Here is a 72,089-nt window from a genome sequence, read left to right as displayed (position 1 = left end):
TCCCAGTGAAGTCGCTTTACCATTCCCCAGCACAGTTCCTGGAGTTCCCCGGTGTTGTTTCTGAAGGAGACGTGTGTTTATGCATTCAGCATTTAGATAAGCATAGCATATCGCATCATTAGTGCATAGAATTTCCATGATCATGGGGCATTGTGTAAAGCAAGAAAAAACTCATGCATCAACGTTGCAAGCATATCCATTAGCCCTAGGCCGTGGTGACCAGCCGAGGTTGGGTTGTTGGAAAGAGTTTAGCATCGCGCCATTGGATCGGCTTCAGGATTGGGTTCATCAGCATGGTTGAGAGGTTGGTGTTTTCCTAACAAGTGATTCCTCAGTCGAGCGGGTATCCCCAGCAGTGTTACTCCCCAATTGTTAGCGTCTTGCCAGCTTGGGTCTTTTTCCTTAAGCAGATATGGGTGTGTCTGATCTCTCCATGTAGAGTCTACCCCTTAAGCAGAAAGTGTCAATCTTTTCCTGCCATTTCCCCACTGAGATACATCCTCGTGGATGACGGTTGCTTCCGTTCCCTCCCTAACGGGATGGGTTTTCCCTATTGAGTTCTTTCCTCATTAGGATGAGTCTTGATTCAGTCTGCCTTTTTGGATCGATCCTAAATTGGCTTCTTGTGGACTATCTCTTGTGCTGCCCTGGGGCATAAATGAATAGTCGCTCACTAACCGGCACTCATTCACTTCATCCTCAGTGAAATTTGGGCCTCTACCACCAAACCGGTAGTTGTAAGTCCTATCTTTGTGGTTTTCTACCTACTAGTTGGTAGTTGTAAAATCCCACTCTCATCCCCTTGATTGGAGTTAACCCTTTGTGCTCATCCTATCGATGACTGGTTACTTTTCCGTGGTTTTCTGCCTACAAACCGGTAGATGTAATCCCCTCCTTGCAGTTATCAGTATCCGGTTTGCGATGTTGACATTCTTTCCCCTCTGGATACTTGCCTTGATCAAGCAGTATTTTCCCCATTGGGTCCTCACTTTCTTTTTTGGATACTCGCTCCGAGTTAGCAACTTTATCCTCTTTTGATTGGTCATCTTTGCATACCCAGCCTGGTCCCCCGATGCCTTTCTGTTCGGTCGTTTATCCATCTCACAACCTACAACCCGGTTATGGATAATCTTCCATGCGAGTGTATTATCTACGTTTTGACGGCTATAGATAATATGTACTTATGATTTCCCGGTATTCAGACCGAAGGAGTTTCCGACGATCAGGTCGATGTACTCATGGCACAAGGCCAATTTTCCGGTATTCAGACCGAAGGAGTTTCCGACGATCAGGTCGATGTACTCATGGCACAAGGCCAATTTTCCGGTATTCAGACCGAAGGAGTTTCCGACGATCAGGTCGATGTACTCATGGCACAAGGCCAATTTTCCGGTATTCAGACCGAAGGAGTTTCCGACGATCAGGTCGATGTACTCATGGCACAAGGCCAATTTTCCGGTATTCAGACCGAAGAAGTATTCTCCTCTCCGTTGGTGTCGATAAACGTCGAGTTTTTCCCGATCATCCGTTGATGATTTGGTTGTGTCCTCCTTCCCAAGTGAAGTATTCTCCTCTCCGTTGGTGTCGATAAACGTCGAGTTTTTCCCGATCATCCGTTGATGATTTGGTTGTGTCCTCCTTCCCAAGTGAAGTATTCTCCCCTCCGTTGGTGTCGATAAACGTCGAGTTTTTCCCGATCATCCGTTGATGATTTGGTTGTGTCCTCCTTCCCAAGTGAAGTATTCTCCCCTCCGTTGGTGTCGATAAACGTCGAGTTTTTCCCGATCATCCGTTGATGATTTGGTTGTGTTCACTCTCCCCAGTAGAGTTTCCTCCTCTCCGTTGGTGTCGGTAAACGTCGAGTTTTTCCTATTCGTCCTATGACGTCTAGTTGTATCTGTCCCCACGTGGATTTACCTCTCCGTTGGTCTTGGTAAACGTTGAGTTTTTTCCCATTTCGTCCGTTGACGTATGGTTGTATCCCTTCCATTCATTCATTAATGTTTGGTTACCTCTCCGTTGGTCTTGGTAAACGTCGAGTTTTTCCTATTCGTCCTATGACGTCTAGTTGTATCTGTCCCCACGTGGATTTACCTCTCCGTTGGTCTTGGTAAACGTTGAGTTTTTTCCCATTTCGTCCGTTGACGTATGGTTGTGTCCCTCCCAGTCATTCATTAATGTCTGGTTACCTCTCCGTTGGTCTTGGTAAACGTCGAGTTTTTCCTAGTTGTCCGTTGGCATCTAGTTGTGATTTCTATTCCCATTCGTCATCGTTGTGATGTCTGGATGTGGCCATATCCTTTGAAAGAAAAAAAAAACAAACCAAAATACCCAGTAATAAATATCAAATCCCAGTGGACGTTTCCATTGGTGGATCCCTGTTGTGCAAATTCTACGGTTCTTGGTATTCAATCCCTGTTTACCCTGAAAGTCTGACAGCCGTTGCTCTCATCCATTCGGGTTCCCAGCTGATTGAATAGGGGCAGCTGTAGCACCTCAAATTTGCACCTATCATTGTACATACATTTTCATATTAGGTCATAGCATATCATGGTCCATTGCATAGCATTGCATTGCCTCTTTTGCCTCAAGTGCAAGCCAATCAAGAAATTGGGTCAAACTGGTCAGGAGATCAGTCAGTCAAGCAAGCAAGCACAATTCTCAAGGAGCCAAGGCCCTAGGGTTTGTCCAACAAGTTCACATGACTTGGAGGTCCATTTGAAGTGTTTTGGTCAAGGATTGAAGGCTCAGAGGTCATCAGTTCATACACAGAAAGTCAAAGACAGTCAACAGTCAGTCAAAGCAGTGGATGGTGGCCATTCTTGTGGAATTTGGGCACCATGATCAATAATCAAGAGTCCATACAACTTGGGACATCATTTGAAGTCAAGGTCTCAAGGAATTAGGGTTTAGAATTCATCAGTCAATGCACAATCAGTCAGAAGCCCTAAAAGTCAACTGTTGGTCAACTGTCCATTTAATCAGTGATTTGATGATTGGAATTGGTTTGTGAGAGCTCATTCATGGCCAAATAGTCCTCATATATCATGTCAAACACCATCATGGAAGAATTTGAAGCCAGATCAGAAATTTCCAAAAATGGAAACTGGACCTGTAACTGAAACTTACCAAAAATGGAAAGTCTTGATCCTCAAACTTACATCATGATACAAGCTTCAAATGAATTTTTGCCCAACATGAAAGTTGAAGATCTTGTTCTCCCATTTCCAAAAAGTCCAAGAACTCTCAATTCCCATGTATGGTTGGCAAGTTATGATCGAATCGATTTCAGAAATTTTGGAACTTCAAAAGGCCATATCTCTCAAACCATTTGGCCAATTTTGGTGGGGTTTTTTCCTACAAGTCACATTTGATCCCCTCTTTCCAAAAATATAAATTTCATGTGCCAAAACTTCACCAATCAAAATGGCATTTTTTGACTTGTCTCATTTAAATTCAAGTTTGACCAAGGGTTGACTTTTTGATATAATCATTTTTTTACCACTTGGCCATTGGAATATGTTCAGAAATGTTATTTAAAATATGTTTGCAAGGTCATTTTATGCAGTACATACAACCCATGCTAGTTTGCTTGAATTTTGGAAAGAAAGTACCATTTCACCAAACCTATCCCACAAATCCATAAACCATACTTTGTACCACAACCTAGCAGCATTCTTCATCATTTTTTCTGTCATTTTGAGTACCCTAGAAGCAGCCCTAACACAGAACTTCATGCTCCAAAGGCTTCACTTTGGCACTTTTACAAAGATTGGTAAAAAGAATTTCCAAAAGGACAAAAACCTTGCCATGCTTGGTACTTCTAACAGCAGATTTCATGCACCATTTTCTGTCAAAATGAACACTAGACAAGCAACATAACACAGCAGACCAACCAATTTCACTCGAAAAAAAGACTGATTTGCTTGGCATTTTCACAAGATTTGAAAATTCTGTCCAAAAACAAAACAACAAGCAGCATAAAACAGCATGTCCTTTCCTCATTTTTCTGTCATGTGAAACCCTACTAGCAGCCATGTGACAGCAGAAAAAGCCATTGTTCACTCATCCTAAAAACTTCATTCACCTTGCTATTTGCATTTCAAGAAAAAGCTGTCAAAACTCCAAAGTGACAAAGCATTGCAGAACCACTAAGCAACATCCAACAGCAGGCTTTTCATGATGTTTTCTGTCATAGGAAACTACTAACTAGCATCCATCAAACCAGAATTCATTCATGCTCTCACATTCTAAAAAACTCACCTTGCTTTGCATTTCTAAAACTCTGTCCAAAACACCAAAGTTACCAAGCCTTGCATTGATGTTTCACTATCCATTCCTCATTTTGTAAACCAGAATTGCAGCCATACCATACAGAAAAAAACACACTGCACCTCATTTCATTCTCTCAAAAACACACTTTGCATTTTTCCAAATCTGTCCAAGAACTCAAAAGAGAACTGAGCCTGGCATTTGTATTTCAACATTCATTCATCACTTTCTGTCAAACCAACCCTAAGATAACAGCCACAAGCCATCACAAACCAAAAGAACTTCACAGTCCCTCAAACTGCATCCTTTGTGCATTTCTAAAAAGCAGTCCAAAACTTCAAAGGAACCTAAGCCTGGCCTTTGTCTTCTCATCATCCAAGCATCATTTGTGACTCATGGCAAGCCTCATTTTGCTGCTGTAACAGCCTTTCCACCACTGTCTTCTCTAAGCACTCATCCATGACAGTCTATGATTGGAGCATTTTCCCACATTCCTGAGCCAAAGCATCTGCATCATTCATCATTGGGAGGGTTCTAACACAACTGTTTCACTTCAAAACAACCAAACAACATCAGGAACACGACTGTCCTTCAATTTTTGGTATGGATTCGATCCCCCCTTTTTTTAAATCAATACATGCTTTCAAAAGATCCTTTTATGCTGAGCTCAACAGTGTTTGTAGTTTTAAGAATGATTTAGTGTGTAGCAAGTTATGTTGAATTGAATGTTGGTCATCCAAACTTGTTTTGCTTATTTCTCTTTGCCCAGTTTGATTTAATAAAAACCAATGATGGATTCTTGTTGTTGGTTGTTTGATGAGTCTTTTGGTGTCCTCAATTGAGATTTCTGGGCACTTTTTGAAAATCACGATTTTGGAAGAGGGATGAATGATCCACTGTTCATAAAACCCTAGCTGCCCAGGTTTTTCCCCCATTTTCACGTTGCATGGCTTTGTAACTCATCAACCAATCAAAACATTTCGTTCATGGGCCAAAACGACCGTGTTTGATTAAGTGAATCATGGAATTACAATTTTGCCATTCTTGCTTCATTTATTTCATTTTAATTTCACATTTTATTTCACTTTGATATCCAATCTTCCAAAAATCATTGTGCATCCATTTTTGATCCAAAAATCATGGGGTTTTTTGCATTGTCTTCATCATGACCTCTAGTATTTTATCATTATTTTTCCAGAATTTTTGGATGGTTGGTTTTTAAATGGCCTTAGGGTTTGTGACATGTGACCAAATATTGTACACTTTGCCAAAACATTTGTGAAATGGTGATACTTTATCCAATGGCTCCCAAATTTTTTGTGCTTAAACTAGACACCCTCATGGTGATTTTGGTGTAGAGTTTGTGAATTTATCATTGCTGGTTTGTGAGTTATGATTTTTTGAATTAGGGTGTGACAATTTGTGTCACACCATTGATGTCCAACTTCATGATTTTCATTACCATGCTTCTTGAACTCCAATTGATTTGATTTTTTGCATGAACCTATTCTTGTATGTCTAGTTTACATGTGAATTTTCTTGGAATTATTTGTGGCAGTTCCTAATTGTTTGAGATTTTCTCCCCTGTCTAGTCATATGTTGACTTTTTGTGACACTTGTTCCCATTTCATTTGTGAAATTCTCATACTTTCTTAGATGGACTTGAAATTTTACATGAGATAACTAGACATCTTCATCTTTGCCATGGTTTTAGTCCCATTCATTTATCATACACCATTCTTGACTTATGATTTTTCTAAGTTGATGCATGTTTGGTTGACTTCTTTGAGCATGTTCAAATGTGCTTTGACTTTCTGATTTTCATTGACTGCCTTCCACTTGTCCAAATGTGATGAAATTTGACATGCTTACCATGCTATGTGTTAGGATTGATCATGATTTATTTGGTGATTTTTGGAAATGTTTAAGATTGCTTTTGAGTTAAGTCTTGCTGTTGACTTCTATGAGCTTCTGTTTGCTATACTTTGACCTAATTTGTTCATGAAATGATGATAGTGATTGATATGGATGTGAACCCAATTGGTTTTGTTTCCTAATTGTTTGAACATGATTTTTGATACTTGCCCTTGGCTGTTTTGACTTTATCATTCATTTTGACCCTAGGCTTGCCCTAGTGGTCCTGCTACTCACCTTTGAGCTTGTGTTTTCAGGTTGACCAACAAATGACCAATGAGACCAATTCTTTTTGATTGAGATTGCCTAAATACCATGACTAACTTGTTTGTTTTGTAGGTGGCTTGGCTCACATGCCCTAAGCCTTGTGCCTTGCACATCCATGTGCCTCTAATTGACTATTGGTGTCTGTTTCTGTTTGTTTTGTTTGAAGTTGCATACTAACATCTGCTTGACTGTTTCAGGTGCTTTTAGTTGCTTAGTTCCTTGTGAACTTTTTGCTTTGCTTTGCTTGTATAAGCAATTTGCATTGAGGTATGTCTCTTTTACTTCATGTAGTCTGGAAGACCTGGCCTGTTACTTGGCCAGGCAACTGTCTGAAGTCCTCCTTAAGAGGCAATGTTTGTGGATGTTTAATTTTGTCCTTGCATAGAGTCAAAGACCTCCTAAGTGAAGAGGCAATTGGTGGAAGGTAGGGATATGCAATCTATCCCCCACTATTCAGTGTGTCATCTGCTTTGCTCACACCACTGTGTTGATGCATTGCAGATACAAACCCAAGATCTTGTACAATTGTACAGTTGAGTCAGTTTTAAATGTGTAGAAGGGTTCCCACTTTCTGAACCCACACATTCTTGTCTTAAGCTCTCCCAGGCCAGGGATAAGAGCTGTGAAGTCTCATCTTCACTCACCTTTCATCTGCTTCACCTTAGTCTCTCAATGGCAAGGTTAAGAGCAACCATTCACCCAGTTCCAGTTGGCCTCAGTGCCTAACCCTTGTGTGAGCCACTTGCTTGTGTATAGTGTGTGCTATCTGTGCTTGTATGTTTGTTTGACTTGCTTCCTGTGCAAGTTAGTGTTTGTTTGACTTGCTTCCTGTGCAAGTTAGTGTTTGTTTGACTTGCTTCCTGTGCAAGTTAGGATTGTTTGACTTGCTTCCTGTGCAAGTTAGGATTGTTTAGACTTGCTTCCTGTGCAAGTTAGGTTTTGCTTGGCTTGCTTCCTGTGCAAGTTAAGTGTGTGCGTGGCTTGCTTCCTGTGCAAGTCATGTCTAGGATAGGCTGGCTCCCTGTGCCAGTTAGCTAGAAACCTTAACTTAGGTTTGATTTGCATGATAACATCTAGGCTCGAGTCGTAGTCTCCCTAGTTGTGTCTCCCTTTGTTATCTGGTTAGGCTAGTCCTTTATCCCTCCGTAGGGGAACTACATCGCCCTGATCTTCATACCAGATGAAGTATGTAGGCAGGAGATTGAGCTGATCTCTCCGGGCGCCCTTCTTTCTCTTTTGTGTGTGTTGTCTGACAGTTGCTAGGCTCGAGTGCCTGACTCCTTAGCAACTTGTTGTCTGTTTGTTTGAGTGTGCTTGACAGTTATAGGCTCGAGTCCCCGACTCCCTATTAACTTGTTGCCTTGTTGTGTGCTTGGAAGCTGATGTAAGTCCATCGAGTGGCGTTTGGGTTCCAGTGTGCGTGTGTTTGGTTCGGATGCTGATGTGAGCCCAGTGGTTGGCATTCAGGCTCCATGTTTGCCTTCTTGTGTGTGTTTTGGTTCGGATGCTGATGTAAGTCCAGTGATTGGCATTCAGGCTCCACGTTTGCCTTTGCCTGTGTTTGTTTGTGTGCGTGTCAGCCGAGCTACGAATGCTCTGATTCTTCTCTCGTCCGAGAAGATACGTATGCATAGGATGCGACATCCTAGCGAGCATGTGTCGTCTCCCCAGTCCGAACTACTTGGACTCTGATGTCTATGCCTGATAGACTAAGTAGGCCCAGGACGCGACATTCTGCCGAGTTCAGTTTCAGTCAGTCTCTTTCGTTTCTTTCAGCCAGTGTGTGTGAGTATTTGAGCAGTGTTTAGCAACCAATTTTCCTTTCTAGTGTGCGTGGATCCCGTAGAGTACTACGGATGCGTAGGGGTGCTAATACCTTCCCTTCGCATAATCGACTCCCGAACCCATTCTCTTTGGTCGCGAGACCATGTTCTTTCCAGGTTTACTCTGAGCGTTTCCTTTCCCTCTTTTGGGATAAATAACGCACGGTGGCGGCTCTGTTGTTCTTGTTTTCCCGCCGGTTTTTCGCGTGATGCGACAATAAGCATACCACATCCAACATTTGCATAACATACACCTAACATGACTTCAATCCCAAACAATACATCAAATAACATTCATCATCTCATCACAACACATTAACATAAAGCAAACAAGCCAATTCATGTTATTCATCAAATTCACCAATTCACATCATCACATACATAGTTTCAAGTATAATGTTTGTTCATAAAATCCATCTAAAACCATCCAATACATACCAAACAATAGAAAACATGTCATTCACATTCACAACACATACAACATACATCCATATTAGGATTCTTTTGATAAAATATTAATCTACAATTATCAAAATGAATATCATTTTATAGATAATATTCTTAGCTTCGTAACGATCCAAACGACACCTCAAACGGAGTTACAGTTCAAAAGTTATTGAATTTACAAGTTTTTCAAAATGCTGTCAAAACCAAAAAATTTACTGTTGCAAAAATGCTGTCAAAAACCAGAAAAACTGCTATTGCGAAAATGCTACTGTCCAACATAAATTTTCATCATAAAACCACATTAATCCATCATTTTTCATGAAATAATTAGTTATACAACCTATATATATATATATATATATATATATATATATATATATATATATATATATATATATATATATATATATATATATAGCAACTATTAGGATCATAGAAACAAGATTCTAAGCTCCACTAATTTTCACCAAAATCCCAAATCAACCATTTTCAAGTGAAACTCAAACATGCAATTATACACCAAATCATGTTCTATCCACATACCTATTCATAGAATTCAATATAGAAACATCATAGCATAACATAAACATCAATTTCATGAATTAAAACATAAACACACGTTAGGGTTTCTCAAAAATCAAAATCCTCAAATTCTAAGTTCATGATATCTAACCCACATACATTACATACATTATGTTTATCCATAACCACTTGAAATCCCACCTTTACCTTAGTATAAATGAAATCTCTAGGTCCTTGTTCTTCTAGTTTACTCTTTTCCTCTTTCTCTTCTCTTCTATTCTATTCTATTCTCTCTTCTTCTCTTGTTTTACTAAACTAACTCTAATCTCTAAAACCCTTACTATCTTTTTAACTCATAATGGGCTTAACCCACTTATCCATCCATTATAATTAATTAGGCCCATAACTAGACAATTGCTATTTCTACTCATAAAATTCAATTATTCAAATAACACATATATTCAAATAATTCAAATAATCACCAGAACACATATTTAATTAATTATCACATCAAATAATGATTAATTAAAATAAATACCTACTAAATAAATACGGAAATTAAATCGGGGTGTTACAACTCTCCCCCACTTGAAATATTTTCGTCCTCGAAAATTACCTCAAGCAAACAACTTGGGATATGAATCTCTCATCTGACTCTCAAGCTCCCACATCACATTTCCACCAGCCGATCTTCCCAAAACGACTTTCACCAAAGTGATCTCTTTACCACAGATTTGTTTCACCTCTCTATCTTTTATCCGCATAGGTAATGTCTCCACGGTCAAATTATCTCTAACCTCAACATCATCTAATTGGATAACATGCGAAGGATCCATAATATATCTCCTCAATTGAGACACGTGAAACACATCATGGAGATTATCAAGTGACGGCGACAACGTAATCCGATAGGGACCAATAAAATATGGTGTCAACTTACGCGACTTCAATGCTCTACCAACACTCGTTACCGGAGTAACTCTTAAAAACACATGATCATCTACCTCAAACTCAAGAGCTTTCCTTCTCTTGTCATGGTAACTATTGACGACTCTAAGAAACCTTCATCTTCTCTCTGATCATTTTAATCTTATCAGTAGTCTATTGAACTATCTCAGGTCTAACCACAACACTCTCTCCAGATTCATACCAAAACAAAGGCGTCCTACACCTTCTACCATACAAAACTTCAAACGAAGCCATACCAATACTCAAATGAAAACCATTGTTGTAGGTAAACTCAATCAAAGGCAAATAACTATCCCAAGCACCTCCCTGTTCCAAAACACAAACTCTCAAAATATCCTCAAGCGACTGAATCGTCCTCTCAGTCTGACCATCTGTCTACAGATGATAAGCCGAACTCAAATACAACTTTGTACCCAAAGCACGTTGCAAACCTTCCCAAAATCTCGAAGTAAACCTCGCATTCCTATCTGACATAATGCTAGACGGAATACCATGCAAACTGACAATTTTTTCAATATACAACTTTGCAAGACTCTCCATCGGATAATCCATTCTAATCGGAATAAAGTGAGCATATTTTATCAACCTGTCCACAATAACCCAAATAGCTTCACAATTACTCGGAGTCCTAGGTAAACCAGAAACAAAATCCATAGAAATACTATCCCATTTCCATTCAGGAATAGATAATGGTTGTAACAAACCAGACGACTTCTGATGCTTAATCTTTGATTTCTGAAAAATCAAACACGAATACACACATTCCGAAATCTCTTTCTTCATACCAGGCCACCAAAATAATTTCCTCAAATCTTGATACATCTTAGTAGCACCAGGATGAATACTTAAACCACTACGATGTCCTTCATCAAGAATGCTCTTTCTCAAATCCAAAACATCGGGAACACAAACTCTATCATGACACCTCATGATACCATTCTCATCAATCCGAAAATCACCACCTTTACCTTGATTGATCAACGTCAATCGATCTACCAAAACCAAATCAGATTTCTGACCTTCTCGAATCTCATCCAAAATTCCACTAGTAAGCTTCAACATGCCAAGCTTCACTCCAAAAGAAGTTTCTTCACAAACCAAACTCATATCTCGAAATTATTCAAGCAAATCCAATTCTCGCATCATTAACATCGACATATGCAAAGATTTCCTACTCAAAGCGCCGGCTACAACATTCGCTTTTCCAGGATGGTAATTCAAACCAAAATCATAATCCTTCAAGAATTCCAACCATCTCCTTTGCCTCATATTCAACTCTTTCTGATCGAACAAATACTTCAAACTCTTGTGATCACTAAACATATCGAATCTCGACCCAAACAAATAATGTCTCAAAATCTTCAAAACAAACACAACAACAGCTAATTCCAAATCATGAGTCAGATAATTCCTCTCATGCACTTTGAGTTGCCTTGAAGCATAAGCTACAACTTGTTGATTATGCATTAACAAACCTCCTAAACCCATCAAGGAATCAACACAATACACAACAAATGGTCCTGATGGATTCGGTAAAATCAAAATAGGAGCAGTAGTCAATATCCTCTTCAGCTCTTGAAAACTAGCTTCACATTGTGCAGTCTAAATGAAAGCTTGACCTTTCCTAGTCAAATGCGTTAATGACAAAGATAACTTAGAAAAGCCTTCAATAAACCTTCAATAATAACTTGCCAAACCAAGAAAACTACGAATCTCAGACATAGATCTTGGCGCTTCCCATTGAGATATAGCCTTAACCTTAGAAGGATCAACCTAAATACCACCACTAGAGATCACATGGCCAAGGAAATTCACTTCCTTCAACCAAAACTCGCACTTCGAAAGTTTAGCAAACAACTGCTTCTCTTTCAATACAGATAAAACAATCCTCAAATGCTCAGCATGATCCTCTTCACTCTTCGAATAGATCAAAATATCATCGATAAATGCAACAACAAACTTATCTAGATATTTATGAAAAATCTTATTCATGTACTCCATAAATACACCAGGTGCATTCGTCACACCGAAAGGCATCACCGAATACTCATAGTGTCCATACCTTGTTCTAAAAGCAGTCTTCTGAATAACTTCAGCTTTCACACGGATCTGATGATACCTAGACCTCAAATGAATCTTGCTAAACACACAAGCACCAACCAACTGATCCATCAAATCATCAATCCTTGGAAGCGGATACTTATTCTTAATAGTAAACTTATTCAGTTGTCTGTAATCCACACACAACCTCATAATATCTTCTTTCTTCTTAACTAACAAGACAAGTGCACCCCACGGTGAGACACTCAGACAAATAAACCTCTTATCAAGCAAATCCTCTAGTTGACTCTTTAACTCTTTCAACTCAGATGGTGACATCCAATACGGAGCCATCGATACCGGACTAGTACCAGGAATCAAATCAATCATGAACTCAACTTCACGTTCAGGCGGCAAATCGCTAACCTCATCAGGAAACACTTCAGGAAAATCATGAACAATTGGAAATTCACCCATTGTTCCATTTTCACTAAGCTTCAAACTTGCCACCAACATAAAGACTTTAGCACCATCTCGCACAGATTCATTCACTTGTTGAGTAGATAAGAATAAATCACCTTCCTTCTCTGGCTCAAGAAAAATAACAGCTTTCACAAAACAATTGATATAGACATGGTTGGTCCTCAACCACTCCATTCCCAAAATAACATCAAGTTGACTCAGTGGAAGACACACTAAATCAACTTCAAAATCTTTATCACAAATATTCAACGAACATTTCAAACAAATAGATGAAGTAGTGACTGAACCCATAGCCGGAGTATCAATAACCATGCTTCCACGCATAACAGATAATTCAAGATTCAATTTCTTAGCACAATCCAAATAAATAAAAGAATGCGTCGCATCGGTATCAATAATAGCCATCAAAGGCATATTATTAATAAATCACGTACCTCAAATCAATCTCTCCTCAGCAGAAGTATCAACACCGAATAATGCAAACACTTTCCCTTTGGCTTGCTCCTTCTTCGGCTTGTTGCACTTGGTACTAATGTGCCATTTCTCCCCGCAGTTGTAGCAAGTCACATTTGAACCAACTCTGCAATCAAAATATTTGTGACCTTGCTTGCCACACTTGAAACAAGTCACATCGCCCTTAGGACACTCAGAAGCACGATGTCCCTCAATACCACATCTGAAGCACTTGACAGGAGTGTGAGATCCTCCCCTACTCGGCTTCTTGCCATCACCAGCTTTCTTCTTACCATCATACGACTTCCCTCAGAATTTCCCTTTTCCTTTCTTATCATGCAAGAACTTGTAATGAGCAGCACTCTCACGGCTATCCTCACCATATATCCTACTCTTGTTAACTAACTAAGAAAATCTCGTAATCTATTGGTAACCCATTGGCTTCTTGATATCAGGTCTCAAGCCATTCACAAACTTAAGACACTTGGATCTCTAAGCATTAGCAGTATTGTAATGGGGGCAAAATTTGATCAACTCCTCAAACTTTATTGCATACTCAGCTACGGTACCATTACCTTGCTTCAACTCAAGGAATTAAATTTCCTTTTTTCCACGAACATCTTCTGGAAAATACTTCTCCAGAAAAGCATCACGGAAAAGTGCCCAAGTCACTTCAATTCCATCCTCATCAAATCTCTGAACAATGTTGCGCCACCAATCCTCAGCTTCTTTCTCCAGCATATGAGTGCCAAACTGCACCTTCTGCGCATCTGAATAATTCATAACTCGAAATATTTTCTCAATCGCCTTCAACCACTCTTGAGATTTGTCAGGTTCATGAGCTCCTTCAAAAGTTAGTGGATCGTTCCTCTGGAACTTCCCCAAAGCACGGAACTCATCAGCATCACGCTCTAGATCACCATCATTCATTTGCGGAATGACACTAGCCAACAGGGTCAATGCCGCCGCAAGCGCATCATCATTCCTTCCAGTAACCATCTTCCTACTACACCAACCAAATAACCACGACATCAAGGATTGTTAAAAAAACAGTATCGATTGTGTCATACACACAAATCAGATACAATGGAATCAAACAAATTCATAATCTGGCCAAATGACCGACCGTGCTCTGATACCACTAATGTAACACCCCCCAAACTATTACTACTTAAATACAACATACAATTGCATAATCAGAGTAAATTAAAGCATGCATACACGAGGGCATCACATTTAGTTCTGCCAGAAATAACACATGCCATGGTCACATACAAGTAACACGGATTATAAATCAAAACCAAATAACCAACATGCAAACTCACACAACAGAATAAAATATCTCTTCATAAATGGTAAATAGTGATGATTCCCATAAATCATCTACCACAAAATATCGTTTTGGGCTCTAAGGCCACTCAACATCAAAACCAACATATCCAAATAAAAAGATAAAGCAAAGCACAAAAATATCTCTCAACATCAAAGCAAATACAAATAATCCCATAAACCCAAGTGTTACATTACCAGAGCACTATAGACTACCTAGTCAAAACACAATAAGAACTAGTCTCTGAATCTAATCCTTGTGCGAAGCACCACTATCTTCGGTACCTGAGTGATATCGCGATAGAACATCATTCGTACATAAGGTTGAGAATTCAAATCATTATAGAAAAACATAATAATATGAAATGTATAACAAACATACATATATTATTAGAATTCGTCACGCTTCATACAAACATGCATCATATCATCTTATTAAAGAATCACATGTTTACCATCATACGACATGGCTCAACAATCCACAAGTATTCATTTATAAATATTAAACGATGTACAAAAGTCATATTTCAAAACATATTGATTTCATGTACATATTATCATTCATCATCATTTATAAATCATCATCAAATATGTATACAACTTTCACATGATTCCATAATATATACAAGTCACCATTTCATCACATATATCACAAATATACACACATATCACATCAACAACTCATATCAAATGGATCACCTAAAATCCACGTATATGCATATCTACCAAAATCATATCACATAATCACACAAACAAAAATTCATACAGACACATGCGACTCAATGTGTGATTCAATGTGATATGCATGTGGATCCCATCCGTTATCATTTCCGGCTTGCCGAGCGTCTCTCAAATAGACTAGGTAACCACCTCTAAAGCTCTATTCGGCCTTAAGCTTTCAAACCCCATTCGACGTTAGATTTGAGACAAGCAAATAATCTACGCGAGATTACCCAACATTGCCTCTTTCATAGACTCGTGCTAGTGTAAGTGTGCAACAATAACAAGACTCATGCAATTAAGACGATTTCAACCCCTTAATCATACATAAGCATATCACATCCAATATTTGCACAACATAGACCTAACATGACTTCAATCCCAAACAATACATCAAATAGCATCCATCTTCTCATCACAATACATTAACGTAAAGCAAACAACCCAATTCATGTTATTCATCAAATTCACCAATTCACATCATCACATATATAATTTCAGGTATTATGTTTCTTCATGAAATTCATCTAAAACCATTCAATACATGCCAAACAATAGAAAACATGTCATTCACATTCACCACACATACAACATACAACCACATTAGGATTCTTTTGATAAAATATTAATCTATTGTTGTCAAAATGAATATCATGTTATAGATAATACTCTTAGCTTCGTAACAGTCCAAACGACACCTCAAACGAAGTTACGGTTCAAACGTTATTGAATTTACAAGTTTTTCAAAATGTTGTCAAAACCAGAAAATTTGTTGTTGCGAAATGCTGTCAAAAACCACAAAAACTGCTGTTGCGAAAATGCTACTGTCCAACACGGATTTTCATCATAAAACCATAATAATACATCATTTTTCATATAATAAATAGTTATACAACATATATATATATATATATATATATATATATATATATATATATATATATATATATATATATATATAATATATATATATATATATATATATATATATATATATATATATATCAACTATTAGGATCATAAAAACAAGATTCTAAATTCCACTAATTTTCACCAAAATCCCAAACCAACCATTTTCAAATGAAAACCAAACATGCAATTATACATCAAATCATGTTCCATACACATACTCATTCATGGAATTCAATATAGAAACATCATAGCATAACATAAACATCAATTTCATGGATTAAAACATAAACACATGTTAGGGTTTCTCAAAAATCAAAATCCTCAAATCCTAAGTTCATGATATCTAACCCACTACATTACATACATTATGTTTACCCATAACCACTTGAAATCCCACCCAATTACCTTAGTATAGATGAAATCTCTAGGTACTTTCTTCTAGTTTCCTCTTCTCCTCTTTCTCTTCTCTTCTCTTCTATTCTCTCTTCTTCTCTTGTTTTAGAAAACTAACTCTAATTTCTAAAACCTTTACTATCTTTTTAACTCATAATGGGCTTAACCCACTTATCCACTCATTCTAATTAATTAGGCTCATTACTAGACAATTGTTATTTCTACTCATAAAATTCAATTATTCAAATAACACATATATTCAAATAATTCAAATAATCACCAGAACACATATTTAATTAATTATCACACCAAATAATGATTAATTAAATAAACACCTAATAAATAAATTCGGAAATTAAATCGATGTGTTACACATATCATTTGTGGCCTCTTTAGGGGAGGTTCGACACGTCCATAAAATCTGGTTCAATGTCTTATGCCAATTCCTTGGCTTTTTCCCCACATGTTTCTTTATCAATCCAATTACTACCTTATTTGCTGCTTCGACTTGACGATTTGCTTGAGCATAATAAGGCGTAGATGTTAACAACTTGAACCCTACTTCCTTAGCAAAGTCTTGGACCTTTCGACGAGTAAAAACGGACCCTTGATCAGTTGTGATGGTGTCTGGGATCCCAAACCTATAAATTATGTGCCTTTGGATAAACTCGATCATTGCTTCTTGATCAATATTCACCAAAGGTATGGCCTCAATCCACTTAGTAAAGTAATCAATGCCCACTAGGATGTATCTTTGACTTTTAGAAGATGTTGGTTGAATCTCTCCAACTAGATTCAACGTCCAACCTCTGAAAGGCCAAGACTTCACAATAGAGTGCAATTTGCTTGAAGGAACATGTTGGATACCTGTATGTATCTAGCATTCCTGACACCCTTTATAGTAGGCCAGTACATTCCTTTATAAAACAAAAGCCATTTCATCTCGTGGCCTACTTAATATGCTTCACATGCTCACTATGGACATTAGAAAGAGCTAAGTACATCTCACACTCACTAAGGCATTTAAGTAAGACTCCTTCAGGTGTCTTTTTGAATAATTAATTCCCCATAAGGGTATAACTCAGAGAACGATACCCGACCTTTCGCTATGCAGATGTTGTTGTATTTTCTAAGTATTTTGCTATTGGTTTTATCCAATCTTCACCTGTCAAACTATTTATGGCCAATATCCCGAAGTTCTCTTCATCTGCATAGCCTAACTTCGTTTCTTCCAAATCTGTCGGAGACATTCTGATCGACATAACTCTCCCTCAGACTCGATTGCACCTTCAAACTTTTTTTTGATATTTTGTACCCATAAGCAATTTGAGCCAAGTCATTTTCGTCTTGGTTCTTAAGTCGAGGAATGTGTCTAATACTCACCATTTCGAATCGTCATAGTAGTCTATTTTCTATTACAAGTTACATTATTAGGTTCTATTTGACACATTTGTATTCCTTTGTTATCTGCTTTATAACCAACTCAGAGTCACCCATTATTTCAACTCTAGTTGCCCCTAATTCCAACAAGATTTCAAGTCCGGCTATCAAAGCCTCGAATTAAGCCTCATTGTTCGAGCAAAGACCTTCAATGTTGTACTTGAATTTTGTTGGAATTTTATTAGGAGAAATAATCAACACTCCAATACCCATTCCATCTCTGTGACTAGAACCATCGCAATGTAATTTCCAAGGCTCAAGCTCTAGATAGCTTTGGGAGTTTTCGACTATAAAGTCTACAACCACCTGCCCTTTTATAGCCTTTAAAGGCATATAAGTTAGGGAGTATTTAGTTAAAGCAAGTGTCCATTTTCCAATTTGTCTATGCATAATTGGCTTAGATAGTATATGTTTAAGAATATCAAAGTGAAACGAAACATACACATCAACAAGTTTTATATAATGCTTCAAATTTGTACAAGAGAAATGCGTACATATACACAACTTTTCAATCATGTTATATCTAGTTTCTGCATCATTTAGGACTCGACTAAGGTAGTAAATGGCCCATTCGACGCCATTTTCATCCTCTTGAGCAAACATGCTCCCTAAATTTACATCAGATGCAAAAATGTACAACCGCATACTTTTATTCCTACAAGGAGGCGAAAAAATTGGAGGATGAACAAGATAATCTTTGATCTTTTCGAAAGCTTCCTGATGCGCTTGTCCCTATTCGAAACCTTCTTTTTTTAGTTGAAGTAAATGAGATAAGGCTTGAGTCTTGCCACTTAAATTTGAGATGAACCTCCTTAAGAAGTGATCTTTCCTAGCAGAGACTGCAATTCCTTCTTTATTGATGGCACTTTCGCTTCCATAATGGTCTTGGTATTATTTTGGTTGATTTTTATTTCCTTTTTATGGACCACAAAGCCTAAAAAAATCCCCATCCTGCATACAAAACGCACATTTGAGAGGATTCATATTTAGACCATGCTTCCTCATCCTTTCGAATGATTGTCGAAGATGATCCGTGTGACTTTTTCCTGAAACAGACTTGACAACTATATCATTAATGTAAATCTGCATGAATGTTTCAATAAAGCTATGGAAAATAGAATTCATTACTCTTTGATAAGTTGCCCCAACATTTTTCAAGCCAAAAGGCATCACCACCCATTCGTAGGTGTCTATGGCTCCAGGGCATCGAAATTTCGTTTTTGGCACATCTTCCTTAGCAATGAATATTTCATTATATTTGGAATATTCATTGAGCATACTAAGATACTCATAGTCTGCGGAGGAATCAACAAGCATTTCTGCCACAGGCATTGGATACTCATCCTTTGGGTTTGCAACATTCAGGTCTCTGAAGTTAATGTAAACCCTTAAAGTCCCATTCTTCTTAATGACAGGGACTATGTTAGCAATCCATTCGACATACCTTATTGTGCGAATGAATTTGCATTTGATGAGCCTTTCGACTTCTTCCTTGATCTTCGACAAGATTTCTGGTGCAAATCTCCTTGGAGTTTGTTTAATTGGCTTCCGTCCAAGCTTGATGGGCAACTTTAGTTCGACCAATTCTCTACTCAATCCATACATCAAATGTAATCCCAAGCAAAGTAGTCTTTGTACTCCTTGAATAATTGAATGACTTCGACTTTGAGTTCTAGGCCAAGGTTAGCACTTATATATGTTGGCCTCTTGATTGTTCCTTCCCCCAAGTCGATTTCTTCTAGAGGATCCTGCACTAGCATTTTTATATTAGGTGTCATCGAGTCTCTTTTGAATCCCAAAGGCTCATCATTATAGATTGCGTCGAGCCTCTGGCTTTGCACTTCGTCATGACTCTTATCAGGTGGCTCCGATTCGAAGTTTTTCCCAGGCCCCTCGAGGTGTACTTCAGTCTTGTTGGCTTCGACAAACATGTATTTAACTTCGGCCTCTAATGCCTCTTTTAGTTTCTTTTTGGCTGTGTAAGCCAAAATCTTTTCCAGTGTTTTGTACTCATACATAATCATTGTCTTTGTCTCCCTAACCAGTCGGTTGGATGCTCGATGTTCCTTCAAATCCAAGGTCTGTTTCTCATACGACCTCCTTATCCCACTGAAAACCATGGGTTGGATGCAAGTAAAGGGAACAAAATGCATTATCAGTAGGCATAAAATCAAATCCTGCAGGAGAACATGGAGTTATGTTTGCCAATTGCTTGTCGAAATGTCGCCTATCCATGTGGTTAACCTCAGCCATATGATAGTTTTAGTCAGCCGCAATGTTCTCCACTATGCCATCATTTCTCCAAATCAAAATTCATTGATGGAGCGAATATGGGACTTCTCCAATGCCATGGATCCACTCACGGCCCAAGAGTAAATTGTAGTTGGCCTTCGACGCAATGACCATGAACAAACTTGTCCATGTGATAATGCCAACCGTTAGATCCAATTGGATCACTCCCATGGAGGTGCCAATCTTTCCCTTGTAGTTCGACATCACCATATTGTGAGGCTTGGTGTCAGTGTCGTCTCTTTCTATTTTCTTCAGCATGAAATGCTGCATCAGATTTACTGTTGTTCTACCGTCTACTAGAATCTTGGTTATTCCAATGTTCTCCACTTTACCCCTAATGAAGAGGAGTTTCAAAAGGTTTTATCATGGCTTCATCTGGAATTTCGAAAAAGGCATTCTTCTCCTCGACGCAGCCATTGTTCACCATATAATAACACATTAGTCTGTGTCTAGTCATTTCTACTTCAGTTGTATCTTCAGGTTCTTCGACCTTCATCACCTGATCATACTCCCTTGGTAACATCGAAACCACGTTACAAGTAATATCTAACATAGGTTCTGAGTCAATGTCAAAATTGTCTATCAACATGCCATCCTCTATCATTGGTTGTTCAAACTTATCCTTAGATTCCCATTTTCAAGAAGGAAAAAGTTTTCTTCCAACTGGTTTCCTTTTTTCGTCTTTGTCCTGATTAAGAGGCACGTTACTGCTAGACTATGCATTTGCCTTCTCATCGGCTTCCCTTTCAGCTTTCCTACTTCTTTGTTGCCTCTTCCATTGAGACCTCGACATTCTTTTTTTACCCTTGTAGTTCAGAGTGATAGGCTTGCGGCCTTGATGCTTGGAACTCCTTATGGTAGGCTATCGAAGAGCCTCTTTCTACTTTGAAATTCTATCATTTTTCCTAGCCTTGCTCTCTTCTCTCCACAGGTTTTACCCATTTTCCTATTGGGGCATCAACAGTTGGCTTGAAATTGGTTGGTTTATTAGCATGGAGACCTAACCCTCATTATTATTGCCTTTGCGGGATCCCCCTCTTGTTGAAGTTAAATAGGTTATGGTATCCTTCCAGTTCCTCCTCCTGTTGGATATTCGAACTCTTTAAATGTTTTCTGCAGCTTTTATGTCAAAGACAGAACTACACCTGGGACACAACATTACTTCATATCTCTTACGCTGGCAGCGATAGAGAAATTCGACTAGGCATTCATCATTCTTGGGATATGACACCTTGACATGCTCTTCATTTTGCTTGAGGCTTTGCTCATCAGCCTCCATTTCCGTTTCTTGGCCCATTTTGACCATGTTAACCTTCAGACTGACATCATCAGTGATCTCCAGTTCTTCCAACTTGACTCTAAGGCCCTCAGTGGCCACTGTTATGTTGGTTTTTTTGCATGAAACCCTCAGTGGTTTCGTTCCTTGTGATTCCTTGACTGAAACCCTCAGCGGTTTCCTGGTTGAAACTCTCAATGGCTTCTTGTTTGAAACCCTTAGTGGTTTCGACCATCATTGGATTTTTGTCATAGGCCTCAAATACCTCCACCATGTTGATAACAAATGGCTCAATATAGTTTGTATCTGCCTCCTACAAGGGGACTGAGTCAATCTTCATTTGTGACTTTGTCTTGTCTCCAAACATCAACCTCTCGTCCTTGATTGTGTTTTGCACAAGATCCCTGAAAAGAAAATATTGTGAGGTTTTATGGCCCAAAAAAATATGATATTTACAAAAACCTCTATTCTTTCGTTGTTCTAAAGGAGGTATTTTAGCTCTAGGAGACACTATCATTTGGCCATCTTTGACTAGTAAATCAAAAAAATTGTCACACTTAGTGAAGTCAAAGGTATATGTTTTCTTAGGGAACTTATCGTTCTTCTCAAGTTCGATGGGATTTTCCCATTCGAAGGTGCAAGAACCTTGCAAGAATAAGGTGGTCCTTATTTTAATTCAGCGAGGTCAATTTCGCTTTCGTCGAAATCTAAAGGGTCACTATATGTCTATTGATCATCTCCATCTAATTCGACATAGGCTACCCTTTCTCTCCTGTTATTTTTGTTCGCCCTGGCTTTTTCATCCTTCAGGCGCTCTACCTGTCGAACTCTTCCAGCCAACTAGGACATATCCCTCAAGTATTGGGTGTCCAATTTCTTTTTGATGGAATAATCTAATTCATCAGCGGCCATTTCGACTAACTCGTGTTCAAGCACTTGTGTAAAACACCTTGCCTTTAGCAAACTGAACCTATTAAGATATCTGTCTATTGGCTCAATGAATTTACACTTAATGCTAGCCAACTCCTTCAGACTAATCTTCGACTACGCCATGTAAAATTGTCCATGAAACAACCTTTCCAGGTGAGTCTAATCATGAATCAAACTTGCTGAGAGCATCGTGAACCATGTAAAGCATTCTTAGTGAAGGAACTAGGGAAGTGTTTTACTTTCAAATTCTCATTATTTGCGATGTCCCCTACCTCAATTAGATACCTTGCCATATGTTCGACAGTGGACTCACTAGTGTCCCCAAAGAATTTTGTAAATTTTGGGACTTTCCATCTAAGGGGTAACTGCCATAATCCTTTCGACCATAGCTGTCAAATTTTTATCCGCTGCCATATCATCATGTCGAACTTGACGTATGACTTCGTCAGGGTCCTGATTCCTATTCACCATCACCACCCTTGGTTCCCTCTCCCTTGGTACTGGTTGTTCAACCATGGGGGGGGGGGGGGGTCGACTTCAACCCCATGATTTGCCACATCTTCCAAATGTGCATTTCGCTGGGCTTGGTTAATGGTGGGGTCCTCTTGAAGGATCACTCATTGGTTTTCTACAACCCACTCCCTTTTAAGTTATTGAGGGGCTTGTGGAACCCCAAAGAAATATGCAATGCGCGATATCTGCGCTGCCATTTGTTTGTTTATTTGGGTGGTGTTTTGAATCAAAGGATTGAATATCGTTCCCATTTATTGGGCAAGCATATGGACCATTTCATGGTTACTTTCGTCCATTTGTTACCTCAAAACTGCTGCAGAGTTTGTAGTAAGACTGGGCATTTGTTGGATGGGAAACCTCACTCCTAAAGGTTGGCTAATTCGACCCAAACTATTAACAGCCGATTCAGACCCTTGTAAAGGTGAAGACGTGTTCACCAATGGGTCTGTAAATGTCAGCACTATATTATGCAAACTTGCCATCATCGAAGTTGGCATGTTGTATAGCTGTTCGTGACCACTAAAAGGCATTGAAATTCCAGGCGTATAAGGCCTGAATGCATTATTGCCTACTGGAGGGGGGTCAATGGTTGACCTTGCGTCCTAACAGGTGATAGAATTGGTCCACTATGAGTATTTGACGGTATAGCCATCGTACTCGATGTGGATGGGATTGCTTCAGACACAGACGCTGCAACAATAGTTCCACATGTCGATGAAGGGGGTTGTTCTCCACTGTTATTTGGCGGATTTAGATTCGCCATTCTCCTACGTATCTCCTTTTTGGTATGGCTTCGTTAGTTGTGGCTACTTTACCACTTCTTAATCCCATGCAACGAAGTTAGAGACACTGTAAAAATGAAGAGCTTTTAAATATTTCAAAAGATTTTAACAATAGCACTGGTCCCACTGGGTGTGCCAATTTGTTTACCATTGAAATTGGTAAACAAACGCTAGTATTCCAAATTCAAAAATACCTTGGTTACGCACAGGATCAACTAGATTGATCCTAAGACATGTGATTTTGTTAATTTAGGTTTTGTAAATGATGAACATTTCGACAATGCTCTTGGTTTGAAAATAATATTCAAAGTTTAAGAGTAAATGCAGAAATATAAAGAGACAATGTAAAGAATGCTTCAAAGTAAAATTGCAATGAAGATAAATGGCGAAAATGTAAATGATTTCATAAAAATTTAAAAGTATGGTGATCACATGTATGTTCTCTCAGCAACTCATTTCTCAATACACAGATACTTAGAGTAAATTTGTCAGTTTTGTACAAGATGGAATACACTGAATCCTAAACACTAAGACTCTTATTTATACTAATTCAAAATAACGGTAACAAACAGTCTCTTCTCCAAAAGATGACACATTTTCGTCTGCATGCACTTCGCTATCCATAGCTTTCCACGTGTTCTTCTAAAGAAACGGATACGTCCAAAAAATAGTTATAAGCCTTATTTGAATTTACGCTCCGTCGAACATAACTCCAACGAAATGCCTCTATCGAATTGCAGTTTGAACCTAAAAATATTTCTAAGTCCCAAACCAAAATTTCCCTCTATGCAAGAGGGTTTGTTCGACTAAAAACTTTTTTTTCCGAAAGAATCATATTCATGTATTCTTTTTAGAATATTTCCTTTAGCTTCTCTAGTTCATCTCAAATATTTCCTTAGCATCGAAGTTCCAGCTAACAACACCCTAATAAAAGACTTATTTTTAGTCCTTTTCCTTTTTCTCTTAAACTCTTAATAAATAGGAAAGAAAGCAAACATTTTTAAGCTAACACTTATAAGCAAAAATAACTAAATGGTTTATGTTGAGTACAATGGATATGAGGGGCGTTAATACCTTCTCCTTGCATAATCGACTCTTGAACCCGATATGGTTACGACGACCATATATTTGTCATCATTAAGAGTTTTATCGATATTTTTTCTTTTCTTTTTCGGAATAAATAATCCAGTGGTGGCTTTGTTTATCATTTCAAGTGTGTCATGCGCTCATGGTCATATTTTTCGTGTCGCAGCAACTACATGCTGAAAAATCAATTGGTTTGTGGAGTTCATTCTTTAACAAAAAAGCTAATTGAATGTGAAGCTTGTCAATTAGGAAAGAAAACAAGGAAATGATTTCCTACGAGTAGCTGGAGGGCAAACTAGAAACTCCAACTTATTCACACAAATCTTACTGGACCACAAAGAACTCTGCCGCTAAATGGAAGTCTTTATTATATTACTTTTATTGACGATTTTACCATAATGTTTAAGATTTATTTTCTTATGTACAAATCAAAAGTATCAACAGTTCTTTTGAAATTCAAAGCTTATATTGAAAATAAAATCAATTGTCAGATTCAAAATTTGAGGTAAGATAATGGGAAATAATATGTATCAAATCAATTTCAACAATTTTCTGAAGAAGTATGATTCGGGCATCAATTGACAACCCTTATACTATCTAAAAAAATGGAGTGAGTGAAAGGAAAAATAGATCAATAGAGATGGATATATGTATGCTTCATCAAAAGAAATATGTTTAAAGTATTTGGTTGTTTATGCTACTCACATGCACCTTAAGTTAAATGTGATAAACTTGAAAAAAATAGTTGAACTTGGAATACTTATTGGCTATAAGACAGTCTCTAAAGCTTACAGAATGTTTCAACCTCAAATTGATATTTTTTTGGAAAGTAGATACATGCACTTCATGGAGGGTGAAAATTAGTGTTGGAGAGATCCAAAGAAGAATCATAATGTTGATTGGAGCTTTAAGATATAATAGACGATCCACCAATTCGCAGTACAAGGCTAGTCTCTCATATCTATCAAAGAAGGAACATAGAAGCGCGCAACATAGTTGTATTTGAACCCTCCATTTTTGAATAAGTTGTCATGGAGGATAAATGGATAGTTGCAATGTGGGGAGGACCTATCCATGATTATGAAAAATCAAAATCTAGGATTTGGTTCCAAGACCTCATGATAGAAAGATCATTGGAGTGAAATGAGCATTTAGAACAAAAGTCAACCCTGACGGCTATATAAACAAACACAAAGCAAGTCTTGTTTTGAGGGGCTATTCTTAAATATTTGGAGTTGATTATCCATATACTTTTTCTCCTGTAGAAAGACATAAAAAAATAAGGATACTAGTTGTCGTCATTATACAAAAGGGGTGACATGTGTTTCATATGGATGTTAAGTTGGTTTATTTAACAGTTTTCTGCATGTTAGGAGATATATGTTGAGAGAAAATAAGGTTTTGTGATCAAAGGCCAAGAAGAAAAAGTCTACTTACTTAAAAAGGCTCTATATAACTTAAAGGTAGCCCTAAGAGTTTGGTACAACAAAATTAATGACCATTTGATGCACTTGTACTTTAAAAATAGCCTATCTAAAGCTACATTTTATGTCAAGCATGTTGATGTTGATACTTTAATAATTTATTTTTATATGAAAACAACTTAGCACTAGTTGAAGAACTCGAGCTAGAAATGAAATATGTCTTTGAGATGACTGATCTTGATCTTATGACTTATTTTTTGGGTATGAAAATCAGCCAAAATAAGAATGAGATTTTTATTTGTTGAAAAAAATATGCAAAAGAGATTTAAAAAAAAAGCATGAAGAATGCAAAATAATGAACACTCATATGAATCAAAAGGAGAAGTTCATAAGGGAGGATGAGGTTGATGAAGCTCATTTCTGAATCCTGATTGGGTTTATAATGTATTTTACATCTACAAGGCACTATATCTTATTCTCAGTGAGTTTGATGTGAAGATTCATGCATTATACTAGTGAGTTACACTTGAAGGCAACGAAAAGAGTTGTAAGATACATTAGAGGAACTTTCCATCATGGAGTCAAGTACATGAGGGTCAAAGATTACAAATTATTTGGCTATTAAGACAATGATTGAACATGTACTTAGATGATATGAAGAGTACTTCAGGGTATTGTTTCAACATAGATTCAAGTGCTTTCTCTTGGTGTTCAAAGAAGCAAGAAGTCACAGCTTGTTCAACAACATAAGCTAAGTTTGTAACTTCTACAACAACGGTAAAACAAGTTATTTGGTTAAGAAATATCTTAGCAGATTTAGGCATGAAGCATGAGCAGACTTCACAATTTTTTGTTGATAATCAAGTAGTTATTTCAATCTCATTAGATCCAGTATTTCATAGGAAGACCAAACCCTTTAATGTCAATTTATTTTACTTAAGAAAAGTGCAACAAAATGGCTATGTAAGTTTGATTTATTGTAAAACAGAATATCAAGCTGATGATATATTTACTAAGTTGTTTCCACTTAGCATATTTGAATTTTTAGGAGAAAAAAATTGAAATTTGCGGCCTCCAAATTAATGAGGAGTGTTCAAATGTGCCTTTGAATGTTGCATTTTTTATTTTCAATAAATCAATGACAAAATATTTATTATTTTATTGTTAGTGAAAAATTAGTTTTCTATTTTTTAGCTTACTTGTTTGTTTCCTATTTGTTTTTCACTTAGTTGGTAGTGGTTGCTAGAATTATTAAGCACTATTTTTCATTTAGTTACTTTTTTATTTATTTAAACATTAGTTTCTCATTAAATAAAAATAACCTTTGCTATAATACTAAACTATTGCATGCCCTTTCTATATCATTTTCCTTTTTTCTATTCAAATTCAAAGCAAAAACCTACCATTAGCACATTAATTGAAAATGAACATGTTGAGCAACAAATAGGTGAAGATAACTATACTATACACCTAATGTTTTAAAAAAAATTTAGAAAAACAGTGTCCATAATACTAATGTTGTTGTTCTTAACCCAATAATAAAATTCCATTGAGACCCAATAATTTGTAAAGATGATGGTTAGACTTAGCTAACTAAACCTTTGTATTGAAAATATTCTTGATAATGATAGTAGTAGACAATATGTATATTAACGTGTGATATCAATGACGGTGCAAGTGCATGTGCATGCAAATATTTCACGTGTATGGAAGTCAACTAATGTCAAGATTAAACCATCTTTTCAATATAGGTCCAACCCAAACTATTTATTTTTTCTGTTATGGTTTCTAATTCTATCTTGTCTAGTACTCAAGTAAATGCAAGAGTCTCATACATCATTATCAATCTAAGAGTTGTGCGATAAATTTTCTATTTAGCTTTCAACAATATCATTTTATCACATCAAATCTTATGACCTTCATCAATTTTAACCACACTATTGAAATTTAATGGTTTACATCTCACTTTATTTATCCGATGTTTTGCATAATTGACCTAATATATTTAAATTATATGACTTATGATGCTATGGTTTTCAATTTTTGCATAAGCTGAATTGTTTCACCTTTTGCTAAACTTATTCAAAATATTGTCTTACTTTTACACAAAAATATAGCTATTTGCTTTTAAAGTCTGTCTAGAAATATCTAATCTCTGATTTATTTCTTCTCTTGAATCTCAAAATACAACAACTATATACATGATACTAGGCTCTTCAATGTGCTTTTTAAGTACATTCAAATGGGTCCTAAAATCTTATAACAAAAATAAACCTTTAAAACTTCATTCAAAATGTATGTTTGGTATCACTTTGAACCATTGCAATTTTACAAAAACTTCACTACTGTTTTTGCAAAATTTCGGTGGTTCGTCGTAATTCTACCAAATTCACAACTAATACAAGCAAACCGTGGGAATAATATTTGGTAATACTAAATATGGAATATAATTTACTCCGGTAAATTGTGGAGGATTAATAGGAAGAATATAAGTGAGAGGCTTATATTTGTGGTTAATTTAAATTCACAAATTATTTAGCTTGTATGTCACTATAAATTCTTCATACATTTTGTAGACCAAAAACAATAGAAATATATATAGTGTAATAAAGTGATTCTTCTTTAGATATCTTTATTCATACAAGTCTTGTTCAATTTTAGTGAGTTCTATATTTCATATCATTAATAGAAGAAAAATATTCGTTGCGGCTTATTTTGTTTCTATTAATGATATGAAATATAGAACTCACTAAAATTGAACAAGACTTGTATGAATAAAGATATCTAAAGAAGAATCACTTCATTACACTCTACATATTTCTATTGTTTTTGGTCTACAAAATGTATGAAGAATTTATAGTGACATACAAGCTAAATAATCTGTGGATTTAAATTAACCACAAATATAAGCCTCTCACTTATATCCTTCCTATTACTCCTCCACAATTTATCGGAGTAAATTACATTCCATATTTAGTATTACCAAATATTATTCCCACAATTCTCCACCTCGTTCGTAATTTGAAATATTCAAATTTTGGACGAATATGGAATAATGTTTAGCAAGTTCAAGCAATGTTGGAACTTGTTACCTGACACAACCTTGGTTAACATGTCAGTTGGGTTATCATCGGTATGTACCTTCGTAAGAGAAATATGACCTTCCTCTACGACATCCCGTACAAAATGATACGTTACATCGATATGCTTGGTTCGAGCATGATGAACTTGGTTCTTAGCCAAGTGAATCACACTTTGACTATCACAACTCAGTTTCACACGTTCTTGTTTCATACCCAAGTCATCTAGAAGACCCTTCATCCATAATGCTTCCTTCACTCCTTGGCTACTGCCATGTACTCAGCTTCTATAGTAGAGAGTGCCATTGTATGATGTAACATCAATCTCCAACTAACTGGAGCACCGTGTATTTGAAACACATAACCAGTAGTAGATCGTCGTCTATCTAGATCTCCAGCATAATCTGAATCAACAACCCCACTTATTTGACATGTATCTCCACCAAAATGCAAACTAGTGTTAATGGTACCTTTCAAGTATCTCAAAATCCACTTCACCGCTTCCCAATGTGCCTTTCCCGGATTCGCCATGAACCTACTAACAACACTTACCGCTTGTGAAATATCTGGACGTGTACACACCATAGCGTACATCAGACTGTCAACTGCACTAGCATAAGATACATTTTCCATGTATGCCTTATCTTAGCACCTTTCATTCCAAACCTAAAATGTGGAGCTAATGGAGTAACCACCGACTTAGCACCTTTCATTCCAAACCTTTCAATAACCCGCTCTAAATAGCTTTTTTGACTCAAGAACAGATTTCGGTTTGTCCGCTCTCTTCTAATCTCCATACCCAATATTTTCTTTGCAGCGTCCAAATTCTTCGTCTCAAACTCTTTACCAAGTTTAAACTTCAACTTATCTATCTCCACCTTGCTTTTTGAAGCAATAATCATGTCATCGACATAGAATAATAGATAGATATAATTACCTCCATGAAGCTTCTGAATATAAACACAATTGTCATAACTACTTCTAGAGAAACCTTGTTTTATCATAAAAGAATCAAATCGCTTGTACCATTGTCTAGAAGATTGTTTCAACCCATAAAGTGATTTTCTCAAGCGACATACATGACTCTCTTTACCCTCAACCGTGTATCCCTCAGGTTGATACATATATATCTCCTCATCTAAGTCTCCATGCAAGAAGGTTGTCTTCACGTCTAGTTGTTCCAGCTCAAGATCACCGTGAGCTACTAAACTTAATAGCACCCGGATAGAAGTATGTTTCACTACCGGAGAAAATATCTCATTGTAATCAACTCCTTCCTTTTGTGCAAACCCCTTGGCCACTAGTCTAGCCTTGTACCTTGTACTGCACAACTTAGTATGATATTCTTTTCTTTTATACACCCACTTACAACCGATAGCAGACTTTCCTATAGGCAATGGGACCACCTCTCATGTCTTGTTCTTGTGAAGAGACTGCATCTCTTCCTCCATAGAAACCAACCAACTTTCTCTATCTTTGTATTTGATAGCTTGCTTGAAGGTGACCGGATCATCATCTTCAACTGAGAGTGCATATTCCACCAGGTTAACCTGACCATAATGCCTAAGAGGTTTGTCTGACCCAAACTTCTGAACTAGTTTACAATTTCTCTTTGGCCTAGTGACATCCAAAGATTCTTGTTGATGTTGTTGTACACATGTGTATTTTTCTGTTGAACCTCCTCATGATCATGTTCATCCTCTTCTTCATCTTCACTGGCGATAGGATTCTCCACCTGACCACGATTAGAATATGATTGGTCTTCAGATTCTATCTCAATTACTTGCTTATTTGATATCGTCACATCACCATCATTAGGGTTAATAACTTTTGACAAAGCTGTCAAAGATTTTTCATCAAATGTATCATCCCTGCTGATCACAAACTTAGAATCTTCTACACTCCAAAGACGATAGCCTTTGACCCCTTTTGCATGTCCTAGAAAGATAGCTTTCTTGGCTCTATTATCAAGTTTGTTATCCTTAACGTGATAATAGGTTGTGCATCCAAAAAAATCCAGTCTTTCATAATCAGCATGTTCACCTGACCATACCCTATAGGGCGTGTCTCCACCTAAACTGGAATGTGGGGATCTGTTTACAACATAACAAGTTGTAGCAACTGATTCTGCCTGCCATTCTTGACCTAACCCAGAATTAGAGCGCATACACCTTGCTTTCTCAAGAAGTGTGCGGTTCAGTCTTTCTGCGACTCCATTTTGTTGTGGTGTGCCTCTGACCGTCCAGTGTCTAACAATGCCGTCTTGATTACAAAACCTCTTGAAAACTCCATCCGTATACTCTGTACCATGATCCGGTCATAGAGTTTTCAGCTTTCTACCCGTTCTGTTCTCAACCATTGCTTTCCAACACTTGAAAATATCAAATACCTCATTCTTATGCTTAAGAAAATAAATCCAAGCATACCTCGAATGATCATCAACATATGTAACAAAGTGCCTGGAACCACCCTTAGAAGTAACTTTAGTCGGACCCCAAGCATTAGTATGCACATAGTCTAACAATCCTCTGCTTTTGTGCTTGCTTGTAGAGAACTTCAAACGATGTGATTTTCCATACACACAATGTTCACAAAATTCCATACATAGTTTATTCATGTTCTTCGACAAACCTTTCCCACTAAGCAGTGATAAACCCTTCTCTGACATATGCCCAAGGCGCATGTGTCATATCCTCGTGCATTTTGTTTGATCTTTACTTCCATTGATTCCAACTACCAAATCTCCTGTGACAGTTTCACATATAAGAGGATAAAGATTCATATGACAAACTCCCTTCATCACAACCAACGAACCACGAACAACCTTTAAGACCCCATTTTCCAAGATTATTTTGCAACCATTTTCCTCTAATACACCAAGAGAAATAAGGTTTTTCCGCAAATTAGGGACATGTCTCACGTTCCTCAAAGTCCTTACCGCTCCATCATGCATCTTGATTCGTATTGTACCATACCCCATAATTTTGCAAGCATGGTTGTTTCCTATTAAAACAGTTCCATCTTCTATACTTTGGTAGATAGTAAACCACTTCCTATTTGGGCACATATGGTGAGGCTCCTGAATCATGCATCCACTTACCGGAAATGTCATGGTCTTTCTCTGAGACAGAGAAACAATTTTCCTCATCATTTGAGACATAACTCGCCTCTGACAAATCTTGTTGCTTACCTTTGGAGTTGTTGCTGTCGTTGGTCTGCTTCTTAAATAATACCCTCTTATTTGGGCAATTTGCTTTAAAGTGTTTGTGTTCACCGCATTTAAAGCATGTTCTTTCTCCAGGAGCATTAGATTTTAATTTATACTTCCTTCTCCCACCTTGTCCTCTTTCATTCGTCCTCCCTCTAGTAGCAAACAATCCTTGAGCTTGTTCTCTATGTTCTCTTCCACAACTCGACATCCCACTTGTAGCAACCTTTCGAAGATCATCTGCTAAAAGTGATGTTCATGTCTCATCCATTGTTAGAGTATCACCTACAAGCATCAATGTTTGGACTAAATTTTCATAGGACTCTGGTAATGAAAGTAGTAACCTGAGTTTCTGGTCTTCTTCATCAATCTTTACATCTATATCTTTTAAGTCTGATATAATCCTATCAAACTTATTGACATAATCTCGGATTGGTGCCTTCCTCCATCTTGCATTGTATACAGTTTGGATTTCAAGTAGATCCTATTTGTTAGAGTTTTTGTCATAAAATTATTCTCTAACTTTGACCACAAGGCGGCAGTCGTTGCTTCTTCATTAACCAAGAAAGCAACATCCCTCTCAAGGCATAAGATTATCGTTGTCCGTGCTTCAAGATCTAGCTCTTCTCAATCCTCATCCTTCATACTCACAGGTTTTTGTTCTTTCCCCGCTAACGCCTTATGCAACTTTTGTGATATAAGCAGATTTTTCATCTGCATCCTCCAATAAGAAAAATCATTTTTCCATTGAACTTCTCTATTTCATATTTTCCAACCTTGACGATTCCGCTAGTAGAAACCATTTTCTTCAAAAAATAAAATTTTACCACTCTAAATTTTGACGTTTGCTTTGATACCAATTGTTAGAGCCACATCGGATATTTTGCTTCTATTAATGATATGAAATATAGAATTCACTAAAATTGAACAAGACTTGTATGAATAAAGATATCTAAAGAAGAATCACTTCATTACACTCTATATTACCAATTGTTAGAGCCATAATTTACCGGAGTAAATTACATTCCATATTTAGTATTACTAAATATTATTCACACACAAACGTTATAAGTTGAACTAAGCTGAACTGAGTTTGCACGGCTTGCAACTCAGTCAACCACCACATTACCCTTTCTTTAAGGGAAGGGAAAGATGAATTGTCCCATATCACTCACAAGATGCAGACAGAAGACATGTTAATTTGAATTATACACACAATAAGATTGCAACAATCCTTGTTTCTTGCTCTCTTTTTTACTGGAATCCATGTCTCTTGCATAAGTACTAATAAAAGAGGCTAGGGAGTGTACTTACTTACTCTACAAATGCCTAGGGGGACAAGATTCACTTATTCAAAAACTAAATGAATTAAACTGCTTTAATAGGCAAAATAAAGGAACCAGTTTGCTTAGACAAAAACCAGTTGTTGCCAATTTCTTTGGAAATAACTAGAAATACCCCACTTCTGCAGATCTAAATCAACTTCAATAATAAAAAAATAAGATTGTTAGTTCAAGGAGAAATCCGTCAAAAATAGACACCTAGACACTATTGTATCCTCAACTATTCTTGCCACTGCATAATCATTGCAGAACAGTGAAGATAATCATCATGTAATACTGCACAGCAATCCGTTTCTTACCACAAAACTGCAAAATGCATTGGTAGGTTCTGATGCTGGTTTATTCTGCATTCAAATTCCAAACACGAATGCAACTATCTTCTCCTGAACTCACAACTCTTTCATTCTCAATAAAAGTCAATCCGTAGACTCCACCTAAATGAGCACCTTTTATGGTTCTACGGCTTGATGCTGGCTTTCCGATTTCATATATAATGACACATGTATCAAGTGATCCAGTAGCTACCAGTTTACTATCAGGCGACCAAGCAATGCAGTTTATACGTGCAGTGTTAAACAGCATATTATTAAGAACTACCTGAAAGAGAAAGGAAGATTTATTTAGTCACATAATTTCAATAAGTTATGACAAAAACAAGTATATATCATTACAGATAAAGCAATAATACTCCGATTATGAAGAGAATGAGTCATATATTTCTCATTTCAAATGGGAAATTTTGGTATAGGGCACACCAAAGTATTCAAGAATAAAACATTTGAGCTCCATGTTACAGCCGTCTCAGGCTCAAGTTACCTCTCTAGAAACGCAGTCCCACACAACAGCTTCACGATTCAGATCAGCTGACGCAAACATGGAAACGTCTGGAGAATATTTAATTGCGCTAATTGCACCTCGGTGCTTCTCAAGAACAGTTTGTTCTGTAAGTGTATCTCCTGAGATAGAATAAATATGCAGTTTACCATCTTGCCCGCCTACAATTGCTTCACTGCCATCAGGTGAAATAGTACAGGCGCTGACAACAAAGCCAAGGTTTACTGTGGTCACAATTTTTGAACCGTCAAGAAAGACAACCCCGGACTCAATTGCAATAAGAGCAAGATTAGGGGAATTAAGTGCAAGGCACAAATCCTTAGCCTGGCTTCCAACATCAACTTCCTCAGCAGGACCAAAACCATCCCCATGAAGAGGAACTCTGTATACCTGCATTTTAATACACGTAAGTTTAAGTACTGTCAATTGAGGGCAAAAGCCATCGGTGTAAAATAAAAAGTTCTATTTTCAATCATTTATGAAGAAGACAACCAAATGAAAATTTGCTCCGTTGATGCTTTAAATTTTAGAAGGCTCATGATAACATGTACTCAGGGCACTAGTTAATGAAGCCAAAGATAGAAGTTTTGTATTAAAAAGAACAATTTTTCAACATCTTAAAAACAAACACATCGCTTTCCAACACAATTTCTAAATCTGTTTCCTTAACCAGTGTCCTAAGGGCACTCGTTAGCATTTTACATTTTAGAATCAAGAAATCAACAAGTTCTCAACTTTTATTATACTTTACAGTTAGATTTTAAATATCTGTTAATTCGTTATCTACTGTAAAATGCACTATTAGCAACGTATTGTTTCACAGCTCTTCAAGAACAAAATCATCTTTGAAGATTATTAAAACTGTTGCAAAAATCTTGTAGTATTTAGAGTATCTAGATATTTCTTAAGATTGTAATATTCTCTAGAATACTCTTTGAATATCTAGAGTTGAGAACTCTCTAGAATTAGTGTGTCTAGAGTTCTCCTTAAAGTACTATAAATAGAGATGTAATCCAACACTTTTGAATCAAGCAAAAATACAAAGTTCTCTCTTCCATAAATAATTCTCCTACCTTCCAAGTTTTTATTCAACCCTCTAATATTCCCACACACTTTTCCTAAACACAAAAGGGTCTATTTCCAACAAAGTGGCATCAGAGCTTCAAGGTCCTAAAAAAAATGGCGAATGGAGGTTTCCCTTTTCAAATGCCGATGCTCACAAAGAACAACTATGACAATTGGAGTATCAAGATGAAGGCGCTACTAGGAGCTCAAGATGTGTGGGATATCGTTGAGAAAGGCTTCAATGAGCAAGATGAAGCCTCGCTAAGCCAAGGTGTAAAGGAGACATTGAGGGAGTCAAGAAAGAGAGACAAGAAAGCTCTCTTCCTCATTTATCAATCGGTGGATGAAGATACATTTGAGAAGATCTCCAACGCAACGACGGCCAAAGAAGCATGGGACAAACTTCAAACATGCAACAAAGGAGTGGAACAGGTGAAAAAGATTCGTCTTCAAACTCTTAGAGGTGATTTTGAACGTTTATTTATGGAAGAGTCCGAGTCAATTTCTGATTATTTTTCTCGAGTATTAGCCGTAGTCAATCAACTTAAAAGAAATGGTGAAGATGTTGATGAGGTAAAAGTCATGGAGAAAATACTTCGCACTTTAAATCCAAGTTTTGACTTCATTGTTACCAACATTGAAGAAAACAAGGATTTAAAGACCATGACTATTGAGCAACTCATGGGTTCCTTACAAGCATACGAAGAAAAACAAAAGAGAAAAATTAAACAAAAGGAGGCTATGGAGCAACTACTACAACTCAACATAAAGGAAGCAAATTATGCGAATTACAAGAGCCAAAGAGGACGAGGTCGTGGCCAAGATCGTGGGCGTGGACGAGGACTTGGAGGAGAAGGAAGAGGTAGTTACAACAACTACTCTAACAATGGAGAAAGAAGTTGGAATCCACAAGCAACAAGAGGTCGTGGAAGAGGAAATTCATGGTCGAGGTGTGACAAATCACAAATCAAGTGCTTCAACTGCAACAAGATCGGTCACTATGCATCTGAGTGTAGACTCTCGAAGAAAGTTGTGGAGAAAGCTAACTTTGTAGAAGAAAAAGGCAGAGAAGAAGAAACTTTGTTGCTCGCGTGCCAAAACCAAGTTGAAGAGAAAAGAAACAAATGGTACCTCGACACCGGCGCAAGCAATCACATGTGTGGCGACCGAAGCATGTTCGTAGAGATCAATGAAGCGACAACTGGCAATGTCTCATTTGGAGATGACTCAAAGATACCGGTCAAAGGCAAAGGTAAAATTCTTATACGCTTAAAGAATGGGAGTCATCAATTCATATCCAATGTCTATTATGTTCCTAACATGAAGAATAATATTTTGAGCTTGGGACAATTATTAGAGAAAGGCTATGACATCCACTTGAAAGAACATAGTCTTTTCTTAAGAGATTGTAGACATAACTTGATTGCTAAGGTGCCTATGTCAAATAATAGAATGTTCCTCTTGAACATTCAAAATGATGTTGCAAAGTGTCTCAAGACTTGCTATACCGACTCTTCGTGGCTATGGCATCTACGATTCGGACATCTCAACTTCGATAGTCTAAAATGTTTGTCAAAGAAGGAAATGGTGAGAGGCTTGCCTAGTATAAACCACCCAGACCAACTATGTGAAGGATGTCTAGTTGGGAAGCAATTTCGGAAAAGCTTTCCAAAGGAATCAACGTCAAGAGCGACAAAACCGCTAGAGCTCATACACACTGATGTCTGTGGACCAATCAATCCAAACTCTTTTGGTAAGAGTAAATACTTTCTCCTCTTTATTGATGATTATTCTAGAAAAACCTGGATTTATTTCTTGAAGGAGAAGTCAGAAGTGTTTGAAAACTTCAAGAAGTTCAAAGCCCTTGTGGAGAAAGAAAGTGGTCTTTCCATTAAGGCCATGAGATCTGACCGAGGAGGAGAGTTCATTTCAAATGAGTTCCAAAAATATTGTGAAGACCATGGAATCCGCCGCCCACTAACAGTGCCAAGATCACCACAACAAAATGGAGTAGCAGAGAGAAAGAATCGGACCATACTTAACATGGTGCGAAGCATGCTTAAGAGCAAGAAGATGCCGAGAGAGTTTTGGGCCGAAGCAGTGGCATGTGCGGTTTATCTGACAAATCGTTCCCCAACAAGAAGCGTGCATGAGAAGACACCACAAGAAGCGTGGAGTGGAAGGAAGCCTGGGATCTCTCACCTCAAAGTGTTTGGAAGCATTGCCTATACTCACGTTCCTGATGAAAGGAGAACAAAGCTCGATGATAAAAGTGAGAAGTATGTATTCGTCGGTTACGACTCAAGCTCCAAAGGGTACAAGCTCTATAATCCAAATAGTGGAAAGATCGTCATAAGTCGTGACGTGGAGTTCGAAGAAGAAGATTGTTGGGATTGGAGTCTTCAAGAAGACAGGTACGATTTTCTTCCTTACTTTGAAGAAGAAGACGAAATGGAACAACCAATGATAGAAGAAAATATTACACCACCGGCCTCACCGACACCAAGGTTGGATGAAACAAGCTCAAGTGAGAGGACACCACGACTAAGGAGTATTGAAGAGCTTTATGAGGTAACCGAAAACATAAATGACATTAACCTTTTTTGCCTTTTGGATAATTGCGAGCCTCTAAGCTATCAAGAAGCAGTTGAAAATGTAAAGTGGAGAGACGCCATGGAAGAAGAAATCAAGTCAATCACGAAGAATGATACATGGGAACTTACTACACTTCCACAAGGACACAAAGCAATTGGAGTAAGATGGGTGTACAAGGCAAAGAAGAATGCAAAAGGAGACGTGGAGAGATACAAAGCAAGATTGGTGGCGAAAGGATATAGTCAAAGACAAGGAATTGACTATGATGAGGTATTTGCCCCCGTTGCTCGTCTTGAAACTATTAGACTGATCATTTCTTTGGCAGCCCAAAATGAATGGAAGATCTATCAAATGGATGTGAAGTCGGCCTTCTTGAATGGTTTTCTCGAAGAAGAAGTTTATATCGAGCAACCACAAGGCTATGAAGTAAAAGGGCAAGAAGAAAAAGTCTTGAAGTTGAAGAAGGCATTGTACGGACTCAAGCAAGCACCGAGAGCTTGGAATGTTCGAATCGACAAGTACTTTCAAGACAAGAACTTCATCAAGTGTCCATATGAGCATGCACTCTATATTAAAGCGCAAAGTGGAGATATTTTGATTGTGTGCTTATATGTTGATGACTTGATCTTCACAGGGAACAATTTAAGCATGTTCGAAGAGTTCAAGAAAGACATGTCAAATGAATTTGAGATGACAGACATGGGGCTCATGGCATATTATCTCGGCATCGAAGTAAAGCAAGAAGACAAAGGAATTTTTATCACCCAAGAAGGTTATGCCAAAGAAGTCCTTAAGAAGTTCAAGATGGATGATGCCAATCCAGTTGGCACCCCGATGGAATGTGGAAGCAAGTTGAGTAAGCATGAAAATGGAGAGTTTGTTGATCCAACTCTTTACAAAAGTTTGGTTGGAAGTCTGCGTTACTTGACAAGTACAAGGCCGGATATTCTCTATGCTGTAGGAGTCGTAAGTCGCTACATGGAAGCTCCAACAACAACTCACTTCAAGGCGGCAAAAAGAATCCTTCGATACATCAAAGGTACAACAAATTTTGGCTTGCACTATTACTCTTCTAACAATTATGAGATTATTGGCTATAGTGATAGTGATTGGAGTGGAGACTTGGATGATAGAAAGATCACTACTGGTTTTGTGTTCTTTATGGGAGATACTGCTTTCACTTGGATGTCAAAGAAGCAACCTATCGTCACACTGTCGACTTGTGAAGCTGAGTATGTTGCCGCCACATCATGTGTTTGTCATGCAGTTTGGCTAAGAAATTTGTTGAAAGAATTAAAAGTGCCACAAGAAGATCCTGTCGAAATATGTGTTGACAATAAATCAGCACTTGCTTTGGCAAAGAATCCTGTATTTCATGAAAGAAGTAAGCACATCGACACTCGTTACCATTTCATAAGAGAATGCATCGAGAAGAAGAAGGTGAAGTTGAAGTATGTGATGTCTAGAGATCAAGCTGCCGACATTTTCACCAAGCCACTCAAATTGGAAACTTTCGTGAAGCTAAGGAATATGCTTGGAGTCACAAATCAAGTTTAAGGGGGGATGTTGAAATATTAAACTTGATTTGGGCCTAATTTTATTATTTGATTTTGGACTTAGTTATTTGGGCTTAGTTTATATTGGATAATGTTTCTAGAAAAATCTTGTAGTATTTAGAGTATCTAGATATTTCTTAAGATTGTAATATTCTCTAGAATACTCTTTGAATATCTAGAGTTGAGAACTCTCTAGAATTAGTGTGTCTAGAGTTCTCCTTAAAGTACTATAAATAGAGATGTAATCCAACACTTTTGAATTAAGCAAAAATACAAAGTTCTCTCTTCCATAAATAATTCTCCTACCTTCCAAGTTTTTATTCAACCCTCTAATATTCCCACACACTTTTCCTAAACACAAAAGGGTCTATTTCCAACAAGATTCACACCTAACGCCAGTTCAACCTCTAATACAATCAACATACTTGATTTTTCTTGTACTTTCAGGATAATACATGAACACCAAAAAAAAAAACTACCTAGTTTCTATCAGATGTAATTATATGCAATTAGAAATATTTGAATTTGTCTAAGGAATAAATCAGCAACCAGAGTGACAATAGAAGTATAGTTTACTTCAGTGTTTGATATGGGCATCAATGACAGAACAGATGGACATAAAATGAATCTAGAGGTTATTTTTGGTGCTTGCAAAACAAAGAGCCCATATGATGATAATGATGAGTTAATGACACATATATATCAGTTACCTTGTTGTTAAATCCAGAAGTAACAACTTCTTCTTCAGCAGCTGCTAACGATTTGATTAATCCAAATTGTTTCCCGTCAAACTTACCACTATACCCAATGCCTGGAATCCATCTAATGATCACTCCATCATAACTGCTGGACAGAAGCATCTTTTCACTTTTGTTAAGCAGATTCAAAACGGTGATATTCTTCATGTGACCAGATAGAGACTTTGGACTTTGATCTAGATCCTTAGCAGTGTATAAATAAATCGTGCCCCCAAGGGAGATAGTAAGCAGATGATCATTTTGCCAAAGACCACCAACGAGCATGTCTTCCACCCCACCAGATTCAGTATGTGCCAATGTCTTGTGTACCGTTCCACTACCATTCTCATCAATATCCCATACTTTTGCAGACTTGTCAGCAGACACCGTAAGAACCTGTAGTTTTTGATATTTAATTTAAACTACAATGTAAATAGCATCCCTGAACATCTAAAATAGCACAAATAAATTCATAACATTTTCCTCCTTATATATATGTTATGTTATGCATGTATGCATGTATTACGCACATGCATATTAATATGAATATGTATATAGTTATTAAGCTCTTTGAAATGCTAGATTAATACAATTTCGTTTCACATAGCAATCTTATGATACAATTCTCACCAAAAGAAGATGAATTTTTTTATCCAAATCTACATAATAAAACAGTAACCTCGAGTTCACCTGTTTACTGTCAGGACTCCAACTAACAGCATATATGCTGCCCTTGTGACCATCCTGTTCTGAAAATTCTCCAAGTTTATTCCCAGTTTTTCCATCGTATATAATACCTTTCCTGTCTGAGCTAACTGTAATAAATTTGCTCCCATCCGGAGAATATCTAACACAATTGATGAAATTCGTATGGTCCCTGCAGATATAGAATGTCTTCTATGACAACCTGAATAGGGAAATAGAAACCTACTCAACCCAAAATACATATTTCATGCTAAGACTCGACCCTATTCTCATAGGTAAAGAATTGATAATGTCATGACTTCATAAAACTATAATGAAGTTATCTTTATTGAGTCCTTGTTAAAAACCATGTCAATTTATACAAACATTCCAATACCTTAGGAAAATTCATAACACCATTTTTTGTGTATTCAATTGGACATACAACAATAGGAAATTATAATATGCTACTACTACCCCATAAAAGAAGCCAAGGAAAATTTAAAAAAAAAAAAAAGGATAAGCTCATCATATTCATCTATTGCTTATATAGAAACAAATGTGCTACAACAGATAATAACACTTACCTGATGGACATATTGAACTTGAAAGGTGGACCTTCATAAAAATTTGCTAAAAAATCTTCACCACAACTGACAATGCGGAATGGCCTTGTTGGTTTAAACGCGCAACTTAGTACCCGTCGCGAATGGCCGTCAAAATCACCAACAGTGGAACCTGAATCCCACCTTCAAATTCAAAATATTTTAAAGATAAAAAAGGGAGGTCAAGTGATAAAAATAAAAAACAGGAAGGAAGAACATTCACACATGCATACAGTTAGCCAATTCTTAGAAAAGAGGAATTAATATGACAATCTGCTAATTTACATTCAAGCCTTATGATTTGGCATACTACTTTATACTATATGCATTAAGCCATAACTGCAAAAAAGTTGAAAGTTCAAAACAAACTAATATCATTTCACAAGCTATGAAATCCCATGGTCACAACCATCACAAGAATTGGAAGTTTGTCATAGTGAAGCAATCCATCCCAAATATTAAATTTGAGTTCTCATTTTTAACTCTTATAAAGTTGCATTTTTCTCTCTACTCAAACAAATAATGAGCTATTTAGCACGACACCATTGATACAATTAATTAATTTAATTTTTCAAATTATTATCGGAGACGTGTCCGTGTCTTGTTTCCGGTTTCAGTGTCGTGTTTTCGTTATACTAGTAATGAGATATCAACTATTCAATTCAAATTTCTATATTTGCACATGAACATTTATTATTATGAAAAGGATAAAGGTAGTTACATAAAGGCGCGAACAAATGATTTTCCCTTTCCATCTCCACACGCAACGATCCTCTGGCAATCAGCGGACCACTGAAGATCATCGATCCGGCCAGAGAGAACTCGAAACTCATTCTTGAGAACATAATCATTGTGCGTCCCCCAGATACGTATGGTACCGGAGACATCAGCCGACGCGATCCATTCACCGTTGGGGGAGTATCGTGCGACGGTGACAGGATAAGAATGTTCGCCGTAAACGGAGACTTGTAAGGGATTATCGAGGTTACGAATAATGACGGATCGCGCGGTGCAATAGAGGATGTTGTTGGTTTTGGGATCACCGGAGATGAGAATGCCGCGGCCTCGTTCGGTGGAAGGGGCACAAGCGTAGGTTTCAGAGAGAGTTGCCATTGTGGAAATGAGAGTTGCGTGCAGTGCAAGTGCAGTGGTTATGGTTTGTTATGGTGTGTTGAGATTTTTGTGTGGTGGTGGCGTTGTAGAGATAGAGAGAGAAAGTGAGTCCGGGAATGGAGGAAGACGTTTGAACAAGTTGGCGGGTAAACCGAATCGCGACTCTGCCTCCATCTTCAACCACTCCTTTTCATTTCTCTTCCTTCTTTTTTTTGTTTAATTCTTATTTGTTATTAATTAATTAGAAGACAATTTTTTATTGAAATTAGAAAATAATTTTGATGGACTATAAAAGTTTTTAGTAACAAGTAGTAAAAAATTTAATGAATGTTGAAAAAAGAAAGAATATTTTACTATCCTTCTAAAATGTTTTATTATTTTCTTGGTCTTCAAGTAAATACTATCTTCAAGTAAAACAAATGGTTTGCAACTCAAAGAAATAATGTTTTAAGAAAAAAATTTATTTAACTTGTACACATGATCTACACATGATCTGAAACACTATGATCAATAAATCTTTTTGGTTGTTCAATAAAAAATTCTTAATTAAGATAGTCATTCAGAAAAACACTTTTAAAATAATCTGAATTTACACATGCAAGACTTTTCAAGTAGAAATTTGATGGACTTAAGTCTAACAACTATAGAAAATGTCTCATCAAAATCTACTCCTTATATTTGAGGGTGCCCTTCAACAACTAACATTTCATTGCTCCTTGTCACATTACCACTTTCATCAGATTTTTTCTTGTAAATCTATTTGGAACCAACGACATTCACATCTTCAGGTCTTTGGAACTAATTCACATTATCAAAACTGCATGTTTCAGATTTTTAACAAGTGATTTAAGCTCTGAGGAAGGTGGTTGTTCAATGGACGATGTGGTTGGGGCAGTCAGGATGTCGAGAGCTTCAGCTGCATAAACAGCTTCATCTACAACTTCATCTGTAGGAAAAATGTCAACCTACAAAGCATCATCAATCTCAACACAAACAGAACAAAGGTTAGTGTCGGTACATGAATCGTAAGAGTACGTATCATCAAAGTCAAACAATGATGGAAAATCAGCTCAAAACTCAGAATAAGTATCATCAACTAGCTCATAAAGCAATTCAATATGAAAAATATAATGTTGTTTCATGGGATGTTTTATAGCATCCAAAATGTTGAATTTTGCAATAATATCCCCAAACTCCATGAACATTGTTCCATCATCAACATTAATTTTGGTTTTTATAGTTTTCATAAATGGTGTGCCTAAAATGATGGGCGTCCTGCTTGACTTAGTTTCTCCTTCCATGTTCAGAGTGTAAAAATGTGATGGAAAAATCAAGTCATTAACTTGAACAAGGACATCCTTCATTACTCCGACAGGGAGGGCGTTACTCATGTTCGTCAGCTGAATGGTTAGACTTGTATTTTGTAAAGGACCAAGATCAATATTTTTATAAACAGAAGTAGGCATAACATTAATGGAAGCTCCTAAATCTAACATAAAATTTTCGAATTTACTATCCCCAATCGTACAAGAAATAGCAAAAGTTCCTGGATCTTTCAACTTTTGGGGCATGGCCTAAGTGAAAGCTGAGACATTTTGCTCAATGAGAGATGATGCTAATACAAGTTGTTGATTCTAAGTGTTGGCAGCAATTTTGGTAAAACAAAGAGTGTTCACAAGATGTCATGTGTGATGTCTTAACATGAGATATCCTATGTACCTGCTGGAATTCAAGAACATGTGCAAGCAGGATTGTTTCAGAATGCCACATACAATGACAAGGCTTCTGATATTGGTTGTACCTGCTGGAGCTTAAATGGAAGACATGTTCATGCAGGATTGTTTCAGATGACATACACAATGTCATGGCATCTGATATGGCTATACCTGCTAAAAGCTATAAAAGGAATTATTGGATTATGCAGGATTTTTCCAGGATGTCAGACCCGATGTCATGATATCCTGTACACAGAACATTCAGTATGAATGTCTGGTGTTTTATGATTGCACAATTAATGGCAATCTGTGTATGATTGAAGATATGGCTAGCTGGCGCATTCAATCATGGATTACAACCAGATTTACTTATTTTCCAAGGAGATCTATACAGTTGTTATAAAAAGATTTGATTGGAAAATAGATTTAGGGTTTTCAAGATGTCCAAGCCCAGCTGAGAGCTTCTATAAAAAGGGACTTAGAAAACCTGTTTGAACACACAACCAAGACTGAGCGAAATATAGAGAGAGAGCTAGGGTTTGTGTTTGTTTAGTCGTAAGACTTGTAGGTCATTCAAGTCATCCATTGATGATTGAATTTGACTAATTTGTGGTTGTAATTTGTCACTCTAAAGCTGTTAAGCAAGAGTGTGTGTCTGCTTGATCAAAGCTGTGAAGCAAGATCAAGTGTGTGTCTTCTTGATCAAAGTTGTGAAGCAAGATCAAGAGTGTGTCTTCTTGATTGAAACTGTGAAGTAAAATCAAGAGTTTGTAATTGAAAAGTATTTTCTTTTCACAAGGGATTGTTGTTTAACATCACTGGTGTGTGATTGTAAGGGAAGTGAGTGGGTTCTCATATCTAAGAGTGCTTAGGTAGAAGTTGCACGGGTAGAGATTAGGTGAGAAAGACTGTAACTTGTTGAAGTGTACGAATAGTCTTTGAACTAATTCTATTTTAGTGAATTTCCTTCCTGGCTTGGTAGCCCCCAGACGTAGGTGAGTTGCACCGAACTGGGTTAACAACTACTTGTGTTATTCGCTTTACCATTCTGTTTTTATCTTATCCATTGTGTGTTAGCAGATATCAGTGTCGTAACATTACCTTCGACATCTTATATCTGATACCAGAATTTCACAAGTTTGAGCCGAACGAGGGCTGAAACATTTTACTCAATGAGAGATGATGCTAATACAAGTTTGAGCCGAACGAGGGCTGAAACATTTCTTCCCATATTAACTCTCTCATTTCCCTTCAATCTCCTCCTGTGACTGCATAAGTTTTTCAGGAATTTGGCTTATACTTTGGAATTTGCTTAATCACATCAAAAAGTGAAATGTTTACTGCCACCTTCATGAATATGTCCAATATCTCCTTATCGTTATCTTCCTCATCCATATTTTTATTTTTCACTACTCTTTGCGAGAAAGGAAGTGGTGGTACATACTCTTTCTATTTCTCAGTATCAACAACAACTTCTGATTCAGGATTAAGTATGGGTTTAACAACTTTGTTACTTTTTTGGGGGGATGGTTCAACCGATTCAACACTTTTTCTCGATCTCAAGGAAATTTCACTCACATCAGGGCCTTTTGGATTCACTATTGTTTGGGCAGGTAATTGGTTGGATCCTTGAGCTTGCATGACATTCATTGAAGTGGCAAGTTGTTCAATTTATGTATGAAAATTTTGAATACTATAATCTATTTGTTTATAAAATTTGAGATTTTGTACAACCATTTTCTTGATAAGATCCAATGATGAAGGCCCGAAAGGTGTAGAGGTTGTTACTTGTGGAGTGTTTTGTAGTGGTGGCAGTGGTAGCGTCAACTGTTGTTGACTAGATTGTTGTATGGATGGATTCCCATACTGAAGGTTTGGATGGTTTCTTCGATTGGGATGGTACCTGTTAGTGGAGGTCATGAATGGTGTACCTATACTGGTTGTTACTCTGGGGATTGTAAATGGTTGTTGCATATGCTTCAGGCAAATCAGTAATTACACCCTTCTGCAAGATAGGACATGTATTTGTTGGGTGTTCAGGAGAGGTACAAATTCCACACAACCTTTCTGTTTGAGTTTTTCCTATTGCCAATTGTGTCACCAATGAAGTAAGTTCATCAATTTTGGTTTCTAAAGCCTTGTTGGAAGAAAAATCTTGAATCTCATGCACTCCTTTTGTCAGAACCACATAGTTGTTTCTGGTTGTGAATTGTTCTGAGTTGAGTGACATGTTTTCAATTAAGGTTTTGGTTGCAGTTGGGGTCTTATCAACATGTGCTCCTCCACTAGCAGCATCCAAAATATTTTTGTCCATAGGTAGTAATCCCTCATAAAAGTACTGGATTAATAACTGCTCAAAAATCTGGTGTTGAGGACAACTAAACAATAACTACTTGAATCTCTCCTAGTATTCGACCAATGATTATGTGTCAACTTGTCTAATATCACATATTTCTTTTTTGATCGAAGCAGATCTTAAAGCATGGAAAATATCTCTACGAAGACTTTCTTCAGATCATTTCAGCTTGTAACAGAACTCGGTTAAAGGTAGTATAATCAATCTTTTCCAACACCTTGCAATGAGAATGAAAAGGATTTGAGCTTGACATGATCTTCGGTGATTCCTTGAGGTCTCAATGGTGTAGAACACACAACCTATAATTCTTTCAGATGCTTATGTGAATCCTCGCCTGCAAGACCACTAAACATTGGCAACAAGTCATATTTCAATTCAAAAGGTGCAATAACTTCAGGATACTCAATACAAAGTGAATTATAATTCACATCTGGTGCAACAAGCTCTCCTAAAGTTCTTTGTTCAACCATGTTATGATAATTAAACTCAAAATCATAATCAAACAAATTATGAGAGAACATAGAATCAGAATCACTATCGTTAACGGATGCACTAGTACTAGCCAGATTGACTTTACGACGTGCGTGAAAAGTTATTTCACTTCAGGATCAAAATCAAACAAATCCAAACAGCCAGATCTAGTACTCATGCACTATAAGTCAGCAATACAACAAATATGAAAATACCAACAATATCCCCAATGAGAAAAGCAATTGAAAAAATGAAAAACGATTAAAATAAAATAAAAAAAATATGAAATTATCACCAAAAATCAAAATAAGACTCCATAATTTTTTTCGATTTTTTTTTAAAATATGAGACCGATAAATAAAAAAATTTAAAAAACAAGGAATTTGGAGGTTTTACGGTGGTGTCCCGTAAAAAATTTGGTTCAGACTCGATTTTTCAGAAAATCGGGTTTTTGATGCTAGATTGCAAATTGGCCAATACAACAAGAACGCAAGGGACAGAATGCACGAACGCAATACCTATGACTCTAATATTGGTTAAAATCAACAAAGAGTCCCTGACAACAACGTCAATTTGATATAACATCGCACACGGGTGTGTCATATCCTAAATTCTACCCCCGATTTTTTTCACTTGCATTAGCATAACAAAGGTTGTTTCATCTTATCATGCATTTTTTCAATCAAAAACATTCGTCAGGAGTTTAGACGAAAAGTTAGGAGTTCTGACATTTTTATCTAGTCTTGATGACATTTATTCATTCTTCTATTAATCAAGAAGTCAAAAGAATTGTCTTCTCAATTTCAGTACATCGTCCATTCCATTGCATCATGTTTCACAGGTCCAGAGAGTGACAATAAAGAGTATTGTCGTCATCTGAATCTTTGTAGGATTTTAACTATAATTAGGAATCATAAGCAAATGGTCCAAGAGCGATTCATTTGCATTTGATCGTTTATTCATAATTTATCGATCAATAATTCAATGCATTCACAAGATATATGCATTTACTACTCATCACAGCCTGCATTTCGTTCCGCATAACACCTAAAATATCAACCAGAATAAATTTTCGGATTTACAGACAAATCGGTTAAATCATTTTCAAATGTACGCAGAATTAGCAGGCAAAAAATTTTAAAATAGAACTGGCAGACGTCAGTATTGTTAATCTACGGTTCGCGTAGTTTAGCCCGGCGTGCTTGTTTTATTTTTCGACTATTTTTTCAGTCGTATTTTGATCAGCCCGGGCTGTTTAACCGGTCATTTTCCACTTCCAAATTTGATCAAAACTTGTCTGATTCCAGAAGTTTATTTCACGTTGATCATTTTAGTACATTCATTTTATTTTTTCGAGCATTTTTACACCCGATTTTTATTTATTTTGAACCCTTTTATTTTTTATTCCTTTGTCAGTGTTCAAAATGAAAAAACAGAATTTTCTATATTTTTGTTTCGATTTAATTTTGATTATTTAGATTAGTTTAATTTTATTTAATTTTTAACTAGTTTAATCTCTCTTATCTCTTAAAATATCTTCAAAGGGGCAATTTTTGCATTAATTATAATTGTGAACCCTAAATGTACCGGTATATAAGCTTAAGTGCTTGATCAATTCAGACTGATCAATTGTTACTCTCCACTTCTAATTCACAAAATCAAAATTGAAAACAAAACAAAAGTGAGAAATTCCTTGGATTTTCTCAGAAGTCAATAACGTCATCCCATCTTCATTTGGATCTTTCTCTCGCTACGAAAAAAAAGAAGTAACAACAAAAAAGAAAAGAAATGTCACAAAGTCATTTCTCCTCCATGTTTATCTATATAATATAAAAATATGATCTAATTTTTTTCTTTTTTTTTTCTAATGACATTTTCATTAATCTCTTGTCCTTTTGTTTTACTTTGTTTTTGTTATTAAAGTTATTAATTACTTTCTTTTCCAATACCATACCAACATGATTTGGATGTGTCTTTATGATGCTTTTCATGTGATGATGTTCGGAGTGATTTATCAAAGTTGTTATTGTTGTATGAAAAAACAGTAAGTGATGCTCTTTCTTTTTCTTTTCTTTATTTTATTTTATTATATTTATGTTAGTTTTATTATTATTATTATTATTAATATTATTAATATTATTATTATTATTATTATTATTATTATTTATTATTATTAATATTAGTATGTATTTTAATTTTAGTATTATTATTGTTATTCATTATTATTGTCACCATTATTATTATTGTTATTATTATTATTATTCTTAATTATTAACTATTATTATTATTATTATATTATTATTATTATTATTATTATTATTATTATTGATTATTATTATTATATATTACTATTATTATTTTTATTTACTAACTATTATTATTATTATAACTATTATTATTATTATTATGATTATTCTTAGTATTATCATTATCACTAACTATTATTTTTATTATTAACTATTTATTATTGATATTAGTTATTATTATTATTGTCATTATTATTATTATTATTATTATTAATTATTATTATTATTATTATTATTATTATTATTGATCATTATTGTAATTATTAATTATTATTACTATTATTATTGTTTATTCTTATTCTTATTATTATTTATTGATTAAATTTATTATTTTGATTATTTTAAATTGTTAAATAAAAAAATTGATTAATTGTCCCATCAGTTTTCATATGCGTCGCGATTTCGGAATTAAAATTTAATTTAACTTCAAAAACTGCTCGAACGCATAAATTATATTGATCGATCACAGATAGAGCGATTCTTAAATGAATCATTTTACGATTGCTTAACATAACGTTGAATTCATTAGTTTGATTATCATTTTATTTTATCTTTAAAAAAATATTGTTTAAATCATCAAGTTGTTGGATTTTCAGATGCGTTACAATTTCATAGCTAAAAGTTCAATTTAACTTCAGAAACTGCTTAAACGCATATAGTTTATTGATCGGCCTCAGATAGAGTGATCCATACATGGATCACTTTACGATTGCTTAACACAGCGCTAAATTCAGTAGTTTAAAACTTCGATTTATTTTTGGTCCATCGGCCTTCTCCTGGGCCTTCTTACAATGAGATTGTTGTCTATTCACAATTGTTTGTTGAACATGTCGCCTTAAGGTTGAAGAGAATGAAATCGTTTTTGAGATGACATTGAACATGGTGCAGCCAAAAAATATACTTGCAACTTTGAATATATCAAATATCAGGCAAGTATACAATGTTTTTGCCCGAAACTATGGGTGTTAAAAAATGAAGTAGCCCAATCAAAAATCACTAAATGAACCTAACCAAACCAAAAACAGCAAAAATCACTAAATGAACCTAACCAAACCAAAAACAGCAAAAGTCATATTTGATTCGGATGTGTTTGGATCATTTTATGACAAAACTGTGCGGTTTTGTTTGATTTACGGTTTATATTTTGAAATCAGACTAAACCAAACCAAACTGTGTTATTTACAACCCATTTATGTAACCCTCAAGTCCAAACCCATTATTGAGCATGTTTATCATCTTAGCCCAACTTTCCAAGGGAACAAGCATCAGAACCTTAAAGTTACGAATGGAAGTAAGGAAACTTAAGGTTACGATCATAACAGATAAGAATGCAAAGAAAAATTGAATGTAGAAGAAGACAAAGTGTCATTTATGGGTCAGAAACCGCCAAATGCGGCCTATTGTCCACCTCTAAAATACATTTACATACTTACAATTTATTTGTGACAATATTTTTGTTTAACAAATTGTTTATTGATTAATTTATAGAATAATTAGTCTTTACAGTTATATATTGATATTTTAAGATAACTTTTCTTTAAAAGATATATGTAATTTGTAAATCTGATTTACTTTTGTTTGTGTTTGCATCATGACTCAAAAAGTTAATAATTTTTTTTAACTATGTATTTGTAACTTTCTTCAAAATAAAATATTAAAGTAGTTACATTTTAAAAATTATAGCAAAATGATAAATAATGTAATTTTTATATCAATTTTAAATATCAATTAAATGCAATTGCCTAATTCTTTTCAATTAATATGTAGTTTTTTAAATTATTTTCATACTAATAATGTAGTTTTTTAAATTCTTGCTTTAGTTGACAGCTAAGAAAATGTTGACATCCACATCTAGACTATTCAATTTTGTTATTTAAAAAATTATTTTGAAATTATATCTATCTATAACTCATCCGGTAACTCTTTACTGCATATATATAATCATGATCAAATAACAGGAAAATGTTAAATTTAGTAAATAACACATCCGATAACTCTTTACTGTATATTTGCATAACAAAATTCACAGTTGAATTGAAAGATATTATCATATAGATCATCTCTATAAAATTTAACATTAATAGAGAATCATTAGATATGTTAAAGCAAGTTGTCAAAATTAACGATTTTATTAAAGTTTTGTAAGAGATTAATATTTGTGTATCTTGTAGACATATCAAATGATTTTTAATTGATGTTAAATTTTATATAAATGATCATATATGATAATAACATTCAATTCAACGATGATTTTTTTTGTACTGATGTGTGCTAAAGAGTTATTGAATGTGTCATGTTATTAAGTTTGACACATTGATGTCATTTGACCCTGATATATATATATATATATATATATATATATATATATATATATATATATATATATATATATATATATATATTAATAAAAATATATTAAAATATTAAATTATATATTTAGAAAAAATCCATAATAAAAAGAAAATTTTGTGAATGCATAGTAACAAGATGTTTCACATGCATTAAAATGATTAAATAAATTTAATAATTGCCTAATATTGACCAATTTTCTTTCTACAAATACCTTTTCCATTTTCCAAGTTCATTTGCTAGTCACAAATTTACAATCACAAACCAAAGCAATATGTTAAAGAGATTCGTTGAATACATATTCAACGAATCACGTTTCAAGTTAGTAATTGTGAAGAAAGATTATTAATCGTTCGATTCAATTCCTGTGTTTTGAATTCTAACTACAAAATCTCTCTCTCTCTCTCTCTCTCTCTCTCTCTTTCTCTCTCTCTCTCTTTGAGTAAATTAATGTTAGTCAATTTTTGAAAAATGGTTGAAACTAAATTATATTTTGACCTGATTATTTTTTGCCATAACTTTAGTTCCGTAAGTCTAAATAAGGTGTCGTTGGAAGCATTAGAAAATTAACGCGCAAAGCTACCTCATGGTAGTGTCCTGTAAGATAAGTTGATGTGTGGATGTATGTGAATATATGTGTGAACTGCATGTATAATTGTGTGAATTAGTATACATGATTGCTGGTGAATTGATGAGATGAGTAGTTTGGAGTGAGAACTATTAGTGATGCATTGAATGCATGATTTTTTTATAGTCAGATTGTATTCATTGTATGATGTTGTTGTTACGTGATTGTTTACAATCAGATGTGGGCATGTATTCATTTGTTATGTTGTTGTTATTGCATTGTTACATGTCATGCATCATATGTTTTCGTGTTATGAAAGAGGTGAGTCACGATTTCATATACTGGGACCAGTGATTTGTCCTAAGCTCAGATGTTATGGCTTGGAGCTCAAATGTTAGGGCTCAGGGTTCAGATGTTGGGACCTGGTTCATATGAAGAACCATTTGTTGAGTCGGTGCCGCATGCATATAAAGTTGAGTTGCGAGTACAGTTCAGATAGGAGATCGTGACGAGCATGAATTGAGTCAATATTGCATTACATTACAAATTGGTTATGCAAATAAGATTTTTGAGTGTTGTTGAATACTCTTGTATGGGTTTGTGTGATTTAGAATGTGATGAATAACATTGTGACTGGTGATTGATTGTGATGTGGGTGAAATAAAAATACATGTTATTGTGGTGCATGTTTAATATGCTATGATTTGTGAAGTGTGAATCTACCCTGATTGTTTTCTGCACCGATTATTATTTGAACTTATTCTCACCCTCTTTTATGTTGTTGTGTCTATGATCCTCTAGAGTACATATAATCAGGTACTTGAGTAGGAGCTTGATGTAGAGGATAACATCGTGCCTCTTTAGTTGCTTGTTTAAGTCACTCTGATATGTAACATGAGGGGAACAAGTTGTTCTTTTATTATGATTATGTTGCATATTTTTTCATTTATTTTGATGTTAAACCACTTTTCAAACTAATAATGTTGTTAACGCTTTTAATGCTAAGTATTTTATAATTTTCGCTGCTTATCAAATGATTTAATTTTTAATTATGTGGTTCATGTATGTTTTGTTGATGTTTGAGTAGCATCCTACTGAAAGGATTCATGTATCATGCATGTTTTATTTAATTATTTGTCGAATCGGGATTTAGGGTGCTACATAATACATCCTGAAACCATGCCTTTTTATGTTGTGGTAGATCTAAAATCTTCCTAATGTGGTTTATACTATTTATCGTTTCACGAAACTGTAAAAAAAATACAACAACATTAGTAAATTCAATTACTATAAAAATGGATGTAATGTATAATTAGTTAAACATTTATGCTACCTCTCATTCTCACGCATGCTTAGCAGCATGGTCTGCATAGAGAGGAAGTAAGGAGGTGTCATAGGGTCTACTAGAAAATTATCAGGAACAAGAGTAACATTAGCAGCGGGTTCCTCTTGTTGGACTTCAGGGGCTATATAGGAACCAAGGGAAACGCGCCTCCTAGAAGACGACGCCAGAGACACGTGAGCTCCGGAAGTTGATGCTTCCAGATAAATGAAGTCACACTAATTTGTGCTGTGAGGGTCTGACCTTCTCCCTACGAATCGATGCTTCCAGATAAATGAAGTCACACCAATTTGTGTTGTGAGGGCCTGACCTTCTCCCTACGAATCGATGCATGTTGGGCCACTCGATCAGTGTCTCAATCTGTCCAGGTTTTTAGACATTGTACCTTTAATAAAACAATAAATCATAGCAAAATCAAAATGCTGCAGGAAAACAGAAAAATAAAATCCAATAAAATTCGGAGATACATCTCCATAACACAGGAAAGGAAAATGATGAAGATGCATCTCCGTAAAAAGTCATGATGGTAGAAAATGCAAAAAGACCCTATGATGCCCTAAACACCAACAAATGTGAACGCATTACTATATAAGCTACCTATTTTGAATGTAACTACAATCTAATGCATCTTAAACAACCTATTTTACCTAATACATGCATTACAACTAATAAAAAGAAAATGAGAAACTTACCGATTGAGAGTTGTTGTGTGAAAGCTTGAATAAAGTGAAATGGAATGTCTTCAGATTGATTGTATAAGGTATAAGTAGTGTTGGAGCTTGAAAAATGACCTGTTGATCTTTGCTCACGAGCTTTTTGAAGTGTTTTTGAAAGTTTTGGCGTGTATATGAATTAAAACTCATCCGGAGATACATCGCCGTAAAAATCACCGAGCATAAGAGATTGAGATTTGAAATAAGGGTTATTAAAGAGATGCACCTCCGAATTCACCATAATACAGATACATATATGCATCTCCTGAAATATTTTTGGAAAAATGGGATGACTCACTCACAAAAGTGTTAATCGTGTGTAATATGAGTGCGTCTGAAGATGCATCTCATAAATTTAAAGGTGTTTGTGATTTTTCATTATGGTAAAGTAACTCCCCTTATTAAATTGGACGAAAAATACGTCTTTAAATTTAAACTTATATCATTTATGAATTTGAACCTACCAAATCCGACGTATTGTCCATCCTTAAAGTACATTATACATACTTATAATTTATTTGTGGCACAAAAATTTTTGTTTAATAAATTGTTTATTGATTAACTTGTAAAACAATTAGTCTTTACAATTTTATATTGATATTTTAAGGTGACTATTTTCTTTAAAAGATATATATAATTTCTAAATCTGATTATTTTGTTTGTTTTTGACTCAAAAAATTATTTTTTTTTTGTTTTAAATTATGTATTTGTAACTTTTTTCAAAATAAAATATTAATGTAGTTACTTTTTAAAAGTTATAGCAAAATGATAAAATAAATTTTTTTTAGACCTATCTTTAATATACTATTTTACATTTATTTGAATTTGTTTCTGAAAACAATTCCATAGTTGATTAAATTCCATATTTTGTTTAATTTAACTACTGACAGTATAATAAAGTAGTTAACATTATAAAATTTCTTAAAATTTCTCAACATTTACCAATTTATGTTAAATGCAATTGTCTAATTATTTTCATATTAATAGTGTAATTTTCTAAATTCTTGCGTTAGTGGACAGCTAAGAAAATGTTGACTTCTAACCTCTAGAATGTATGGAAAATAAATTAAAATATTAAAATGGAAAAATATATTAAAATATTAAATTGTATATTTAAAACAATTCCATAATAAAAAGAAAATAATAAAGGGAAATTTGTAAATGCATACCAACAAGACGTTCCACATGCATTAAAATGATTAAATAGATTTATTAACTGCAAAATATTGACCAATTTTCTTTCTATAAATTACCTTTTTCATTTTCCAACCCTCATTTGCTAGAGTCACAATCCAACGCAATCAGCGAATCAGATTCAATTACCGTGTTTTCAATTTCAACTACAAAACCCTTCTCTCTCTTTCTGAGCAAACAATTTCAAGTTACAAGGTGTAGCTATGGAGAAAACACTGCTCTTGAAACTCCTCACATTTTCAGCACTTTTATTATGTTCAATTACCTCATCATCGTCATCACCATCATCATCATCAATAGATACGCTCAAACTGGTAAATGCGTCGAAGCTTGAAATATTTGTTGATGAGCTTCCGGATATGCCAAAAATCTATGGCTACGACGTTGTAGATGGCGTCCCCAAATCAAAGTCTCTCAAGATTGGCATGTTCAAGAAAAAATGGGTATGTGCTGTTTTTTATTATTGTTATTTAATTCATTAAATCTCTTTTTTTAAAGTAATTTCTTTATTAATCCCTCGAATCCAGAATCTCTTTACTTAAATTTGTTTTTGTGCTAAAGTTTTTTCATGTGAATATCCGCCTTTTAAATTGTCTTCTGTTTTTATCGATAATTGCCAACACTAACACTAGACCAACAAAGTTCATGTATTTTAGCTCTAACTTTCTTCTTTCTCATCTTGATAGCAGTAGACGATAGTCCTTGTTTGTAGATATTTTTTTGTGTGTAGTTTTACATGGTTCACATGATTATTGATAATACAAAGTTTTTTATTTTTAAATTATTTCCTCCCAACTTTCTAAGTGTCATCCACTCAGCCAATGACAGTGATAGTGATAACTCATTTTCCACTTTGGAGCATTATTTAATTTTCTACTCACTTTGTTGTCATAGTCTTAGTCTTGGATTAATTAATTTCAACATTCAACAGTTTCAAAGGATTTTAGCCATTATGAACATTAAATAGTATTCATATGAATTTATTATATGTCATTTCGAATTTATTTGACTTTATGAAATCTAATATGCACCACAACTTTTATTTTATTTGCAGAAATTCCACAGAGATCTTCCTCCAACAACCGTTTACGCTTACGGATTAAGCAAACGCAAAGCAACCGTACCTGGTCCAACTATCGAAGCTCTCCACAGAATCGACACCCATGTGACGTGGCAAAATCAACTCCCTCCGAATCACATACTTCCCTGGGACCCAACGATCCCCACCGCATTGACCAAAACTACACACGGAATCCCCACCGTGGTCCATCTCCACGGCGGAATCCACCATTCAGAAAGCGACGGAAACGCCAACTCATGGTTCACCTCTAGATACAAAATCAAGGGACCCACTTGGACAAATAAAACCTATCTCTATTCAAATAATCAACACCCTGGAAATTTATGGTATCATGATCACGCTATGGGTTTGACTAGAGTCAACCTTCTCGCTGGCTTAATCGGGTCCTACATCATACGCCACCCGAAGATCGAATCTCCATTAGGATTACCTCACGGTGACGAATACGATCGACCGTTGGTTTTATTCGATCGCAGCTTCAAAACCGACGGTTCGATTTACATGAACTCTACCGGAAACAACCCTTCGATTCATCCACAGTGGCAACCGGAGTATTTCGGCGACGCCATTATCGTTAACGGAAAAGCTTGGCCGAGTTTAACTGTACGACGTCGTAAGTATAGATTTCGTATAATCAACGCAAGTAACGCTAGATTTTTTAGATTGTTCTTCACCAACGGTTTAAGATTGGTACACGTGGGATCTGATTCTGCTTATATTAGAAAACCAGCTGCAAGTAATAAAACTCTTGTGGGGCCATCTGAGATCACAGATTTTATCGTTGATTTTTCTAAATCAGAGAGTAATGTAGCTATTCTAGCTAATGATGCACCTTATCCTTACCCATCCGGTGATCCGGTTGATGAATTAACCGGTAAGGTTATGAAATTTACGATATTACCGGATAAAGAACTTGACACGTCACGGATACCGAAAAAGCTTGTGGAGTATCCGGTTGCTGATTTATCCAGTGTGTCGCAGACACGGTACATTGCTATGTACGAGTACACGAGTAATATCGATGAACCCACTCATTTGTATCTGAATGGTAAACCTTATGATGCGCCGGTTACGGAAACTCCGAAGGCGGGGTCCACTGAAGTGTGGTATGTGATTAACTTGACGGATGATAATCATCCACTTCATATTCATTTGGGTTTGTTTAAGGTGTTGGATCAGACGGAGCTCGTGAAATCTGATGAATTCAAGGATTGTATGACGAAAATCAACGATGCTGTTAAGTGCCACGTGGATGAGCATGCACGTGGGAAGAAAGTAGCGGTGCCTAACTATGAGAAAGGGTGGAAGAACGTGTTTAAGATGAGACCTGGGTTTGTTACTAAGATTGTTGTGAGGTTTGGTTACATACACACCAATACATCGTATGAGTTTGATGCAACCGCAGGACCTGGCTACGCGTATCATTGTCATGTAAGTTCTTATTTATTCTTAACAAAAATATATTTGTATTTTGATATTGCATTGCAATGCATGTTACATTGATACATTGTCATTTTTATGCAGATATTGGACCATGAAGACAATGCTATGATGAGACCGTTGAAGATCGTTAAGTGAAGCTTCTCTCCAAGGAGAGCCAACAATGGTAACATGTGAGTATAGGAATAGGACTATAGGTTTCATTTGTTTCTTATGTTTTACCTGACTTAATGATTTCAGCTCACGGGTTTATTTTGTATCGTAGGAAAATGACATGCATGTAACATGATGCGTTAATCATGCAGTTGATTTCTTGTGACCACTCAGAAGCATAGGTGATTCACATCAAAATAATACATATACAGGAAATTGTATAATAGTTGTCCAAAATTGTGCACTTTGTTGATTCATGAACATTAGTAAGGAAGTTTTCACTATATAGTTGAATAAAATAATAAAATGTAGTGAGATTAAATGTATTGGCTTTTGTGATGAATTTGGGACATAGCATAAGCAAAATTATGTACGGTCCTTATGGGAACTAATATTCCTTAATTAGAATAGAGTGATTCATAAGTTCCACGTGGATTCGGATTTTATGATGGTGATCAAATAATTTTAGGAGGGTTGTCAATCCATAAACTGTTGTATTTTTTAGATGTAAGTGTTGAAGAAGTAGATATAACTTTAATAATATTAATCGAGTGAGATTACTTTCTGTCATTACAATATGAGAATGCAATGCTTTTATATAAGTCTTATAGTTTGATAGAAATTTTATATAAAAATAAGGATTAAAAACTATAATAACCGGTTACACTTATTCAACTTTTTTTATTATTAAATTTAACTAAATTAAGCTTTTTATTTGTAATAAAGACTTATTTTTAGTAAATATGTCAACAAATTTCTCTCCTTAAACTGAAATGCTCATTAAACATACAGTTTAATTCTCAAGTGGTTGTACTCCCAGTAGCCTCCTAAGTTTCACAAATTGATATGATTTCAATGGCTTTGTCACAATGTTTGTAATTTGTTCTTATGTTCCACAGAAAACCAACTTTACAACTCCCTAATTTGAAAGATCGCATAAGTAATGATATTTGACATCAATGTGTTTAGTCCTCCGATGCATCACGAGGTTTTTAGAGAGTTTGATTGATGAACTATTATCACAAAGAATATTAATACATTCACAATTTTCATCTTCAATTTGTTCAAGAACCCATATCATCCAAACACAATGACAAGCACATGAGGTTGTCGCTACATATTCAACTTCAGTAGAGGATAATGTAATGATGGCTTGTTCGAACTCCAACAAACTGTTGCCTTACTTAGTAGAAACATATACCCTGAAGTAATCTTTATGTCATCTATATTTCTTGCATAATCACTGTCAGGATATGCCAAAAGCTTCGACGTAATCCTTCTTCTATAAAATAAGCCAAAATCTAAAGTACCTCTTAAGTACCTCAAGGCTCTTTTAGCAATTTGCATGCGTTCCTCCTTTGGATTAACCATGTAATGTGAAATCAAACACACTACGTACATCATATCTGGGTGCATAGTTGCAAGATACATCAGACTACCTACCAATTGCTTGTATAAAGTTGAATAAACATATTCTCCACCTTCTCTTGACAACATAGTTCCAAGAACTATTGGATTTTTTTGATAGAGTTGCAATTCCACATATTGAATCTTTCCAAAACTTATCTTGCATATTTCTTTTGGCATAATTGAATTCCCCTTGCATTTTGACTTACTTCAACTCCAAGGAAGAACCTCATTTTACCAAGGTTTGTCATCTCAAACTCTTTCATCATGGACTACTTAAATATTGCACACAGTTCTTCATTATTCCCCGTATATATCAAATCATCAACATAAATACTTACTATGATTTTTTCTCTCTTTTCTCTCACTACGCCAAAAACTGGAATAGACAGCGCACCTTAGAGGGCGCTTTCTTAAAGAAGCGCACTCTAAAGTGAAGAGAAAAATAAGGAGGAATAGACAGCGCACTTTAGAGGACGCTTTTGTAACAAAGCGCCCTCTAAAGTGAAGCGAAAAAATAATGAGGAAATGGAGGGACACCAATAGAGGGCGCGTTTATGAAAGCGCCCTCTAAGGATACCCTTAGAGGGCGCTTTTAAAAAAGCGCTCTCTAAGTCCATGTACATTTCCAGTTTATAAAGCGCTTTTAGAAAGCCTTAGAGAGCGCTTTTAGAAGCGCCCTCTTAGGCCCTCTTTAGAGGACGCTTTTTTTACACAAGCGCCCTCTAAGGTCCCCTTTATTAAACATTAAAATTATAACATATATACTGCATGTCTCTTTATTTCTCCTCTCTATATGCTATTTCGTTTACGTAACTGGGTTTTCTCTCTACTGCGATTACTCTCTACTGCGATTACTCTCGTCCTCCGTTCGTTCTCCCTCCCTCACCGTCGTCGTGGCCGTCGCCTTTTTCTGCTGCTGCGTTCACGTTCACTGAGTTATCTGCGTCCACCGTCGCTGTTCACTTTCTTCTCCATCGTTACCGTCACCTTGAAGGTATTTCTCTTCTCCATCGTTACCGTTCACTTTCTTCAGGTGTTTGATTAGGGCATTTTATAAACTGAGTTTTACATTTTATGCATTATGTTGATTAATGTTGTTTAGGGAAAACGAGCACTATATGGTGTTCATGAGCACCTTGTTGTAAGGTTTTTTATTTCTGATTGAAAACTGATGTCATTTGGAGTGTGTTTGAGCTTGTGCTTGGAAGTTTGATGATTATGGATGCAAGTTTGTTCATGTTCCAAACACCATAAGTCTGCATTGGTCTTTTGTATGCAGTAGGTGTGTGTGAGTTTGTATTCAATAATGATGAAAAAAAGAGAGAGTTTAGATTGTTGTAACATGAGAGAAATGGAAGGTATATGAATGTGTTTTTTGTGTAGCTTCACGAATATGGTCATTGTCTTACTTGGATCTTATTGAATCATTTCTATATTACAGATAAAATGGCTAACCAAGACGATACCCATGACGCGAGTGGATCACGTAACAATGTTGAAAAAGAAATCAAACGAGGATTGACTGTTATGAAGTCAATCATTCGTGCAAGAGACAAGGGTGAAAAATTCGAAGTACATTGGAGTGCTAAAGACCAACTAATTGAGCCTAACGGTTCAATGTTGGCAAGTTACATTGGTTCCCTTGTTCGACAACATATTCCGATTACATGTGATAATTGGAGAAGTCCGGAATTGAAGGTTGGCAAAGAAAAAATATGGTCCGAGATACAGGTACTTACCATATATTATTATATGTTTTTTTTGTTGACTATTTGTTGACCATATATTGTTATAATATTACTTATAATAACACACTCCATTTGTATGTTTTTTAGAGATCCTTTCACATCGATGAAAGCCGGCAAAAATATTGTATTCAATTGGCCAGAAAAAGACTCCGAGGATTTCGATCCTTTTTGTCCAACAAATTTCTCAAGGATGAGGAAGGAAACTTTGTTGAAGCATAACGACCAATGAAGTATGCGGAGATTATTTCAGCCGAAGAATGGGATAACTTTGTCGCCAAACGAAGAAACGAAAAATTCCATGTAATGTCTATTAATTATGGTATTATACAATTGTTAAGTTACTTGGTTCTAATATGCCTTAAACTTTTTTATCCAGGAAGTAAGCGACAAAAATCGGAAAAGGGCATCAAAACCCGCGTATCCGTACAAAAAAGGGCGTACGGGATATGCACGGTTACAACAAAGAATTGTGAGTATATTCAAATGCTATGAGCTTATACATTGTCACAATATGTTATAATTGATGATCTTATAATCTGATTCAATTTGTAGCTAGCCGAGGAGAAAAGTGACGCAACATCTCTTCCGGAGCACGTATTGTGGAAGGCTGCTCGGGTTGGGAAGGATGGGGCTGTCGTTGAAGCGGTTCAAAATGTTTATGACGAATGTGTAAGTATATGTAACATTATTTCTTTAATTATATCGAAAATTTTGTTAGACATATAATTCATTTTTAATCTCCTCTAATAATATTTCAGGAGACTTTATCCCAAACCTTACCTTCAACCGAGGTCCAGGATTGCAGGAGCGTACTTAGTCGAGTACTAAATGTTCCTGAGTATTCCGGTCGTGTGAGGGGTAAGGGTTTTGGTGTGACTCCATCGTCATTTTATAAAAAACCAAAAACAAAAAATCCTACCAACAAAGAGGTGATGGAGACCTTGGCGGAGTTAAGGGCACAAGTACTCGAACTGCAAAAGGAGAATGCAAGGTATAGAGAGGAAATGTGCGGTTCCGAGGCAAAAGATACTAGTGACCGAGCTAGTATCAATTGTCAACCGAAATTTCCCGAGGTAATTATATATGTTATTATGAAATTAAAATAGCACTTTTTTACTTGACACATATACACGTTAACAATAACATTTATTATTGGTTTAGGGCATTACACCTTGTCAGCTGTATCTATCGTCACCAACTTATCGCATAGTTGGCAAGGGAAAAGTGCACAACACTTCGGGTGAATTACTTCACCATAATCCCCTCCCGGTGGGATATATGAAAGTTTCGGTTGACCTTGTATTAGATACCGACGCGCTTCTACCATTACCTGACGTTGTTTCAGAGACAACGTTGATGCGAGATGCAGTCGGATCCTTTGTTGGATGGCCGTCAGATCTAATTTTCCCAGATGCCGAGGTATATATGTTCTAAATGATTATGAATATTTAGTATTCACATTTCAATTCAGCTACAACTATGATATTTAATCAATCCTTATTACATGGTAATGTTAGACTCCTACAAGACCCACACATAAAGCTGGTAAAGGGATTTCAAGACGCATCGAGTCGGTTGCATCTCAAAAAGAGGTACAAATATATATACCCATTGAATTATATACGCAACGATTCTGTTGCATCACAAAAAGTCATGATTTAATTTATATGAATTTTTAGGTTCCCGGTCGAAAGTTGAAAAAAGCTGGTAAGGATATTCCAACGACGTCCGGGACAAAATCTCAAATTATGATGCGTCTTGAGAAAATGGTGGAAGAGTCCGATATTATGCACGACGCCATCCGTAGTGTAGATTTTGATGAAGGTGTTTTTGGAATTGCTCATTCCGAAATAATTGCAAAGGAGGACATGCAACAACTTTTTGAACACGAAGAATTGGGCATCGCTGTCATTCATACATACATATGGTACTCCGATCAATCTATTATTTACTTAGTTGAACAATTTATTTACACATTTCAATGAGTAGTCTAATGTTTATTATGTTTCTATTTAAGGTATATGTATGTAACATTGATGCGGGGAACTGAATTGTGTAACCGATTCAATTTTATTGCTACTTCCCGTATCAACACAACGTTTATAACGAAAAATCCAACATCCGTAAAGAATGAACTAGTCGATAGATTCATGGCGGCCGGCGATAATACTACACCCAGTTTGTATTTTTTACCGTTTAATTCTGGCAACGGGTTAGATTTTCTTTCTAATAATTTCATTCTAATCTATGTATATCTTTTACGTAGAAAATTTTCATGCATCTAAATTTTTGTTTTATTTTACAGTGGTCACTGGGTGTTGGTTGCTATGGATCTTTCGAGACTAATGGTGTATTATCTCGATTCGTTATCGGGTGATTGGAGTAAATATCCGAGTATGAAGAAGACGGTTGACGCGTAAGTGAAATTCCCCTAAATATTCGTGTGTATTTGTATATTTAATTATGTCTGTCAGATTGATCTCAATATACGTTTTTATTTTGTTAGGGCAATACTAAAATTTAGATCGAAAAAGAATTACCGTAATAGGAAGGACATTACCTGGGTCAGAGTTCAGGTATATATTAAGTATCTTATTTTTGCTTATAATAGTGTTTGTTTTTTTGCTTATAATAGTGTTTGTAAGAAATTAACTATATATATATTGTTTGTTTTTCTGTGTAGTGTCCTCAGCAAAACAATTCGGTCGATTGCGGATTTTTTGTATTGAGATTTATGAGAGATATCATTGCGTTGAATCGTATAGACATCCCAAAAATGGTATGGAATAATAACTTAGGGTTTATTTTAATATTATCGGATATTTCATCTAATTTGTTACTAAATCATGAATATGTTTTATTCTCTTAATTGTAGTACTTTGAGGAATACAAATCTTACTCAAGAGCTCATTTGGATGAAATGAAGGATGAATTGTGTCAATTCATTGTTGATCAAAGAATCATATAGCTAGGTTGTATATTGTTGTACATATATGTATGGAATGTTGTTGTTGTATGCTGTTGTTGTATATATGTTGTATATTGTTGTTGTACTTTTACTAAATCATGAATATGTTGTTGTATATTGTTGATCAAAGAATCATATATTAATGTTGTATATATGGAGGATTAATGTTGTATATAAATGGATTCATGTTGTATATATCAATGGATTAATGGTGTATAACATTGGATTAAAGGATGAAATCAATATGAATTTTACACTTTTGCAGCATGCGAACAGGTTCCCAATTAAATATCCACTGTTTTTTAAACAAATTTTTTTAAAATAACTAATACTTTAGAGGGCGCTTTCTGTAGGAAGCGCCCTCTAAACACTTTACATTGACAACTTTAGAGGGCGCTTTGTCCAGAAAGCGCCCTCTAAACACTTTACATTGACAACTTTAGAGGCGCGCTTTGTCCAGAAAGCGCCCTCTAAGGTGTCCCTTTATGGACCACTCCAGAGGGCGCTTTTTTCTGAAAGCGCACTATAATGTGGCCCTTAAAGGGCCACTTTAGACAGCGCTTTCTCCAGGAAAACAAAGCGCTGTCTTTACCTATGCCAGCGCCACTTTAGAGGGCGCTCAAAAGCGCTGTTATAGGCCAAAATAAGCGCCCTCTTTTCCCTTATTTGGCGTAGTGTCTTAATGAATAAAGTATGGCCATGTTTACTCTTTGTAAATCCTTCTCGCTGGAAGTAACTATCGATTCTGTTAAACCATGTTCTTGGTGTCTGCTTTAGGTCATATAAGGCTTTGTTCAGCCTATATACATTTTCTTCCTCTCTGTGTTTAATGAAGCCCTCAGGTTGATCCACATATACCTCTTCCTTCAATTCTCCACACAAGAAAACACTTTTCGCATCCAATTGGTACACACTCCATCCTTTTTATGTTGTCACAGCCAATAAAATTTGAATTGTGTCCCATCGTGCAACGAGAGCATATACTTCATTATAGTTCACCCCTTTTGTCTGTGTATGCCCTTTTGCAACAAGTCGAGCTTTATACTTATCAACATTGCCTTTTTTATTCAATTTGGTTTTGTAAATCCATTTCACTCCAGTTTTCTTAACTTGTGTTGGTAGATTCACTAACTCCCATCTCAATGGCATATATTTCACGTTTCATGGCTTCTATCCATTTACATCATTCATAGATTCCTTATCATTTGAGGGATCATCATTTGACGTGAAAAAAACTATTTCAGGCTCTTGTTCTTCTTCAGAGAGACCTTCCCAACTTTTGTAATCTTGCAGCCTACTAGGTGCTCTTCTCTCTCTTATTGGTTGTTCCTTATGTTACTGCTCTTCATGTTGTTGTTCCTTATTTTGTAATGTATGCTCATGGTTTCCAGTATTACTCACCTTTGTTTCTATATCTAATTCTTCATCAGAATCCTCCATGTCACTACCATCGTTACCCCAATCAAGAGTAATTTCTTTTTCTTCTTCTGAATTTACTTTCCAATTACAATTTTCTTCTTCTTCAAATATGACATCCCTGCTTACTATGATTTTCTTTAATATTGGATCATACAACTGGTAAGCCTTTGATTCATCACTCACTCTAATTAAGATACTTTACAACTTCTATCATCAAGTTTAGTTCTATTATGCTCAGGTATATGTATGTGTGCAATGGATCCAAATACCCTAAAATAGTCAACTATAGGTTTAAGTCCACTCAATCTTTCTTATGGTAACATTTCCTTTACTGCTTTGGTAAGGCTTCTGTTAATCACATGATTTGTCTACTTCGCAACTTCTGCCCATAAGGTCTTTGGCACCTCTTTCTCAATAAGTAAGCAACATACCATATTCATAATTGTTCGATTTCTTTGGCTACCCCATTTTGTTCTGGTGTGAAAACAACTATTAATTTTCATTTAATTCCATTCTCTAGGAAGAAATGATTGAACTTGTTTGAGGTGAATTCTTCTCCCTTATCTGTTTGTAAACAACATATATATTTCTAAGATTCTTTCTCAACTAGATTCTTGAAGCACTTGAATATCTCAAATGTTTCATCTTTTTCCACAAGAAAATAAATCCAATTTTTATGAGAGTAGTCATCTACAAACACTAGCAAATATCTTTTACCACTATGAGAGATTAGAGTGGTTAGACCATACAGATCTGGATGCACCAATTCAATTTTTTCTTATGCTCTCCAATTACTTTTATTTGGTATTTTGTCTCGGTGTTACTTGCCAATATTACACACTTCACAAACCCCCACAGTTTCCTTGAACATTGGTAGGCCCTTCACCATTTGTTTCTTCTGCATAGCAACAATGAACTTATTATTTACATGCTCGTACCTTTTGCACAACATGTGTTTACAAGTTTTTGAAAGCAAAGTGTGAAAAGGTTTAGGACAAAGAGGGTATGGACAATGGAATGTAAAACTTCTTAGAAAGGTTCACCTCTTGAAATCATATAGAAGATGGTTCAAGTGTGTCCTTAGGAATGAGGCAACAAAACAAGTAAGCAACATAAAAGCAAGGTGATACCGGATGCCATCAATGGACTTATACCAATCTCACAAACAAAAGCGGATATCGGATACCAATAAATGGTTTTACACCAATCTCCTAAAGCCAAACGATGATACCGGAAGCCAATAGATGGTCTTACTCCAATCTCACAAAGGCAAAACAAAACAAAAGAGTGGATATCAGATGCCAACACATGGTCTTACTCTAATCTCCCAAAAGAAACAAAATATGGATGTCAGGTGCCAATCTATCTGGGCTTATACCAACCTCCAAAGGATGATCATAGGAGTACAAATGCCAACAACATGGTCTTACAATTGTATCCTCACATAGCAAACACAAACAAGAAAGTGGATGTCAGACGCCAATCTATCTGGGCTTACTCTGATCTCCAACAGATGATCATGGGAGTACAAATGCCAACAACATGGTCTTACAATTGCATCCTCACATACAACAAACAAATAAGAAGTACAAGGCTAAGAGGATATGAGTGACCAAATGAAATGGTCTTACACTCTATCCCTTCCAAATCATAGGAACAATGGCCAAAGAACATGGTCTTACAATTGTCCTCAATGGGCAAACACAAATGTGTCACAAAGATATGCAATGATGATCATGCACTAATGAACAACCAATGATAATAAATGTACAATGTATGCAAGCAAACATATACATATGAAGTAATCAATCAAACAAACATTTAGCACACTCTATAACCAAACAATTAGGCTTGATCAAAGGGTTAGACTTAAAAGTCAACTGGAATAGGGTCAATGGTGCTCTTAACCTTGACATTGAGAGCCAAGGTGAAGCAGATGAAAGGATATGAGGGGTGTGCCTCATCACTCTTATCCCTGGTCAGGGAGAGCATTGAATATAAGAAGGTGGGGGAGTTCAGAAAGATGGAACTCTCTCCCCAAAGTATAAACTCAATAGATCTTGGGTTTTACTCAACATGCGTCAAACACAAGTAGTGTGAGCAATGTGAGTGACTCACAGAATAGTAGGAGATAGGCTACATATCTCTTTTGTCTACCAATTGCCTTATTAAAAGGACTTCACCTGCTTGGGGACAAAAAATAAACAAGCACACACATTGCCTCTTAAGGAGGACTTCAGACAGGTGCCTGGCTAAATAACAAGCCAGGTCTTCCAGACTACATGGAGACAAGAGAGTCTACCTCAATGCAAATGCTATCAAGCAAAGCAATGCAAGTTCTCAAAGAACTATTAGCAACTATGGTACCTGAAATCAATCAAATATAATCAGTACCAATCACAAAGTCAAAACAAGCAAGGTAATGAACCAACAGATAATGTACAATCAAACAATGCAATATGCAAAGCACAAAAGCTCAAGGGAACCAAGCACCCTACAAAATATACCAAGTTAGTCTATAACATCAAATGAAACAACATCAATCAACTTGAATTAAATTCCTTAAAGCATTTGCTTCTTTAACCTGAAAAAAACAACTCAAATGTGAGAAGTAAGACCACTAGGACAAGCCTAGGGTCAAAAGGAGGTAAAAAATTCAAAACAGCAAGTGAAAATTGATCAAAATCAAGATTTATCCAATAAGAACAAAGTCTAATTGGTCTCATGTCCGAACTATGCACCAAATCCATTTCATACACATAACATGTCAAACTATACATTTTGGAAACACATTGGAGCTAACAGGATGATCACACTCAAACCAATATTAAAACAGCTCAATAAATTCCAGAAAAATTCCAGCTTAAACAGGACATATTCAATGAGCAACATATCAAATTTCATGGCATTTGGATAATGGGAACCAAGTCAATGAAAATCAACAAATCAAAGCATATAGAAACAAGCTCATACATGGTATCAAATTGAACATCAACTTCAATCAAGTGTAAAACAGAAATGACATAAGATAAATGAGTCACTCCAAAGCCAAAATGAAGTTAAACATATTAAGAATCAATCCACAAAATTTCAGCTTCATATGATAAGGAATGAGAATTTTACAAGCTATGTAAGTTGATCACTCAAGAATAGTTCACAAAATGGTAAACAGCAAACAAAAATACCAATCAAATAGGAAATTGATCAACAAATCCTACAAAAAATCATGGTTAAACTAGACATATAGATGAAACCTCATGCAAAATCCCAGAGCAAATGGCATTCAATAAGCATGGAAACAAAATTCATGAACATGGCATAACATAGTGTGACACACATTGTCACACTCAACTTGATCACATCATGTCTACCAAACCAGAAACTCAAAAATAGCAAACTATACATCAAAATCACCAGGAAAGAGTCAAGAACATGCATGTAAAATTTCACACATTTTGGATAAGGCATCATTATTTTATGAATGAAATGGCAAAACATATACACATAGCATACATGATCAAAGTCTCTAGACAAAATTAAAAATCAATCAGGCACAACATTTGTTCATACCAAAACAAAACTAGAGAAAATTTGGAGATGAACACAAAAATCCTCACTCAAATTGGATCATCCATGAATTAATTATGAATTTTTGAAATTGAATCACAAAATGAAATAAACATTTAACATTTAAAATGAAATAAAAAGGCTGCAATGGCATTTTAGTAAATAACTCGCGCTAGCGTTGAAACGCAGCGTTTCATTAAACGCCATGGTGCCTTCTGATTGGCTGCCTGGCGCGGGAAACAACAATTCAAATGAAGGCCAGGCGAAAACGGATCAAACAAGCGTTTCTGGAAAAGAATTCAAATGTTCATCGTGTTCTTCATTCCAGAAATCAGCAAGAACATTTGTTCACGAAACTTAGCAAATCATATATCAATGGAATCGTCTAATCACGTACATCAACAGTATCAACATGCTCTAGCCTAATTCTAAGTATCCAGCACGAATCGATCAAAAGAAGTTTCACATTCAAACCTTCAATCCCAAATTTCTCACTCAAAACCTAATGAAATTCAAAACCACAAGTTGCAGTGTATTCTAGGTTGCATGATCTACCTAAACCACATGTTAATTTCAAGAATCGTGAGTTTTGAATTCCTACCTCTTGGAATTGAAGTTCGTGAATCTGGTGATTTCAATGCTCCAAAGTGTGAAACAGATGCAGGTCAATGTTTAGGAAGATGATTGGAATAGGTACTTCAGCTCGATTATGCTCCAGATCCAAGAATCATCAAATCGCCATGAATGCTCTTGGATGCAACAGTTGCAAATTTGCTAGATTCTTCCACAATTAACCTTCAACAGTCCTTCCAATCCACCTGCAGATGATGAACAATGCAAAAGAAAGCAAAAAAAACGAAGGATTCTTGATGAACGATTGGAAAAAAGTATGAGAAAAGTGAGAGAATTCTTGAGAATTTTGGTGATTTTGGGGTTTGATCTGAAATTGTGAATGTGGATCCTGAGTTTTCTGTTATGATTAAGCCTTTATAGTACCCCTTAATCCAATGCCTTAATCATGTTTAGCATAAATTGGAGTGATTAGCAAATGAAGCTTATTATGCATTTTGGCCAATTTGCCCTTTTGAACTTAGAACCAATGGAACAGTGATTTCTGTTTTGAAGCAAGTCACAAATTTCATTTGGAAGTGAACTGAATTGGTTTGGCATGGAAATCCTTTGTATTTTTGAATTTGACTTTTCTTCCCACCAAAAATTAAATGGTTCACTTGAAAAATGACCTTTTTATGTGAAGGTTTTTGATGAAATGTGATGATGGATTTGGATAGTACACATCAAATGTGGTTTGCTCAAAAAAGAATCAACCAAATTGGCCTTTCCATTCAAAAGTTATGGCACTTTGAATTTCAACTTTTTCTGAAAATGATTTGATCATAACTTGCCAACCACACATGGGAAATGAGTGTTCTTGGACTTTTTGGAAAGGTGAGATCAAGCTATTCAACTTTCATGTTGGACAAATTTTGATTTGAAGCTTTCTTGGACATGTAATTTTGAGGAGAATGACTTTCCCTTTTTGGCAGCTGAAAATTACAAGTCCTTACTATTTTGGGAAACTTTTTGTTTGACCTCAAATCCTTCAACCTTGATCTTTGAAATGCCAAATGAAGCTTATATGGACATGAATGAGACCTTTCCAACCATCTCACACCTTCCAATTCCTGATTAAATGCACAGTTGACCACAGTTGACTTTTCTAGGGTTTTGGTTGACTGAGCCATGTTCTGATGAATTCCAAGCCTCTTTCACATGAGATCTTGATCCAAAATGATATCACAACTTATATGAACTCTTGATGAATGATCATGGTGCCCAAATTCTTCAAGAATGGCCACCATCCATTGCTCAATGAATGATTTGACTACTTTGACCTAATTTGCTTCATCTGCAAGTAACATGGTTAGATGACAATATTTTTGTACTTTTGGTTAGTAAACAAATGAAAAGCAATAATATACAAATGCAATACATGCTTGGTGATCAAGAACCACACTCACAAGATACCCACCCACTAGGAGGCAAGCAAAAGTGCACAATGATCCTTGAGGCAATGATATGGTATGTTATGATGCCTTGAGGCCATGAGGGATCTTAGGGACAAAATTGGGGTCTTACAGATGCCCCTATTTAAGGTCATTCTAGCCGGAGAAGTGAAGTTTAG

General features: G+C 35.9%; 4 protein-coding genes across 4 annotated transcripts; 1 reads left to right on the top strand and 3 right to left on the bottom strand.

The window, feature by feature from the left end:
• Nucleotides 1–11,987: 11,987 nt before the first annotated feature.
• On the bottom strand, nt 11,988–13,151 carry LOC127096313 (uncharacterized). The gene is made up of 2 exons (XM_051034899.1): nt 12,506–13,151; nt 11,988–12,178 (listed from the first exon to the last, which is right to left on the bottom strand). The coding sequence occupies exons 1-2, from the start codon at nt 13,149–13,151 to the stop codon at nt 11,988–11,990; spliced, it is 837 nt and encodes a 278-aa protein (XP_050890856.1).
• Nucleotides 13,152–13,784: 633 nt separating this feature from the next.
• On the bottom strand, nt 13,785–14,189 carry LOC127096312 (uncharacterized). Its single transcript, XM_051034898.1, has one exon. The coding sequence runs from the start codon at nt 14,187–14,189 to the stop codon at nt 13,785–13,787; it is 405 nt and encodes a 134-aa protein (XP_050890855.1).
• A 19,680-nt stretch (nt 14,190–33,869) lies between these two features.
• On the bottom strand, nt 33,870–43,283 carry LOC127097399 (actin-interacting protein 1-2). Its single transcript, XM_051035896.1, has 6 exons — nt 42,716–43,283; nt 41,977–42,138; nt 41,396–41,582; nt 40,679–41,101; nt 34,735–35,142; nt 33,870–34,515 (listed from the first exon to the last, which is right to left on the bottom strand). Exons 1-6 carry the CDS (start codon nt 43,105–43,107, stop codon nt 34,258–34,260), a joined length of 1,830 nt encoding a protein of 609 aa, XP_050891853.1. The 5' UTR covers nt 43,108–43,283; the 3' UTR covers nt 33,870–34,257.
• Nucleotides 43,284–56,160: 12,877 nt separating this feature from the next.
• Nucleotides 56,161–59,365, top strand: LOC127091630 (multicopper oxidase LPR2). Its single transcript, XM_051030317.1, has 4 exons — nt 56,161–56,564; nt 57,176–58,633; nt 58,727–58,815; nt 58,908–59,365. The coding sequence occupies exons 1-3, from the start codon at nt 56,325–56,327 to the stop codon at nt 58,778–58,780; spliced, it is 1,752 nt and encodes a 583-aa protein (XP_050886274.1). The 5' UTR covers nt 56,161–56,324; the 3' UTR covers nt 58,781–58,815; nt 58,908–59,365.
• Nucleotides 59,366–72,089: the final 12,724 nt, after the last annotated feature.

This window comes from Lathyrus oleraceus, chromosome 6 (assembly GCF_024323335.1).
Source record: "Lathyrus oleraceus cultivar Zhongwan6 chromosome 6, CAAS_Psat_ZW6_1.0, whole genome shotgun sequence".
Taxonomy (NCBI): Eukaryota; Viridiplantae; Streptophyta; class Magnoliopsida; order Fabales; family Fabaceae; genus Lathyrus; species Lathyrus oleraceus.
This window is presented reverse-complemented; position numbering and strand designations above follow the sequence as displayed.

Coding starts and splice junctions, on each gene's coding strand:
- LOC127097399 (XM_051035896.1), bottom strand. CDS start 43,107: ATGGCAACTCTCTCTGAAACCTACGCTTGTGCCCCTTCCACCGAACGA. Junction 41,102..41,395: donor GGAGTCCTGACAGTAAACAG/GTGAACTCGAGG, acceptor CAAAAACTACAG/GTTCTTACGGTGTCTGCTGA. Junction 35,143..40,678: donor CTTCTGGATTTAACAACAAG/GTAACTGATATA, acceptor ATTAAAATGCAG/GTATACAGAGTTCCTCTTCA.
- LOC127096313 (XM_051034899.1), bottom strand. CDS start 13,151: ATGCCTTTGATGGCTATTATTGATACCGATGCGACGCATTCTTTTATT. Junction 12,179..12,505: donor TCTGAGTGTCTCACCGTGGG/GTGCACTTGTCT, acceptor ATAAATATCTAG/ATAAGTTTGTTGTTGCATTT.
- LOC127096312 (XM_051034898.1), bottom strand. CDS start 14,189: ATGGTTACTGGAAGGAATGATGATGCGCTTGCGGCGGCATTGACCCTG.
- LOC127091630 (XM_051030317.1), top strand. CDS start 56,325: ATGGAGAAAACACTGCTCTTGAAACTCCTCACATTTTCAGCACTTTTA. Junction 56,565..57,175: donor GCATGTTCAAGAAAAAATGG/GTATGTGCTGTT, acceptor TTTTATTTGCAG/AAATTCCACAGAGATCTTCC. Junction 58,634..58,726: donor GCTACGCGTATCATTGTCAT/GTAAGTTCTTAT, acceptor ATTTTTATGCAG/ATATTGGACCATGAAGACAA.